The sequence below is a fragment of the Cololabis saira genome, chromosome 14, assembly GCF_033807715.1.
Source record: "Cololabis saira isolate AMF1-May2022 chromosome 14, fColSai1.1, whole genome shotgun sequence".
NCBI classification, from domain to species: Eukaryota; Metazoa; Chordata; class Actinopteri; order Beloniformes; family Belonidae; genus Cololabis; species Cololabis saira.
Window position 1 is genome coordinate 7,302,911 of NC_084600.1, and position 61,426 is coordinate 7,364,336.

Below are 61,426 nucleotides of genomic sequence, written 5' to 3' on the forward strand. Positions count from 1 at the left end.
TCTGGGCAGGACACTGGACCCCACATTGCTCCAGCTACTAGGGGCTCACCAGCCAGCGTTCCCATAATGCTGGTCCAAGCTCAGATAAAAGGGGAGGGTTTTGTCAGGCCGACCAAATCAACAGAATGTGATGCTCTGCTGTGGGAACCACTAAAGATGACAAGTCAAAAGGTCAAATGATGTAATAATATCAGAAATAAATTGTGACATTTGAAAAAATAAAAACATGCATTGGTTCTTAATTAAATTAACTTCTTTTTTAATCGTTTGTTTGCTTGCAGGGAATATATGATCAAGTTGTTTATTGTTTTGGTCTCATCAACTTAATTTCATTTGATAGCAATCGTTACTAATCAAATCAATCAATCAAAAATAGTTTGGAAAAAAAAGAAAAAGCAACATCAACAAAACTATCACATTTCTCCCTCTACTGTACATGATATTATAGAAAGATCGTGATCGTTTAGAGCAGTGGTCTTCAACCTTTTTTCAGTGATGTTCCCCCTGTGAAATATTTTTTCAGCCAAGTACCCCCTAACCAGCGCAAAGCACTTTTGGTTGTAAAAAAAAGACCTAAAACAGAGCACTGTGCCATCAGTAACTGATTTATTAAACATAAAAATATTGCTGCTATGCTTCAACCACGACTCCATCATTGGTCCAAGTGATTGACAGGTGAAGCCAGGTGATTGACAGGTGAAGCCAGGTGATTGACAGGTTAGGTGGAACCATCCTGGTGTGGGGGATACTCTGCGGTTTTAGGATAGTAAGTTGAATAGCCTACTCCTGAAGATAAAATTCATTTTATGAATTTAGACTTATATTTTCCTCAATTATTTATGAAATATTTATTTTTAAAGGATTTTTGCATGGATGCTACTTTTTAAATATATGTATATTTTAAAATCTCACGTACCCCCTGTAGTGTCTTCACGTCCCCCCAGGGGTACGCATACCCCCATTTGAGAACCACTGATTTAGAGCATAAAGGGTGCAAGACTGAGCTGTCCCTCAGATGGCAACGCCAAGGCAATCCCATTATAGGCCAAGACAGATGAGAGATCAACTATGATACACTGAACCGCTTTTCTCTCTCTTTTTGCTCTCATCTGTGTTCACATATATTTATTTCATCATCAACTTTGTGTTTTTTCTTGTCCCACAGCATGTTTCCCTTGTCAAGCATTCATGTATTTGATAGTGCCTCTGTCTTGTCCTGCCATTCAGGGCTGCCTATGAGATGCAGATGCAGAACTCACTGTGCACAGAAAACAAAGAGCGATAGATAGATGGATACTTTATTAATCCTGAAGGAAGTTTAGGGCATCCAGTAGCTGAAAAACACTTTGAAAAAGACTTTACAGTAAACAACTGACTCACAACTCACAGACACTCAGACATGCATACACAAATTACAAACATTTAGAGAGAGAGTGTAGCTTGAGTGAATAGTGCAAAGTACAAGGGATAAATAAATAAAGAACAAAAATGAGTGTGTGGGTGGGGGCTGGGGCAGGCTGAGGTAGAACAGGATACTGAACTGGACATGCAGTCTTAACCTGTCATTAACAGAAACACTGTGGATGATTTTGAAATTAAAAATGTGACAATGATGACACCATGCTCACGTGCAACTGAAGATGAGGCAATAAAAAAAGTGTTATGAGAAGGGATGAGTTTTACAAGGGGGGGTGTTTCATTATCCCACATTCTTCTTTAGGTTGATGCAGGTCTGACAGACACATTTATTTTAACAAATGATAAGATAAGATAAGATAAGATAAGATAAGATAAGATAAGATAAGATAAGATAAGATAAGATAAGATATTCCTTTAATAGTCCCACAGCGGGGAAATTCGCAGTGTACAGCAGCAAAGGGGATAGTGCAAAACAAGAGGCACCAATATAAATGGAAATAATAATAATAATACAATAATAATAACAGAGTATGACACACTATAAACAGTCCTGATATACAATAATAATAATAATAATAATAAATACTGGTATACAAATAAGATAACAGACAGATATTTACATAATTGCACGTTGTAGTGAATGATATTGCACATTATTTTCCAGTATGTACATTTATTGTCAGGTTGTATGTGGTCTACTGTGAGCAGTGCTGGTTGTGTAGTCTCACAGCTGCAGGGAGGAAGGACCTTCTGTAGCGTTCCTTCACACATTTAGGGTGAAGGAGTCTGTCGCTGAAGGAGCTCTCCAGCGCTCTGATGGTCCTTCATGGGGTGGGAGTCCTTCTCCATCATGGATGACAGCTTAGCTTAGCCATCATCCTCCTCTCTCCCACCACCTGCACTGTGTCCAGAGAGCAACGTGTATGTGTATGTGATGAGACAAAACAGGAAATAGGTCAGTTTCCTATTGTCTGCAGTTAAATAAAAGTAGGAGGAAATTAAGAGCAAAACAAAAACAGCAGATACTGGTTATGTTCTATTTGTTTCTGTGACTTTGAGCCACTTGAGTCTGCGGTCAGATCAGCTTTGACAACAAAAGGAGAAGTATCTTGATGTGTCTTCATCAGGACAGCAAGCAGCTTGTCAACAAACATCCCAGCAGATGTGTCAAAGTGCATCCCCATCACCATCACCATCACCACCACAGCCAGCACCATCACATCTCCTGTGCTGTCTTTCTCCTTCCCTCTGTCACTTTCTTCCCCTCCTTCTCTGGGCTCCTATCTGGGTCACCTTGCAGGACGGGAACCTCTTTCTCTCTCTTTCTTGCAGAAAAAAGGGAGAGTTGCCTGCTGCATATCAGTAGAGGCTGGGAGGAGGAGGAGGGAGAGTAAAGCCTGATTTATGGTTCCGCGTTAAATCGACGGCGCGGGGTACGCGGCGACGCACACTTTACGGAGCGCGTCGCCGCGTAGCCCTACGCCGTAGCTCTGCGTCGGTGTGACGCGGGACCATAAACCAGCCTGTAGCAGGACGCAGGACAGGAAGGAATGGAGGAAGGGGGGGGGGGTGATGTAGCTGGAGCTGGCCGGGGGGAGAGCTGCTCTGCCGGGGGAGAGCTGCTCTGCCGGGCCGCTGCGGAACACCCATGGGTGGCTGTGTCGGGAGCCACCACGACTCCTCGGGCAGCCTGAACGACAACTCGGACGGCACCGGAGGTGAGTGTAGCGGGTTCGGGGTGGGGGTTCCCGGGGGTGGGGGTCCAGGACGGGTCTGTGCTGCAGCTTCCTGCAGGATCCTGCAGGTTCCTGCTGCAGGTCCCTGCCCTGCCCTGCCCCGGCCCGCCAGCAAGGCAGCAGGAAGGAGCAGGGACCAGGAGCAGCTCGGTGCTGGTTCCTCTACCAACCAGAGGGTTTTAATGAGCTGCTTCTCTTTGTTCCGGGCTGGAGACGGAGCTAGGCGGCTAAGAGGCTACGTAGCTGCTACAGTATCCATCCTGGATGTGGGGGGAAGACCTGGACTAGAGACTGGGGGGGACTAGACCTAGACCTGGGACTGACGTAGCTGCTACAGCAGCTCGGTAATAGAATACACCCATGCAGCAGCTCCATCCTGGTGTGGTAGGACCTGGACCTGGATCTGGGACTAGGGGACTAGGGGGGACTGATGGAGCTACTGTAGCTGCTACAGCAGCTCCATCCTGGATGTGGGGCAGACTGGGACTGGGGGGGACCTGGGACTGGCACGGGGGGGGGGGGGGGGGGGGGGGGGCTAGACATGGGACTGGGGGGACTAGGACTAGGGGGAACTAGGACTAGGGGGGATCAGGGACTAGGGGGGACTAGGGGGGATCAGGAACTAGGGGGACTAGGGGGGGCTCAGGGACTAGGGGGACTAGGGGGATCTGGGACTGGTGGGGACTAGGGGGGATCAGGGACTAGGGGGGATCAGGGACTGGGGGGGGATCTGGGACTAGGGGGACTAGGGGGGATCAGGAACTAGGGGGACTGGGGGATCAGGAACTAGGGGGACTGGGGGACTAGGACTAGGGGGACTAGGGGGGCTCAGGGACTAGGAGAACTGGGGGGACTAGGGGGGACTAGGGGGGGATCAGGAACTAGGGGGACTAGGGGGATCTGGGACTAGGGGGACTAGGGGGGATCAGGGACTAGGGGGCACTAGGGGGGATCAGGGACTAGGGGGCACTAGGGAGACTAAGGGGGATCTGGGACTAGGGGGGATCAGGGACTGGGGGGGATCTGGGACTAGGGGGGATCAGGGACTGGGGGGGGGGTCTGGGACTGGGGGGGGATCTGGGACTAGGGGGGACCTGGGACTGGGGGGACTTGGCGGGGGACCTGGGGCTGGGGGGGACTGGAACTAGGGGGGGGGGGGGACCTGGGACTGGGGGGGGGGACCTGGGACTGGGGGGACTAGGGGGATCTGGGACTAGATCTGGGACTAGGGGGGATCTGGGACTGGGGGGGAGACATGGGACTGGGGGGGATCTGGGACTGGGGGGGATTTGGGACTAGACCTGGGACTAGGGGGGATATGGGACTGAGGGGGATTTGGGACTAGGGGGAGGGTTTACTGACACTAACTATAGGCTTTACTAAACAGAAAGGTTTTAAGTTTAGTTTTAAAGGTTGAGGTGGTGTCAGCCTCCTTAACCCAGATTGGAAGTTGGTTGCATAGTAATGGTGCCTGATAGCAGAACGCCCGCCCTCCAAATCTACATTTAGATACTCTAGGAACTACAAGTAAACCTGCACTCCGAGAACGGAGAGCTCTGACAGGAACATAAGGCACTATCAGGTCTTGTAAATAATGTGGAGCTAAGCCGTTTTGGGCTTTATGTGCAAGTAATACAATTTTTAATTGGATTCTGAATTTTACCAGTAGCCAATGGAGCAACGCTAACACTGGAGAGACGTGGTCTCTCCTGCTGATTCCTGTCAGTACTCGTGCTGCTGCATTTTGGATCAGCTGGAGCCTATTCAGCAAATTACTTGGACGTCCTGCTAACAACACATTACAGTAATCTAGTCTAGAAGATACAAACGCATAAACTAGTTTTTCTGCATCACTCTGCGAGAGGATTTTCCTAATCTTTGCAATATTACGGAGATGGAAAAACGCTATTGTACAAACCTGATTGACATATGGTTTAAACGACAAATCCTGATTGAAAACAACACCAAGGTTTCTCACAGTTGCACTGGAAGCCATCGCAACACCATCTAATCCCTTCCTAAGATGCTCTGGACCAAGAATGATAACCTCTGTTTTATCTGAGTTTAAATAAAACAGAGGTTAGGGGGGATCTGAGACTAGGGGGGGATCTGGGACTAGGGGGGGGGATCTGGGACTAGGGGGGGGATCTGGGACTAGGGGGGATCTGGGACTAGGGGGGGATCTGGGACTAGGGGGGGATCTGGGACTAGGGGGGGGACCTGGGACTAGGGGGGGGGGATCTGGGACTAGGGGGGGACCTGGGACTAGGGGGGGGATCTGGGACTAGGGGGGGGATCTGAGACTAGGGGGGATCTGGGACTAGGGGGGGGGGGGGGTCTGGGACTAGGGGGGGGATCTGGGACTAGGGGGGATCAGGGACTAGGGGGGATCTGAGACTAGGGGGGGGGGTCTGGGACTAGGGGGGGGATCTGGGACTAGGGGGGATCAGGGACTAGGGGGGATCTGGGACTAGGGGGGACTAGGGGGGATCAGGGACTAGGGGGGACTAGGGGGGGGGATCTGGGACTAGGGGGGACTAGGGGGGACTAGGGGGGGATCTGGGACTAGGGGGACTAGGGGGGATCTGGGACTAGGGGGACTAGGGGGGGTCAGGAACTAGGGGGACTGGGGGATCAGGAACTAGGGGGACTGGGGGACTAGGACTAGGGGGACTAGGGGGGCTCAGGGACTAGGAGAACTGGGGGGACTAGGGGGGACTAGGGGGGGATCAGGAACTAGGGGGACTAGGGGGATCTGGGACTAGGGGGACTAGGGGGGATCAGGGACTAGGGGGCACTAGGGGGGATCAGGGACTAGGGGGCACTAGGGAGACTAAGGGGGATCTGGGACTAGGGGGGATCAGGGACTGGGGGGGATCTGGGACTAGGGGGGATCAGGGACTGGGGGGGGGGGTCTGGGACTGGGGGGGGATCTGGGACTAGGGGGGACCTGGGACTGGGGGGACTTGGCGGGGGACCTGGGGCTGGGGGGGACTGGAACTAGGGGGGGGGGGAGACCTGGGACTGGGGGGGGGGACCTGGGACTGGGGGGACTAGGGGGATCTGGGACTAGATCTGGGACTAGGGGGGATCTGGGACTGGGGGGGAGACATGGGACTGGGGGGGATCTGGGACTGGGGGGGATTTGGGACTAGACCTGGGACTAGGGGGGATCTGGGACTGAGGGGGATTTGGGACTAGGGGGAGGGTTTACTGACACTAACTATAGGCTTTACTAAACAGAAAGGTTTTAAGTTTAGTTTTAAAGGTGGAGGTGGTGTCAGCCTCCTTAACCCAGATTGGAAGTTGGTTCCATAGTAGTGGTGCCTGATAGCAGAACGCCCGCCCTCCAAATCTACATTAGATACTCTAGGAACTACGAGTAAACCTGCACTCCGAGAACGGAGAGCTCTGACAGGAACATAAGGCACTATCAGGTCTTGTAAATAATGTGGAGCTAAGCCGTTTTGGGCTTTATGTGCAAGTAATAAAATTTGAAATTGGATTCTGAATTTTACGGGTAACCAATGGAGCGACGCTAACACTGGAGAGACGTGGTCTCTCCTGCTGATTCCTGTCAGTACTCGTGCTGCTGCATTTTGGATCAGCTGGAGCCTATTCAGCAAATTACTTGGACATCCTGCTAACAACACATTACAGTAATCTAGTCTAGAAGATACAAACGCATAAACTAGTTTTTCTGCATCACTCTGCGAGAGGATTTTCCTAATCTTTGCAATATTACGGAGATGGAAAAACGCCATTTTACAAACCTGATTGACATATGGTTTAAACGACAAATCCTGATTGAAAACAACACCAAGGTTTCTCACAGTTGCACTGGAAGCCATCGCAACATCATCTAATCCCTTCCTAAGATGCTCTGGACCAAGAATGATAACCTCTGTTTTATCTGAATTTAAATAAAACAGAGGGTAGGGGGGATCTGAGACTAGGGGGGGATCTGGGACTAGGGGGGGGATCTGGGACTAGGGGGGGGATCTGGGACTAGGGGGGGGACCTGGGACTAGGGGGGGGGGAGATCTGGGACTAGGGGGGGACCTGGGACTAGGGGGGGGACCTGGGACTAGGGGGGGGGATCTGGGACTAGGGGGGGGATCTGAGACTAGGGGGGATCTGGGACTAGGGGGGGGGGGGGTCTGGGACTAGGGGGGGGATCTGGGACTAGGGGGGATCAGGGACTAGGGGGGATCTGGGACTAGGGGGGACTAGGGGGGATCAGGGACTAGGGGGGATCTGGGACTAGGGGGGATCAGGGACTAGGGGGGATCTGGGACTAGGGGGGACTAGGGGGGATCAGGGACTAGGGGGGACTAGGGGGGGGGATCTGGGACTAGGGGGGACTAGGGGGGACTAGGGGGGGATCTGGGACTAGGGGGACTAGGGGGGATCTGGGACTAGGGGGACTAGGGGGGGACCTGGGACTAGGGGTGATCTGGGACTAGGGGGGGACCTGGGACTAGGGGGGGATCTGGGACTAGGGGGGATCTGGGACTAGGGGGGATCTGGGACTAGGGGGGACTAGGGGGATCTGGGACTAGGGGGGGACCTGGGACTAGGGGGGGATCTGGGACTAGGGGGGGGATCTGGGACTAGGGGGGGACCTGGGACTAGGGGGGGGATCTGGGACTAGGGGGGGACCTGGGACTAGGGGGGATCTGGGACTAGGGGGGGGGGGGGGACCTGGGACTGGGGGGGATCTGGGACTAGGGGGGACTAGGGAGGATCTGGGACTAGGGGGGACTAGGGGGGATCTGGGACTAGGGGGGTCTGGGACTAGGGGGGACTAGGGGGGATCTGGGACTAGGGGGGACTAGGGGGGATCTGGGACTAGGGGGGTCTGGGACTAGGGGGGACTAGGGGGGATCTGGGACTAGGGGGGGATCAGGGACTAGGGGGACATGGGGGGATCTGGGACTAGGGGGGATCTGGGACTAGGGGGGACTAGGGGGGGATCTGGGACTAGGGGGACTAGGGGGGGACCTGGGACTAGGGGGGGACCTGGGACTAGGGGGGATCTGGGACTAGGGGGGATCTGGGACTAGGGGGACTAGGGGGGGACCTGGGACTAGGGGGGATCTGGGACTAGGGGGGATCTGGGACTAGGGGGGGGGATCTGGGACTAGGGGGGACCTGGGACTAGGGGGGATCTGGGACTAGGGGGGTCTGGGACTAGGGGGGACTAGGGGGATCTGGGACTAGGGGGGATCTGGGACTAGGGGGGACTAGGGGGGGATCAGGGACTAGGGGGATCTGGGACTAGGGGGGATCTGGGACTAGGGGGGACTAGGGGGGGATCAGGGACTAGGGGGGATCTGGGACTAGGGGGGACTAGGGGGATCTGGGACTAGGGGGATCTGGGACTAGGGGGGGATCTGGGACTAGGGGGATCTGGGACTAGGGGGGATCTGGGACTAGGGGGGATCTGGGACTAGGGGGGGTCTGGGACTAGGGGGGACTAGGCGGGATCAGGGACTAGGGGGATCAGGATCAGGACCCAGCTCTGCCTAATCAGCTGTCAGCCCGGTTCCTGCTGACTGTACAGTCTCTTTAAATCTTTAAGTCTTTGCTCTGACTTTCTTTATTTTTATTATTGAGCCTGTTTTGGGAAGTGAGGGGAGGAGGAGGAGGAGGAGGAGGAGGAGGAGGAGGAGGAGGAGGAGGAGGAGGAGGAGGAGGTGTCGCAACTTCTCATTTTCTCATTTTCGGTTTCTGAACATGGCCTGTGATCAGAAGCTCCAATCTGAGCATGATCAATAACCCACATGACACCAAGCATTTTGCAGCATAAAGAGGTTTGCATTGTCAGATTCAAATCAGTGACAGATTATAAGGCTGATCAACTTGAATGTGGCTTTGTGCATGAAAATATGTCACAATCTAAAGTTTTTTAACCATAATAACTTGTTTAAAAAAAAACATCATGCTGCAGCCTCATCATAAAGGAAGTGGCAAGTATCATTTTCGGTTTCTGAACGTGGCCTGATATCAGAAGCTCCAATCTGAGCATGATCATTAACCCACATGACACAGAGCATTTGCAGCATAAAGAGGTTTGCATTGTCAGATTCAAATCGTTGACAAATTATAAGGCTTTGATCAACTTGAATGTGGCTTTGTGCATGAAAATATGTCACAATCTAAAGTTTTCTAACCATATTATCTTGTTTAAAAAAACAACAACTAAAACAAGGGTTTCTTGAAAACTGATGGTGACAAAAAAAGCAATGGGAAAATGTTCATCTCATTTGATTGTTGACAGAAGAGACTCTGGCAGGAGAAGAAAGAAGACTTTCACAAGCATAAAAGGGTTCAGATAACAAGAACAGCCCTTTTTTTAAAACCCTTTTAATCAAGCTGAAGTGTTATGGTAAACCTTTTGTAGAGTAGTTTCCAGGTTTGTCCGGTGTAGGAAAGAGATCCACTGCTGGCACGTGAGTTATTTTAATTACATAATGGGAGATGGGGAACGGGGGAGGAGACCAGGGGCCTCATCTATAAAGCTTGCTTGCGCAGAAAAAGCGCCTGAAAGTTGCGGAAGCCACCTTCTACGCAAAGTCTCGGATCTAAAAAGAAAAAACTAACCGAAAAATCTGCGTATCTTTACGGCAACTCGGACCCTCCCGTAAGAATTTACTTAAGACACGGGGAACTGGCGACGCAGGGATTGAAGTGGTGAAATGAAGCCAGATTCATGTCATACTCTTAATAATGTCATCACATCTCACAACATATATCAGACTTATAATAAAATAGTGCTGATAACGGAGCGGGGGGTGGGGAGGGGGGGGCTGCCGCTCCGAGCCCACTACTTCACGCCGAAGAGGAAAAAAGAAAGTGTTCTGATTAAAATAAGGAAAGTTGGACTATATAACAATTGCGTTCATAAGGATAAAGTTAAAAAAAAAAAAAAAATTAAAGAAATAGTCCCTTCTCCCCGTGTGTATCTGCCTGTCATGCACGGGTACGTGCGCTCATGTTGTTACAGCCGGAATTATGGTTCTGCGTCACACCAACGCAGAGCCTACGCCGTAGGGTCCGGCGTAGGGTGCGCGTCGCTGCGTACCCTACGCCATAGGCTCTGCGTTGGTGTAACGCGGAACCATAAATCAGCCTAGAGCAGTTCTGAGGGGAGACGGGAGGGAGGAGGGGGAGCGGGGGCCGCCGGGCCGCCGTCCCGAGTGTCTTGATGATTTGCTGATCCTACCGTTAGTTTTTAAACTGTAAAAAGTGGGGGGGACAAATACATGATTTTGAAAAGACGGGGGGACATGTCCCCCCTGTTGCGCCGGGGAACTCACGGCGTTTAGCGCAGCAACGGCGTGCTGCCACTCACTCGCTTTATTTTATTGTATAGCCTACTATTTATATACTTATTCTAACTTTTACTGTGACCACCAAATAATGTGGTTTTCCTGTCCTCCACATCATATCTAGGTCTCCGTGAAAGTCAGTGTCACGGTGGCTGCTACTTCTCATTCATTCTGACGCCGAACTATGGATCTGCGCCAAACAGGCTGCAGAAAGCCACTGCGCATGCTCAGCAGGCTCATCCATATGCATTTCTGGGCGTGATAGGAGGCGGATTCAGCTACGCAACCTTCCAGCTGGACTGCGTGGAAGTCTGCGTGCACATGGTTTTATTGATCCGGATTTTTTTTTGCGTCCGGCATTTTCGGCTTTTGAGAGTACGTGCACTTTTAGTATGAATTCTACGCACTCCATTTTAAATGAGGCCCCAGGCCTTTAAGATGCTGAGATAAAGCTTGAGTGTCTTCGTCAGATCCTCATCCGTCTTTGCTGCTTTGTCTGTCAAGTCGTGCTGGACTAAATGTCAGATGCAAACACGCAGCTGTTAACTTGACACGTTGGCTGTTAATGGCAGACACAGGGGAATAAGACCTGAACATGTCTGCATTTACGTTCAGCAGCTGGCATGACTAGGTTTACCTAATCCCATTGGGACAATAATGTAGTTTAAAAATGTTACACACACTGCCCTACATAAATCCTGAAGGATTTCTGGGAGTTGCAGAAGGACAGCCAAGTAGGCTGGTGTTTAAAGATAAATCTGTGAATTACTGGCAGACCCATGGGCTGGAAAGTAGGCTATTGCAAAACCAGGAGTCGTAACATTCACGCATATAATTGACAAGAATTTGGGCTGGTTTTGCTGGAAAAGGGTTTTTCTTTGTTTGTTTGTTTGAAATAATTTACTTTCTGGTCATTTCATGTCTCGGTATGAGTGTCACTGTTTTGCTACAAACCCGACAAACAGTGTCCAACTTTTCCTGGGCTTCCCAGCTTCAGCTGGCTGGAGACCAGAATGTGCCCACAGTGATGCTGCGGCGCGTTTGAAACTGGAACCATGACGTTAATTAAAGGTGCCTGAAGAGGGGGGGCATTACCAAGTGCTGTATCTCATTTCAGTCGTTGCAAACCATCTTGAGTCACAGGGTTGTGCTTTGTGATGCTGCATCATTTGCCAATTTATTTATTTTTTTATGCATCATCAAAATCATACCATATAAACCAACCCAGGAATGAGGCACGGTCGCTGCGATGCCAGGAGAAACGAGTTCCTTTTCATTGAAAAGCCTCCTAATATATAGCCGGGTAGTTAAACCGTAGCAGAAGTGGTGCGAATGGTAGAACATGAAGAAAAAGGGATGAATGAAGATATATATCCTTAATTATTTTTTTAATCTCCATCCAGTTGTTTACATAAATTAACAGAAATAAATCTACCAATGATGCGGAGTGAGCTCAAATAGTTGCAATCAATCAGTTCTGTAATATTGGTAACTGATCCAGAGTGAGATAGTATGTACTTTTGCTATTATTTTTATTTAATTATATACTGTAAATCCAAATTCATGTTTACTGTTGGAGCAGTGTGTTTTAGTTTAGTTTTTTTTGTCTTGTTGAGGCTTTTTTTTTTAACTCGAGCAACATTCAAAGGCTAATTTGATCTAATCATACAGTAAATCACCTAATTGGACGGTATAATGCAATGATAAACGAGTAATTATTTTCTTATTACCATTATAGCTACGCGTGCCTTTTGGTACACGGGTATTAAAAGGTTAGAAGTGTTATTTACTCTAAACAGTTGAAGGGAAGTGCCCTGCGATCTGAGTACATGTGTACCGGGAGCAGCTGTAACCCGGTATGTTGATCCGTCCTCCTCTTCTCGTCTGTCTCTGTGTTGTGCACTCACATGTACACGCTGTCCTGTACCTGTTGCCCCCTCAGTGTTGATCCAGATGGTCTTATTCATCAGCCATTCTGCTGCAGATGGAGCGCTGTTTGATCTGCAGTTACATCGGGTTTAACTGAGTTCACTAACAAAACTTTTCAAGAAACTTGCTGGGATTGTTTGCATGCTCCGATGTTTTTTTTATTTTTTTATTTTTTGTTAAGGTTGGTCAAAACACTGATTTATTTCATCATGTTATTGTTCTTCCTCTCTATCACATTTGTCATTTTTGTCTCTATTATCTCCCATGAATCTCATTTGCTTTAGTTTTTTATCTTTTATCTTTTCCTTTTTCATTTATTCACTCAAAACCTTACTTACTTTCCAACTTTCTCTCTCCTTGGTCTGCTGTCCTGTCCTCCATCCCCCTCCTCCTGTCCTCGCTCTTCAGTGGCTCTAGGGCGTAACCAGCCCCTGAAGAGAGAGCGGCCTAAATGGAAGAGTGACTACCCGATGACTGAGGGCCAGCTGCGCAGCAAGAGAGATGAGTTCTGGGATACGGCGCCAGCGTTCGAGGGCCGGAAGGAGATCTGGGATGCGCTGCGTGCTGCCGCCAGCGCCTTTGAGAGCAATGACCACCTACTGGCCCAGGCCATCCTGGACGGGGCCAGCATCACCCTGCCGCACGGTAACAGCTCCAACGTCACCCGTCCTTTACTGTTTTTGTCCATTTCTTTCAACTTTTGCTGCTGTGAGAAGCAAGAAAGGCATGTGATAAGAGGCCGGAACTTCCTGCCACCAGTCAGCGGTTTTGACTACTATGAGCTACAGGTATTAATGGTGTTAGAAATAAGAAACTAACCCCGGGATGTGAGTTTTAGTTTCAAGTGTCATCCTAAGTGGCTGAAACAGGAAGCGCAGCTTTGCTTCTCATCTGAGCTCACTTCTGTTTGGGTGAGTTGCGTCAGTTCTCTGTTAATGACTTGGTAGTCAATATGGACCAGATTATAAACATCTACATCATTTAGTCAATAGGAGTTCAAGGACCTTTAAGTGAATCTCATTGACCACTTTTCAGAGTTTAGACTTTAGCGGTTAGGAAGTACAGCACATACTGAAGTAAGAATCAATACATAATAAATAAACCGGGCAGTGCTCTTGGACCTTTTTAAAAGTAAGAGTTAATTAGATAATGACTCGCATAAATATGCCAAAGAGTGGTTTCAAAAGCCCAGTTCTGCGTAAGAGTGAACATGAATCCCAGGAAGAAAGTGTTCTTCAGTGATTTCTTTATTTTTCTGGATCACATTCAATGTAAAACCTGCATGGATTGAAAAAAGGCAAAGAAATTAAGTATTTCAGGTATTTTATGGTTTTCTGAAAGTATTAGGATATAAAATATAGCTACAGGTTCAAAATGAACATAAACCAACTTTGTTATCAGACTATAACCTTTTTAAAAATGTCACTTTGAGCCATTTGTAAGCTATTTCCGATTCAAACAATTGTGTGTGTATATTATATTCATATTTGGGTGTAGCCACTTTACTAAGTTCCTTACCTGAGAGGAATGTGGGGTAATGGTCTGAAGAAGCCTGACGGGTGGGACGTCAACTGGATTACAAGTTATTGTTTCATCACTGTGTACCAAGAAAAACAACTTTCAGTCCAAGTTGAGATCTTGATTGACCCCATGGACGAACACCAGACCACCCAGAGGAAAGTTTAGCAGTTTTATGCTCTCATCATGGAGAGACTGACTTATTTGGCCAGAAGTAAGTCCTAATCAAGGTAGTGGTTGCATCGTACCATCGGGTCCTTTGCTGCCTCTGGTAATTGTAGACTGCGTGAAATGGACAGAATAATAAAGAGGGAGATTTTTTTTTCAGATCAAATTATATGCCGGGTAGCTGGATCTTGTAAGCGGCCTAATGTTCCAAGAGGAAGATGATCCAAGCATCCATCAAAGCTGGTTGTGGATTGGGCAAAGCAGTCCAGCATTATTCTTCTCAGAATTTCCACCACTAATCTGTTAGAAACGGACGGAACAAGAACCTTAACTGAACTGGACCAGCTTCACAAAGAAGGCGGATCCAACCACAATTCTGCTAGAAACATGTTTGTGGCTTCCGAGAGCTACCAATTTCTCTGGGATATTATGGGAAAATGCACTCAAATGATAGACTTGCTTTAATAATATTAATGATATGTTAAAAAGTGTTTAAAGACCTGATATTTAAAGTGCTGGCAAATGTCATGGGTGTGGAAAGATGAGCAGCCATTAAATAAGTTAGTAGAAAATCTTTTCCAAGCTTTTTGTCTTTTGAATTTATTTTTTTTTGATCAGCTATTTAATTTTATTCCTAAGAGTTTCACTAACAGGCTCCATAGGTCACACTTTCCCTTCAATGAAAAGTATTTTCTTTGAAAATACTTTTTTTTCCAGATAAAAGTGAGCTTGAAGCTACGACGTAGGTTTTGTGATAGTCTCATAGTTGTGAGAGCCGTTCCTGAGGAGGATTAAGGTGTATCTGAGAGCAGTGATGTGGTTTTTGTAGCTTACATGGTATTTCTCCTCCTCCATTCCTCTGAGTAGTTGTGGAAGTAAGAGCGACCCTGCTGGGCTGCAGCTGTGGATTCCCCAGCCCTGACATCAGCAGCCAGCGCTGCAGCAGCAAGCCAGCAGATCAGGGAACACTCCTGCCTCTCACAACTTCATGCTCCTCTGTTTTCACATTTAAATCGCGGCTTACAGGGAGGGTTGGCTCCAGGCTTTCTTTTCATGTCAACCTTTTTTTCAAAGTCATTTTTTACTTTAACACATCTTATGTAGTTTGTTGCTCAGGAGTCCTGTTTAAACCGCTCTAGCGGATCGGTTTAAAGATACAAACTGCAAAACACACTAAGTAGTTCTGTGGACAACTTGTAAAACTACAATATTTTTTTGTAGCAGTTATTGATTACCATATTAGCTATTTAATATGGTAACACCATTTTAATACAGTAATATATTAAATTCACTTAAATTCAATGTTATTTTATAGCGTCTATTACAACAGAAGTTGTCTCTAGGATCTTTCCAGAGACCAGAACATGAACATGAGCCCCGAGTATGGGGGTTATGTTAATTACCATGTTAATTATATTGATTATAGTTAATTATCATGTTTATGTTAATAATTTGATATATAATATATAATTTAACATTAATATATCAGCTAGTCAGAGTTCATTGTCCTCAGCGGTAAAGTTTGAGCAGCTTTCGTGGCATGCTGTTTATTAGTGGGTGTTGACAGAAACTGAAATCGGTATAACTTTTAATCAGCTTCTTTAAAAGTATCTGAGTTGTAACGTAGAACAACAAGTTCTGTCCTGAGGTCTGCTGGACAGACGTGTACTGATGTCACTAAGCATCACTGTGGGGCTCGTCGTTAATCCTCAAAACGTTCTGTAAATTCAAATTAACTCCATTCGTCATTTCAATTTTTATATGTATTTTTTTCCCCAGAATCCACATATGATTTAATATCAAGACTTTTCACTTTGTTCATTCAAAAATGCTTTGATATAGGTGTATTCTTTTCTTTTTTTTCACGGTCTAACGTGAGTTCAGACCACCAACGTGATTCTGTGGCGAGCTATTGCCTCAGCTGTCGTTCAGCTTGTTGGATGCTGTTCAGCCGGCACCAAATGTCCAATAACTCACACCATTACACGTGTCGTCTGATCATTTTCAGCCAGTATTAGTAAAGCAACATGTAGGATTGCAAAGGAAGTTACCGTAACCCAATCTTATTATCGCACTGATCGTAGATTTCTTACATTTGGTCCATGGCTGATTTGTCCTGCAGGTTAGTTTTTCAATTTGGTCCTTTTTTATTATTATTATAACGATTAAATACCACAACCAAAGATGCGCTCGACCTGTAAGCCGTTAGCATCCTGCAGCTGAGAGATAAACGTTATAGTGAGACTGTACGGGGACTGGAAGTGGTAAAAGCTGGTGAAATACAGAGATCGAGAAGGATTCACACTCAGATTATGTTTATTTATTGTCCCTGAAGCATACTGAATATTAATCATGCAGGTATTTATTCATATTTGGACACATCTCTGTTTGTGTGACACTTTTAAGCATTTTGATACATAGAAATAAACCTGGCCTCACAAACAGCTGAGCTCTCTTGTGCAGCAACGTGTGAGGTGATTGTTTACACGTCTGTTTGACAAAGGCTGTAAAATGCGTGACGAATACAGGACGAATATCTAACTGAATGAGCTGAAAGAGCTTCCTACATATTGTTAAAGGTTTTTATAATATGGAACTGGGTTTGAAGGAAGTATGTTGTGGTGTAATGTTTTTCTCCTCGGTGTTTAACCTTTGCTCTTGGCATCGCTACATTATTCAGAAACGTAGTAGTCCTGGTGCTGCTCTGGTCGCCGCGGCGACCGGGCTGTCACTCAGAGAGTCGTGTGGGCTCCTGCTGACTCATCTCACTCTCGGTCACCACAAACCCGAGCATCTCTCTCGACCGGCTCGTGATTCAGTTCAAGTCATAAAACGAGAGGGCTGTGACTTTTTTTAAACATACAGAAAGATGTTACTGTGTTTGCATTTGACTTCAGTTCTGCAATAACAAAACCAACAAAACAAAAACATTACTCTCCTTAATATTCTCTTCTCCCTGGTCTTTCACTTTTTAAACTCTGGGTGTGAATCACTAGTGCATGATAGATATATAAATGTAATACTCCAGCTCTTCTCTGTCTTGTTTTTGACTGTGACTATGGCTCACTTCTCCATTTCATTGTGTTACATAAAAATGGGAATTGTAATCTTAAATTGAATGGGACCTTTGCCTTTTACACTTTCACAAAACAACAGAATGATTTAGAGACAACTGCGATGTTCACTTTAGATGTTAAGTGCTTATCATTAGAATGTCCCTTATTTGCTCTTGATCGTGATAATGGCCACATACGTGGGTTTTTACCTGTATGTGATTTACCTGCTTTAAATGATTGATTACAGGTGCCAATGTCATTCATTTCGTATGTGAAATGTAAGTTTATTTATTTTAAACCGTTTCAACAGAACAGATGACAAATCCAAATGATATAGTAGTTATATGTAGTCAATGAATAATAGCTAATATGACATACTTAATAGGACTTAAAACCTACTGAAAATACTGAGCGAAGTTAAACGACAAGGTTGAGCTGACAGGAAAAATGTTGACTGAGTTTTTGTCAGAGTACGCACTTGATATGTTTAAGTTCTTCTAACTTTAAGAAAAGCAGCCGTCAGATACTGGTGCAGCTCAGAGGGTACGGTTATGAGAGGAGGGATAGAACAGTTCAGAGGAATTGTGAAGAGTGAGACGGCTCTGTAAGGTCTGTAAAGTCCCAAGCGGTATCCCTAAATGAGTATAAATGTCCCTTAAGTGAGGCAGGTAAAGGGAGGGAGTTCCCCTCGACTCCCCCTCCAATGAAACTACATATTATTGTTCACTGCTGACTTAAAGCTTCACTCAGTTTTTATAATTGTTCTTTTGGTTTTGATTGCTGCATTCAATAATGCTTGAATGATTTCTTTCTGTGTGTGATCTGCCCTGCAGGAGCTCTGACGGAGTGTTACGATGAGCTGGGGAACCGGTACCAGCTGCCCGTCTACTGCCTCTCCCCTCCGGTCAACATGATCGAGGAGCGGTCCGACGACCCGGACGGCTCCGATCCCGACTCCGGGGCCGCCGACGCGTCCACGGGCAGCGGCAGCGACCCCGGCTCGGGGGGAGAGTGCCAGCTCCGCCTGCGGCTCTCCACGGGCCGCGACCTCCGGCTGGCCGTCCGCTCGGCGGACACGGTGGGCATGATGAAGCGGCGTTTGCAGAACCAGGAGGGCGTACCGGCTGCAACCCAGCGCTGGTTCTTCTCAGGTCGGCCGCTCACAGACAGGCTACGCTTGGACCAGCTCAACATCTCCAAGGACTATGTGGTGCAGGTCATCCTCAGCCAGCGGCCGCCGCCTGAGCCGCCAGGGCCGGGACACGAGCCCGAGGCCTCCGGGCTCGGGGCGGGGGAAGACGTGTCTAAACTGCCTCAGGAGCCCACGCCGGTGGAGAACTGAAACCCCTCAGGCGGGCAGACCACAGGCCTGGCAGGACAAGACGGGAAGAACCAGGGACTAAAACAAGAATGGAAATGCTTCCTCTCCTCTTCTCTGCTCAACTCAGTTGTTTCTACTGAGAGGGCTTTGTGTTGGCGGAGGGCGACTGTCTGCCGGAGCATAAAGACTCTATTGAGAAAAGACTTCCTTCTGGTTTTACACCATCATTTTGTCCCTTTTTTTTTTTTTTTTTTTATTAAACCCTTTTAACTGTTCCTATGGAAACCAAAATTACAAAAAGAGAACTTTGTCAGAATGGCTTATACGTTTTTCTTAGCAACACTGAAAGTTTTAACGTTTCCATGTTTCAGTTTTCATTCAAGTTCTGCTCTTGTGGGTTGGGCTTTGGTTTGTAAGACAGGATCCAAAACATCAACAGCCTTTTCCCTTCAGACAGCAGACACTTCCACAATCAGTACACTTATTTAGGCCATTTTTTTTTTTTAACTATTTGTGAATGAATTGAAGACATATTCAGTCAGGGTATCACGTCAGTACGCTGTAAACTGTGCAGACAATTTGGTTTTGTAAGTAAACGCTGATGTTTGCTCTACGTTATCGAGAATTCGCACACAGGGTTCGTGACTGAATGTTTTACCAAGCTGCTGGTCCAATATTTCACTCTGCTTCACTGAACAATCAAATGAATCATGTGATGAACAGTAAGAGCTGTTGGGTGTGAGTGGGCGTGGATACAAGTGTGTGTGCGCGCGTGTTTGGGGGTTGGGGGTGCTCATGATCAGGACACATTTACTCTTGTGGCAAAAGGAAGGACAGCAAGAACACAGTTGCATATTTTGATTAAAAATAGAACATTTTTAAATAAAATTGGTCATTGTTTATATTCCTGTCTGTTTTATTGGAATCATTTATTATTTGAATGTGTCTGATTATGTTTTAATTTTATTTTTACACATACATACATATGTGTATGTGTATACACACATATGTATCTATACTGTATATACATATATCAAAAGTATTTTATTGATTGAAATTCTTTATTCAGTCACATCACACTACAAACATTAAACACAAACATTATTGAAAAATAATGACTGAAAAGGCAGAAGCAAAGTGCTGATAGTAATGCCTGTCCTACAAACAAACAAACAAACAATAGCAAAACTAAACCAGAAAAGGACCAATAAGGTTTACATATATAATGGTAAAGACTTATATATATATATATATATATATATATATATATATATATATATATATATATATATATATATATATATATATATAGAACAGAACCGCAACAAACAAAAACAAGCTTTGAAAGATTGCTCTACAAATCTTTTTTTTGTAAACCGAAAATGAGCTGCACCTTCGTAAATCTAGATTAGCGTCATTCCATAGTTTAACTCCCACAACAGATATACAGGACTTGCTCAGAAAATTAGAATATTGTGATAAAGTCCTTTATTTTCTGTAATGCAAAAATGTCATACATTCTGGATTCATTACAAATCAACTGAAATATTGCAAGCCTTTTATTATTTTAATATTGCTGATCATGGCTTACAGCTTAAGAAAACTCAAATATCCTATCTAAAACAATTTGAATATTCTGGGAATCTTAATCTTAAACTGACTGGCTCACGCTGGCTCACACAAATGATATTTTGACTCATGTATTGAGAAAAACCGTTGTACACAGACAGGGAGTAACTATAATCTAACTTTATACATTATTTGCATTGTTTTATAATAAACCAAATCATAAAATTTCATAACATGGGATTTTATAAACAATGGATTTGTATGTTCATAGTTTCCCACCCTATTAATAATACGTATGGCCCGTTACGTACGAGAATTATAATAAGACATTGCTTGTGAATGTGGCTCAACAGGATAATTAAAAAAGAAAAATGGTCAAACTGGCATTGACAACAATGTACAACCTTGGGAGCAGCCGCTGCTCTCAGCCATATCGTAACTCCCAGTGAGACTTCTGCACCTTTAGACGTCTCGGGTTTGAAGGGTTTCTTCTCCAGAACTATTGTTTCAGGTTTCTCTTTCTGGCAGATTTCAGAATAGGATTTAGATCAGGGATCATGGAAAGCTACTTCAGACTAGTCTACTGCTCGGTTCTTAGCCTCTCTGGGCTGTTTCTGGATCATTATCCTTGATAGTGTTGAGATTTCCTTGTACCTGCATGGATTCCAGAGGCCTGGTACCAGACACAGCTCAGCTCCCCTGGTACCAGACACAGCTCCGCTCCCCTGGTACCAGACACAGCTCCGCTCCCCTGGTACCAGACACAGCTCCGCTCCCCTGGTACCAGACACAGCTCAGCTCCCCTGGTACCAGACACAGCTCCGCTCCCCTGGTACCAGACACAGCTCCGCTCCCCTGGTACCAGACACAGCTCCGCTCCCCTGGTACCAGACACAGCTCCGCTCCCCTGGTACCAGACACAGCTCAGCTCCCCTGGTACCAGACACAGCTCCGCTCCCCTGGTACCAGACACAGCTCCGCTCCCCTGGTACCAGACACAGCTCAGCTCCCCTGGTACCAGACACAGCTCAGCTCCCCTGGTACCAGACACAGCTCAGCTCCCCTGGTACCAGACACAGCTCAGCTCCCCTGGTACCAGACACAGCTCCGCTCCCCTGGTACCAGACACAGCTCAGCTCCCCTGGTACCAGACACAGCTCAGCTCCCCTGGTACCAGACACAGCTCCGCTCCCCTGGTACCAGACACAGCTCAGCTCCCCTGGTACCAGACACAGCTCAGCTCCCCTGGTACCAGACACAGCTCAGCTCCCCTGGTACCAGACACAGCTCCGCTCCCCTGGTACCAGACACAGCTCCGCTCCCCTGGTACCAGACACAGCTCAGCTCCCCTGGTACCAGACACAGCACCGCTCCCCTGGTACCAGACTGTGGCAGGGTGAAGGAGCTGCAGGCACTCAGGCTGACGGGACACAGGTGTGGCCCGTCAACCTCTCCACCCTGCCAGCCTTATAAGCGGGGAGGCTGCTGCTGGTCGTGGTGCTTGTGCACGTGTGTCCTGGGTGTGAGATTCCAGTGAATAAAGGGTTCTGCACAAAACTCTGTGTCCTCTCTATCCTGTAGGTCGGGCCCCGTAGCACTCGCCGTGCTACACAGACACAGCTCAGCTCCCCAGGACAGAACCGAGGAAACAGCAGATGGAACTTTCCCCAAAGCTCAAGTTTGGTCTCTGTTCAAATGACATTCTCCCAGAAGATTTGTGGTTTGTCAATATGCATTTTGACAAATTCCAGTTTGTTTGTTTGGTTGTTTTTTTTTTTACGATTATTTTAAACAATGAAGCCCTCTTCAATCTCAAACAGGGACAGTGACTGATGTACGTTGACCGTTGAGTTCAGCCTGAATCTTGTTCTGGCCTCTGGTTGCCATTGGTCTTATCTGTCTCTTCAGTATGTCATCAGTTTTCCTCTTGCAGCCGCGTCCAGGGAGGTGACCTACAGTCTCTTAAACTTCAGACTGAACTCTGCAGCTGTAGTCACAGGAACATCTTACAGACTTTACCTTTAAACTGCTGGTCTAGAATGTTCTTTCTGATTTCTCTGGTCCATCTTCGGTGCGGTGGACACCATGACACCGAACAGCAGAGTGACGATACACAGACGATACACAGACGGACTGTGATGTTAATTACAGGACACACTGAAGTTTCATATTTTTTGCTTGTTTTTTTTTCCAAATATATAATTCTGTTTAACCACTTTTCAAAAGCAATGTCTGATTTTCATTAGTCAGTGTTCAGTGAATTATTGTTCCTCACTACTTTTGCAGATTTCAAGTTTTTAAAGTGAATATTGTGGGTTTTTCTCTAATGGCAGGGTACCAACAGGTGCTTATGTTTTGAGGCTAATCTTTTATCTGAGAATAAAAAGTTTAGTTAGTTGCCTCCTGGCTCCAGAGTCATAACCTGCCCCTAACCAATCATTTCACAGCGCTAAAGTAATAGTTTTTCTAGTCCAAAAATGACTGGGTTACTGATGTGGCGATTATCTTGCTGAAACACAAGAAGCAGATTTCCTGACGTGGTTTTATATGGTTACCTCCATAATAATACGGAGGTATCAATTGTAAGCTGTCTTGTATGGTAATAGTGCAGTATAATGTTTTCCTTTTGATTTGGGCCTTTTGTTATTTCATCTTCCTTATTTCAACTTCCTTTTGTTATTACAGCCAAATATCATGGAAATTTCCTTGAAAAAGATGATGAAATGATTTAAACAGGTGTGAAAAAGAGACGTGAGCCTTTACCTCTATACGACCTGGAGTGGAGAGCAAGGAAACATCACTGAGTCGGTTATGCAGGATCAAACTTTAACTCACCTTTAAGAGGAAAAAAAGAGAAGCTATCAAATATGGAGGAAGTGTAAAAGCTAATCACATATTTAGTATTTAATGTGAAACGTTACGCCATGCACAAGTTAAGAGGACAAGAAGGGAACGAGACTTAGTTTCAAATATATGTGCGATATATCAGTCTATATTAGTGGATGAAATGTGATGAAGGCTTTTTGGGGAAAGTACGTCAACACAAGTCACCTGAAGAGGATTAATACGAAAAAGTTTGGCTTTAATTGGAAAAAGACAGTGTTGGTATATAGGTATGGTCCAGTTTTGAAGGATGTGGGTTATATTCGTATTTGAGGAAACAGGCAATGACATGTCATTTCTTTTCAGAGCAACATACTGGGGGGAAAGGAGCTGCGGTTTGAAGGTGATTTGATAGGAAACCACAGATCCCACTACCCTCACACGCTAGTCATCTATGGCCACTTGCCTTTTAAGCAGCAAAGTTGAATGAAGACCTGCAGGTCATTGAGTATTTATTGGAAATAGTTTCATGACAGAAAGAACTGCCTTGCGTAGTGAAATGTCAGCTGAAAAAAGAAAAATAAATCAAATGGAAACTCCTTCACAGATCATAACATCTCATACAGGTAGCTTCCCTAAATATGCCAATTGATATGAGGGTTTTTTTCCCTTCCTGATAAATCACATTACACATCCATCCCATGTTCCTGTATCTGGGTTGTCCTCACTTCCCCTACAGCGGTCTGTGTGATGCTCAACAGTATGTCCAATGTCCTGCGGAACATACAGTGGTATGAATTGTGCTGTTGTTGTAAACTTTTTGAAAATAAAAAGATAAAAAGTTCAAAGGAACATTATGATAGAGGAAGAAATACCAATTCCAAGTTTCTCTTGGGAGTCTTAGGTCACAGAGAAACACACACACACACACACACACACACACACACACACACACACACACACACACACACACACGTACGTGTGTGTGTGCAGGCGACTCCTTTTCCTGCTGGGGGTTTTCTGGCTTCTACATTGCTACCTATAAATACTGAAGCTTGCTGAGTTCAGACACAACAGATGCTCAACAGTGTTTTTACTCGTCTACTATCAGATCTGCTTTCGCTGTGACATTTTCAGCTAGAATATGGGAAGCAAGGTAAGACTAAATATATGTATTTTATTTCATTATACTATTGTATTTTATTTTTCCCTCCACTGATATTACTTTTTGTTCTTGTTCCTCACAGATGCATCCGTTCCTCTTCACGCTGCTGTGGGCCAGTGCATGTTTTGCCAGCTCTCCAAGCGATCAGGCAAACTTCAACGCTCTGATGGACAATGGTATTCATCTCTCTACGGAATACTTTGAACCTTTCCTTACCTTTTGTTGATGTTGTTGTTGTTTAATTGACTAAAGATGGTCCGATCTTCTTTATGATTTGCTTAGTTGTGGTCCTGAGGGTGTCCAAGGCTCACGGCACCACGGTGGAGGTTCCTCTGACCTGTGGAGACACTTATGAAAATACAGCCATATTTTGGAAGAAGAACGGTAAGTCTGCTGTTAGAACGCGTGGAATCCTATAACACTTTGCTTGTATACTTATCTAGTATACTTACTGTGCTGCAGTACTAATATGACAGGCCTTTAGAGCAGTGTGCTAGACTATCACAGTTGCAAAACGGATGATAAGTAAGAGAGTAGCACATTCCCTCTATGGTTTTATGTTTTGACTCTTTGACATCATGTCAACCCTGAACATGTCTCAGGTGTGGAGCTCCAGCCGCCTCTCCAGGGGAACAGCGTCAAGGTTTTGGTGAAAGAAACGCAGGGAGGCAACTACACCTGTCACCTGGGACCTAGTGGAGAATACGTAAACCACACGATGATCCTCGTCCAGCCGTTTCCCAACAACAGGACCGTCATCCTGAGGGAGGAGTCTCCGGAGGATGGTGAGACACGGAAGACGGAGGGAGATGGGGGTATATCGGGTCACAAGTGGCTGTACAGGGGGACAAAAGACAAAAAAGGGATAAAGGCTAGCTTTTTATTCGACATGGCGAGAATCTTTCACAGTTGAGAATAAAGATGTATGAGAGCAGTGTCGGAAAGGGATATTAACTTGAAAAAAAGAAATGAGCAGAGGTAGAGGCCTGCGGTTTCAATCAGACAACGGGAATTGGATGGAAGAGTGCAAAGTGAACTGAACAGCAAGAGAAATAAAATATAACCAAAGGAGAAAAAGATGGAACAAAGGAAAAAAGAAATCATAACACCTTTTGTTAAATGCAGTTGAATAAGTTGTGCAATCTTTGAGTTTCCCGTTTCACCTTTCAGTAGAAATTGAGCCACGAGATAAAGGTCAGGTTTGGTCATTGGTTTGGGATCAAGTGATTCATTTTGAAATGATGGAAACTACAGAAGTAAGTGTTCAGAAACACGTGGCGACTGACATTGTTTCATTTCCTCCAGGTCACATCCACTGCTCAGCTCCAAACTACAAAGGCTCTTTCCACTGCGGCTGGACGAGGACGCAGGACAGATCCCAGGCGTCGGTGGTGCTCGTGAGGGCAGAGCGGTGAGGACACAACTCTCTTCCCATCAGTCTGCTGCTCAGATTCATCAAGCCTCTTTCTAGCTGACTATGTTCTGAAAACCTGACGAGCTGAAGGATTCCATCCTGTTTGACATGATGTCTTAACCAGCGCTTTGTGTTGACCACAGTCACATGGAGAACATCCCCTGCGTGCTGCTCCCTAACGGGTTGGGGGTTCACTGCCAGGATTCCAACTGCTCTTACCAAGAAGAGCAGCACCGCATTTCCCTCACTGTTTACATCCGCAGCTACTTTCTTCTGGAGGCCTACACCAAGTCTTTCTACCTCCGAGAGATCGGTAAGTGCTTTCATTTTAGCTATAGTTTGCTTCCACACAATCAAATTGAAGGTAGACAATGACAGAACGGGAGCTTCGGTGGAACATCTGATTCTTTGTTTGTGTCTCTGGTGCACACGTGGATTCTTGGCTGTATTTTCCTCCCTTTATTCTGGTTGGTCGACTCAACCTCTCCTTGCACTTTCAATCTAGTAAAGCCAGCAGAACTCCCCAACCTGAAAGTGAGTGAAGGCAGGGTGTTCAGCTGGAAATACCCCGAGTCCTGGGACATGCCCTGCACCTTCTTCGGGCTCCACTTCCAGGTCAACATCGTCCGGAGTGGCCATTCCTGTGACAGTGAAGAGCTCATAACGGTAAAATACCACACCCACACACAAGCCCCAAACACCCACTTGGTCACATGACTGTCTTTAATTGCTTGTAATGTTGTTGTTTTTAACCAGACTAACACCATAAATGACACTAAATACGAGGTCAATGTAAAAGCCAAGAAGTACGTTTTCTGCGTCCGAGCTCAGGACAAACACACAGCCGGGCCGTGGAGCCACTGGAGTCAGTGCATGTGAGTGTTTTATTCTGACCTCTAACCTGTAATAATGTACGCTTTACCTAATACCATCAGTCTGACTAACGTCATGCATGTTCTTTTCTCTCAAACCTGCTTTTTCTCCAGCGTGAACAAGGATGTTGTGAGCTGCTAACATCTGCTGCAATAGAAAATATGAAAAGGTGGATGGAGAGAAATGTTTATTTGATGTGATTTTTTTTTAAATGCTCTTTTTATCAATAACATGAATTGGATGTCTTAACATGTATAGTATTTATTCAACAGCCCTCAAATTAATCAGTGCATTCAGTACTGGAGCTGAGGGGGGATGAGGGGGGACGCCCCCCCCCCCCCCCCTGAAATAAAAACGGTCCAAATCATCCCCCCTGTAAAACTGCCATCCCCCCTTTCCATCCCTTATGTAATTTCATCAATGAATGTGGTTTTACTGCTATTGCAACATTTAGACTCATCACCAGAAAAATAACTTATTTGACAATTTTCACCTGTTTCAAGTAAATTTTCACTTGAAATAAGTAGGAAAATCTGCCAGTGGGACAAGATTTATCTTCTCATTACAAGCAAAAAAATCTTGTTCCACTGGCAGATTTTTCTACTTATTTCAAATGAAAATCTACTTTTGTGAAAATAGTTGTTTTTCCAGTGATGAGTCTTGTTTTAAGTGTAATGAGATTTTATTACTAAAATGAGACATTTTAACTAGAAATAAGACAAATATTCTTGTTAAGATTTTGAGTTTTTGCAGTGATCCATGTTACTTATCCTGTGAAGGACAGAGTCATATTGATAAGTTCAGAAAAGTGTTTTTTATTGTTGTGTTTTGATGTATTAGATGTAAGCCCAGTGGATATTTAAAGCTTACAGAAGGCTGCATTTAACTGCTGCTATGTCATTCCTGCAGTATTTCTGCAGGGGTTTTGGTCACTGCTATTATTTGTAATATATTATATTATTTGTAATCAGCCCAAATTATCTGTCCCCATATGATCAAATCCACCATCCCCCCTGATTGTTTTTTACAACTCGAGTACTGAGTGCATTGTCTAAACAAATGCCACGTTTAAAATCAATGTTTCTTTTTGTCCGTTGTAACTTATTTGTAATTATATCTCAAGTCCTAAAATATACCACTGCTGTTTACCATTTCATAATAAAATTGATGAAGATCTGCACCGATTGATGTTTCATCCTTGTGTTTTAAATCCCATCCATCAACCCGGCTCTGAAGACCTCAGGCGTCTTCTGGGGGAAAGCCGGGGTTTACCCTGAACAGGCCTAGTTTTAAATACCATGGCAGTAAATATAAAAATGCAAGTGTTTACTTTATAAAAACCGCATGACATTCCACTGTAGGGAAAAATGACTTGCTCACTGGTTTAAACGACTTGCGGAGCAATAAATAAGAGTCACGATGGGTACAAAAAGTTTATTATCCTATTTACAGCTAGGATGTGAGGGAGGAGATGAGGAATCTCAAAGAGGCAGATCCAGATGTCATCTCAAGAAATGACCATGCAGGAGCATTTTTGAGACAAATCTGCCCCAGAAGCATCTGCTTCTTCATCCCTTCATCCACAACTTCAGATTAATTATTACATATTTGAAGAACTAAAATAGAAAACAAAGCATCCAAACGATACTCTATTTCCAAGATTATCTTAAATCCACAAAAAATGGATTTAAACAAAAAACAAACACATGAAAAAAAACCTTTGTCTGACTGGCGGCATCCAGCGATGCAAAATTATAATCACAGAAGATTTCTGGCTAAATATACACAAACACCCATCCAGCCACGGAAGCCATCATCTGTGCTCATCTGTATGGTCTCCACAAACACATTTATACAATTGCTTACAATTAAAAAATAATATAATAAAACAAAATGCACATTTTGTTTTGAAAGGAAGTTTTTAAGGTACAGCCAGTGTCAAGATCTGCACATTTATTCTCACAGTAGCTCAAAGAATTATTGCATATTATCAAATGTCAAATTTTCTGTGTTGAAACGTATTCATCGCTGAAGGAGGCCGAGCCATCTGTTATTTTGACTGTTGCTCTCGTAACGTGTTTTTATTTCACTCCTTTTTTAATAACAAGTTGAACAAAATGGACAAAACTCCTTACATATTTAATCTGTCTTTCTTGTGCTGCAGAGAGGCTCACCAGCCTCACCTGAACATGTTTGTGTTGCAGGGACAGAACGCTCTCTTGTTAAGTTTCAGAGCCATCCCCCATCTGGAAGACCAGAAATGTGTAAAGGGTCTAAAAACATTTTTAGGCAACTGTGGACTTCATCATCTGCCCCGGACCACGATGAGCTGGTTGCAGAGAGAGATTTGTCTGCCATTCCAATCGGTTATATTTTGTATGTACCTTGCACGGCCGGTAGTAACTGTGTTGAAATGTTGATGCAAAGAAAACTTGCATACAGGTTGTAGCTGTTTTTAAACTGGGGAGTGATCATGCAAATGTATATCAACGGGGAAGCCCACACCAGTCCCGAGCTTCTGTCGGCTGATAACTGTAGGGTTAGTGTAAGTATAAAGCTGCGGTTTGGAGAGACACACTTGTGACATCCAAGTGTGTCTGTGTGTCTGTGTGCCTTCTGTGTGTCACAGCTGGAGATGGGATGGCAGTTCCGGCCAGACGCTGTGGATGATGCGGTCGCTCCTCAGTGATGCTGCTGCCTCTTAGACAGATACCTACACAAACACACATTTAATGCATATTTTAAATGAGTTGAGAATGGACTGGTGCTGAAAACACACATGTAGCACACGCACGCCCACCTCTCCCAGTGTTTATGGTTGAGTCCACTGAAGTCATCAAGTTTGGCAATTTCTTTGAGGTACTGAGCCAGTTTATAGAGCTCCCTGTCCTTCTCCCTGTTGAAATGGGCCTTCATGAAGGGTCGGATCTAACACACATTCACACAAAGTAAGTCTCACCAAAATGTGTAGACGACAGTGATGACGACGACAAGAGAAACCGCATACCTTTAGTCCGTTCTGTGGATTCATGAGGAAGTTCCGTCCAATATCGTCAAACATTATAGTGTTCTTCCTGTTGTAAAGTTCCCCATACTTCCCCCATATCACACCTAAGGGCTTTACCTGCACACGTGCACGCCATCAAACACAGTAAATCAGAGTTATCACATGCTCACAAATCACCTAAAACAACAACTAAGGACAGTTGCGTGGGGCTATTCTCAGAACAAGCATCATCATCAGAACTTCATTCCAGCATCTCTTTACACACTGGAACATGAGTTTGGGAGAGTCTCTCCATCCCAGGAGTAAAGTGTGTGACATGCATGATATTCTGTCATTTATGCAGGGATCCCCCTTAACTACTGACAGAGGCTCCTGATGTACAAACTACAAGTTGTAGTAAGTCAAGATACTGGAAACACAACACAATTATATTCTAGCCTTTGTCAAGTATTATCTTCACTACACATCATATACAATTTTGTTTAGACAGTGAAAGGGTAGAATAACTTTTTCACAAGTAAAGGCAATAGTTCACAGCTGAGCATGTTCATTTTTTCTTTAGAATAAAACTGATTACTGCAGTGAAAAATGTTTAAACAGTAATATGAGCAGCTACAGTAATATCAGGTAATAGAGTGTACCGACCTCCACCACCCCTCGTTTAGGAGTGTGCACTGTGATCATGGCTGCACTGTCCAGCATGAACGTAATCTTATAGTTAGGGTTGTCTGTCACTCCCAGCTCCTACACACACACACACACACACACACACACACACATACATACACAACCAGTAGTGTCAATTTCAAACCCATATATGCTCAAGAGCTATCAGCTACCTGGAATAACACTGCCACCTTCTGGACAAGCGGTGTAATAGCCTGCTCTGGCAGACAAGGGACAAAAACAGATGGAAGTAGTTTTTGAACTAAAGAAATATAATGTATAAAAATGAATATAGAAGGTTGCGGATTCTATCATCCTGACCTTTATTCTACAAGAGTCAACCTATTTTGCTTGTGACTGTCAATGAGACCATTGCTGAAAACCGCAGTGAAAGATGTAGAAACATTATTTAAGCCATTCTGTCATTCAACTCTCAGTTTAAAGTTTGAAAGTAACTGGCAAACAGGGTGAAAATTAAAAAAAGAAAAGAAAAATGAAAAACAAAAGTGGGATACTTGCTTTCATTTTGGCATCTATCCACTTCATACTTGTGGCAGCTAAAAAGAGAGCATGTGTACACATTTATTAGTAAATCAGTGAAATAACATAAAATACACACTATGTATATAGCACTGCCTCTATGTATTTTAATTCCCTTTTACCACATTAAAAATGTGATTTCATCAGAAATCAAATCATCATCGAATTAAGAAAAATAATTTCATATCTTGTGATTTTTCTTTGAGGACACACAACTACCAGACCTTTGAGCCAAATGTCAGCATCTGAGGACTGTTTTCCTTGTGGTTTCTTCCTACATAAAGCATTCCTAGTAAACCACAAGACCACTTTAACCTGAGCTGTGAGATAATTAACCCCACAGGATTATCGGAATTTAGCCGTTTCCTACATATACCCGTAAACAATGACAAAGAAAAGAAGATACGCACACCAGATGACGATATCGTAGTCCTCATAGGCTGATGTCAGAAACTCGTGAAGGTATGGTCTCATCAGCTCCTGGCCGGTTTCTGCACAGGACTTGTGATCTAAACACACATAGAATTCATTCAAGTATCAAAGATTAGTCAAGGAAATAATGTACGCAGTGATGGATTTCCTTTTTCTAAAATATTAAAAAGAGACCAGAACATAGAATTTGTAAGTAAAAGTAAACCACAAGCAGTGGTATGAGCCCAAGTATTGTCTTGTTGGATTCTTGTACTATATACAGTGGGGAGAACAAGTATTTGATACACTGCCCATTTTGCAAGTTTTCCCACTTGAAAAGCATGTAGAAGTCTGTAATTTTTATCATAGGTACTCTTCAACTGTGAGTGATGGAATCTAAAAAAAATCCAGAAAAATCACATCGTATGATTTTTGAGTAATTAATTTGCATTTTATTGCATGACATAAGTATTTGATCACCTGTCAACCAGTTAGACTTCCGGCTCTCACAGACCTGTTAGTTCTTCTTTAAGAAGCCCTCCTGTTCTCCACTCATTACCTGTATTAACTGCACCTGTTTGAACTCGTTACCTGTATAAAAGACACCTGTCCACACACTCAATCAAACAAACTCCAACCTCTCCACAATGGCCAAGACCAGAGAGCAGTGTAAGGACATCAGGGATACAATTGTAGACCTGCACAAGGCTGGGATGGGCTACAGGACAATAGGCAAGCAGCTTGGTGAGAAGGCAACAACTGTTGGCACAATTATTAGAAAATGGAAGAAGTTCAAGATGACGGTCAATCTCCCTCGGTCTGGGGCTCCATGCAAAATCTCACCTGGTGGGGCATCAATGATCATGAGGAAGGTGAGGGATCAGCCCAGAACTACACGGCAGGACCTGGTCAATGACCTGAAGAGAGCTGGGACCACAGTCTCAAAGAAAACCATTAGTAACACACTACGCCGTCATGGATTAAAATCCTGCAGCGCACGCAAGGTCCCCCTGCTCAAGCCAGTGCATGTCAAGGCCCGTCTGAAGTTTGCCAATGACCATCTGGATGATCCAGAGGAGGAATGGGAGAAGGTCATGTGGTCTGATGAGACTAAAATAGAGCTTTTTGGTCTAAACTCCATTCGCCGTGTTTGGAGGAAGAAGAAGGATGAGTACAACCCCAAGAACACCATCCCAACCGTGAAGCATGGAGGTGGAAACATCATTCTTTGGGGATGCTTTTCTGCAAAGGGGACAGGACGACTGCACCGTATTGAGGGGAGGATGGATGGGGCCATGTATCGCGAGATCTTGGTCAACAACCTCCTTCCCTCAGTAAGAGCATTGAAGATGGGTCGTGGCTGGGTCTTCCAGCATGACAACGACCCGAAACACACAGCCAGGGCAACTAAGGAGTGGCTCCGTAAGAAGCATTTCAAGGTCCTGGAGTGGCCTAGCCAGTCTCCAGACCTGAACCCAATAGAAAATCTTTGGGAGGGAGCTGAAAGTCCGTATTGCCCAGCGACAGCCCCGAAACCTGAAGAATCTGGAGAAGATCTGTATGGAGGAGTGGGCCAAAATCCCTGCTGCAGTGTGTGCAAACCTGGTCAAGAACTACAGGAAACGTCTGATCTCTGTAATTGCAAACAAAGGTTTCTGTACCAAATATTAAGTTCTGTTTTTCTGATGTATCAAATACTTATGTCATGCAATAAAATGCAAATTAATTACTTAAAAATCATACAATGTGATTTTCTGGAATTTGTTTTTTTAGATTCCATCACTCACAGTTGAAGAGTACCTATGATAAAAATTACAGACTTCTACATGCTTTTCAAGTGGGAAAACCTGCAAAATCGGCAGTGTATCAAATACTTGTTCTCCCCACTGTACACACAGAAAGACCCCTAAATACTCACCAAACAATGTGTAGTCAACATCTAGCACCAGGAGTCTCTTGCCTTCTCTGGGAGGATTCATTTCCTCCACCTTATAGTCTTTCACTCTGCGAGCTATTTTAGCAAGGTTCTCCTCCCTAAACACATCAAACACAAACACAGGTAGATATACGCTTATCCTTCAACTTTTATCAACTACTGTTAAGATTCTACAGCAAAAAAACATAAATGATCTTACCTTTTCTCCACGTCAATTACCTCTTCCTCGATATCAAAATCATTGACAATGTCATCATTTTCTGGAGGAGGGGCTAAAACATCCTCCTTTACAAAACAAAAGACATGCCCGGTTAAAGTGTCATCAGTGATGCAGGTTTACAGCTACAAACTCTTGAATAAAAAGTATAGTCACCAAACACACAGAAGGGGTTGCTCTTGCTATCAGTGTTATATTTGCTAAAACCTCTAAATTAACTAATTGTTCAAAGTAGTAAGTTCACAGAGCAACTACTGCAACTTGTGGGTCATAGTCCGTTTTCAACAGCTTCACTCTGGTCCCTACTGCACGTACCAGGCTCTCCTCTCTGGTACCCATCATCATGATTTTGGTGTTGGGCTTCAGCTTCAGGGAGCCCAGCTTCACCTCATCCTCCGCAGGTTTACCTGGGGGCAGGAATCAAAACCATTAACAGCAGAATGACAGCTCAAACCCTCCATGTGACCACTCAAAATAAAAACCAAGCAATAAACACATTTGCATAGCTTGAAAATATATGGACACAAATTGCACAGAGTAGGGTAACACAGAAATAATGTTTTATACACTTGAAACATTAGCTGAGCAGGGCTCTGCATTGGTACTAGCAGAGCCTGGGAAAAGGGGCGGTGAAAAACAATTCAAAATTAAGCCCTTGAATATGATTATATATGTGATTTATACCATCTAAAGCAGTGGACAAACTTATCAATCGCAGAATCATACCTTTGATTTTGAGTCCTAGAAGTTTCTGTCTCTCTGGTAGCACCCCAGTCAACGACTTAATGGACTGCTTAAGGTCCAACACCGTGTCCTCCTCAGACAAAGAACTGATGGAGTACTCCTGTCCTCCCCACTTTATGATCACCGACACAGACATGGCTCACACCGGCTCTTCACACACATGCACGTGGCTGCAGCTGAACTTAGGTGTGCATGTGCACAAACCTTCGTGTAACCGTCCTTAGGGTCAAAGTTCCAGCAAAAGCCCACCTACAAAGGGAGGACCACAAGCAAAGTCACAGGAGAGGTACCAGGATGAAACTATTTAAGTGGCCGCAGCTTGAGACAAATGAGAGCAAACAGACCATCATTGCATATAAAGCAGTGTATTTAAGTGGATTATTTAAATGCTGCATTGCCACTGAAAGCAAAAAAAAAAAAATCCCATTGGAAGTATTGTGATTGCCCTCAGGGCTTTGAGGCCTGCACTCAAAGTGTTGTCTCCATCCCTATGACATCATGAGAACGTGTCATTACACTACATTTTACAAGTTATATTGAACTACAGTTTCTGGTAAACAATAATCTCTGAGATAGCTGATCATTTTGGAGAAGCTGGCCAAATTGCATCCTGGAGAAATGCATCTTCCTGCAGGTATAGTCTCTATTATTATGTGTGTAATGTTGTGTAAACCTGCGTAGGAAACTGAGCTGTAGTCTCTACCAGATGCAAGTGCAGAACCCTCAGTGTAAAATCTGCATTTTAAACAGCGGATCTCGTCCCATCAACGCCGACAGGAGCCGAAAACAACAAAGCCCTGCGATGCTGCAGTCTTTCTACCGACTAACACTCCCTTCTACACAGAAATAAGATGTAAATAGGTGTGGGGAGGCTTTTCCGTGAGTGTGAAGCAGAAAACCTTCCCGTCATCGCTGTTATTAAAGCGTGTGTTGTTTTGACTGGCTATTTTAGGACAACGGCTAAATGCCTGCTAATCAGTGTCCCCGAATATTTTTAGCATCAGATGGTTAGCACTAAAGCCTGATTTATGGTCCCGCGTTAAATCGACGGCGTGGCCTACAGCGTATTTTGCGCGTCGCCGCGTACCCTACGCCGTAGGCTCTGCGTTGGTGTAACGCGGAACCATAAATCAGCCTTAACTCGCAGCAAAGTAAACATGTTGGATGTGTGCTTAACCAGCTGTCATTAGCTATCTACACTCTACGGTTTGGCTGTCCTTACCTGTTAGGGGAATTTAACGCGCAGTGCCTGGCAAACAATGTTAAATGTTATGGGAAAGATGCATGAATGAAGTTTGCGGTTCGACTTCATTCATCGGGACGCGCACGCTGTTTCTCTTCCTGGCGTCCTGGACCGGCCCCGGTAGTGACGTAGGAGCGAGGCTTTGTTGCCATGGTGACCGCTCAGCATCTTCACGCTCGGTTCCAATGAGTTCAATTTAGTTTGATCCATATATTTATGTAATTATATTTATTTTTCAAATGTATCTTCAGCATTTAGCTACTCAAAACCAAGAAAGAAAGAATCAGAATCAGACTCAGAAAAGGGTTTATTGTCAAGTTTGTTGAACACACACAAGGAATTTGTTGTGGTGATTGGTGCAATACAATACAAATATAAAAGCAAATATATAAGAGATAAAATGTATAAACAGAAATGTACAATTTGAGGTTTTTAAAGTGCCGGATATGAGTCTGTACAAAAGTGACTTAGGATGTGCGTTAATGTGACGCATAAGGTCAGGATTGGAATCTTTACGTTAATGTAACGTAGAGTGGGATGGGGGAAAGAAAGAAAGAAAGAAAGAAAGAAAGAAAGAAAGAAAGAAAGAAAGAAAGAAAGAAAGAAAGAAAGAAAGAAAGAAAGAAAGAAAGAAAGAAAGAAAGAAAGAAAGAAAGAAAGAAAGAAAGAAAGAAAGAAAGAAAAACTGATTACTGTATTCATGGAAACTGTAAATAACTTATTATGGTCTCACAAGCACAAGCATGTCTACTTATTTTGATACTTATTACAGCAGCAAGATTTATTCTCATTTTCTCTGAGAAAATCGCTTATCGCTTTTTTTTTTTTTTAATTTAAATTTTTTAAATTTTTTTAACATCTCCTACAGATATAATAGGGCCCTTGCACTGTAAGTGCTCGGGCCCTATTATATCTGTAGGAGATGTTCCCGTTGTTTTTCTCGTTTTTATTTTTCCGACTAAATGAGGGCCTTTTTGGGCTTCCGGTTATGGCGAGGAACTAGGTAGTCGCAACTTTTTGAACTCTGCTGCTAGCTTGTAATAAATCCTACAAAACTAACCAAAACCTGAACGTGAGGATAAGATTATCTGGATGGAAAAATGCCACCAAAAGGCATAAAAAAAGACAAACAAAAACCACGATACAAAGGCAAACTTTCAGAGGGGGAAGAAACGAGCAACGCCATGTCACTCATGGCGGAGGATGTCGAGGAAGAAGATGGTAAAACATCTACCGATATTTCAAGCGAGAAAACCAACAAAGATATCATGAAAGCCATAATTTCTTTGAAAAATGGGCTCTATAAAAAAATCAACGGTGTACAACTAACATTTACTGATGTGAAAAAGCAGGTGCAGGAATGCACGGGGCGCATTGCACACGCTGAGCAAAGGATTTTGGATGCTGAAGATAGCGTTAATGAGCTATTAACTAAAGTCGGCACACTGGAAAACACGGTGAAAGCTCTCACTGATAAAGTTGAAGACCTGGAATGTAGAAGCAGATGCAACAACGTGAGACTGGTGGGCCTACCGGAGAAAGCGGAGGGCCAAGATGCTGCAGCATTTCTGGAGAGTTGGTTGCCGGAGGCTCTGGGGCTGGAGCCGCGGGAGGCTCCGGTAATTGAAAGAGCGCACAGAATCGGTACCCTTCCTTCGGACTCAAGCACGGGACGTCCAAGGACTCTTATCATGAAAGTGCTGAATTTCAGAGACAAGGAGCTAGTGCTGAGGGCAGTGCGAATAAAAGGGAAAATCCTTTATGATGATAAGCAAGTTCGCTTTCACCCGGACCTGTCTGCTGGAGTTCACAAGATGCAGAGAAGCTACGATGAGGTGCGGAAGAAGCTGCGTGATAAAGGGATCAATAAACACAGGGTCATCTTCCCAGTGCGGCTCCTGGTGACGCATAATGACGGATCTCATCTTTTCCAAACTCCGGGTGAAGTGGAAAACTTTCTCCAGTCTATCTGAGTGACTGAAATGGACATGAGGATGAGGTCTCTATTTTTATCTTTTTATGGTTGATTTCTGTTTATACTTATCGCTAAGGACAGGATTTAAAACTGACTTTAAGAAAATACTAATCTCCGACGTTTATTCATCCAAATGTGTGGACCACAGAGAGGGACGTCCACCACATTATGACCCCTAGATGGCGCCAACAGTTCATAGTTAGTTGAGAAAATTCGCCATTGTCTCTGTTGAACAACGTAGGTTGTGACAAGTTGCCCTGATGTTCACGTTTTGTCAGTTGGTTTATTGCAATCTTGTGTTCAGGTTGGAAAAGTGAATTCATTCAATAATAAGAAGTAGAGGTAAAATGGTTAGTATTGCATATAAGCAGATAAGAGTTTAAAGAATAAGTTAGAGAGACGTAGGTCCTTTCATAAGCGGTTGATAAAGAAGGGGAGGAAAAGAGGTACTTCCATGGCTACATGGTACCTGGAAAAAAGGGCTGGGTGGGGATATTTCTAAGATAAGGAGAAGGTGGCAGGGTCAGGTGTTTTCTGCTCCTTATACTACTCATTCTAGAGGAGTCATGATACTGATCCATAAATCAGTCCCCTTCCAAATTCGTTATGTTATAGTGGACCCTGCTGGCAGATATATTATAGTCCAAGGTACTTTATTATCTGAAAATATAAATCTGATAAATATTTACGGTCCAAATGAAAATGACCACAAATTCTATAACAATTTATTCCTGACGATTTCAAATCTCTCTGGAAACTATGTGGTACCTGGTGACTTCAACTGCACGCTGGATCCATCAAGTGATAGATCTTCGGGCTTTGACAATACCCATACCAAGTCAAGGAAGATAATACACCATTTTATAAAAGAGCTAAATTTATTGGATATTTGGAGATATGGAAACCCAGATGCAGTGGAATATTCCTGTTATTCTAGTACCTATAAAACTCATTCGCGTATAGATTATTTCCTAATTTCGGCATTATTTGTTTCCAAGGTTAAAGAGTGCCAGGATAGCAGCATAGTCCTATCTGACCATGCAGCAATTTCTATGATATATGAAGATGATAAGCTTGTAAGAGACCCCCCAAATTGGCGGCTCCAAACAGAGTGGCTTATGAGCCCTGCATTTGTAGATTTCTTAAATAAACAAATTGACTTGTATTTTGAATGTAACACTTCTGAAACATCGGCTAGTATAAGGTGGGAGGCATTTATTAGGGGACAAATCATTTGTTTCACTAGTTCAAAAAAAAAGAGAGCACAACTTGAAATGAGGACGCTAGAAGAAAAAATTAAAAAACTCGAAATTGACTGTATCAAAATAAATCCAGCACACCAGATATGCATACAGAACTTCTTACTCTCAGATTTCAGTATAATGAAATATCAGCTAATAAAGCAGCCGCCAACCTATTGAAACTCAAACAATCATACTATGAACAAGGGGAGAAATCTGGGAAAATATTAGCATGGCGTATTAAACAACAACAAACAGAAAGGTCAATTAACTATATAGAAGCCCCAAATGGGAAAACGGTTGTTAACCCGGAAGAAATTAGTGAGACATTCAGGGTCTTCTATGAGAGACTGTATAGCTCTGAGTGCTCTCCCAACTTGGATGGGCAGACAACATTCTTGAATGACCTAGATATCCCCAAACTTTCTGAGGAGGAGAACAAGATATTGGATGAAGAAGTAACACAACAGGAGATAGCAGAGGCGATAGGCTCTATGAAGGCTGAGAAAGCAGCAGGCCTTGATGGAATTCCCATAGACCTATATAAAACATTTCAATCCAAATTGGTGACACCCTTATTGGAGATGTTTCAGGAATCCTTCGGGAATGGTCTCCTCCCTGCATCCATGAGGGTTGCACTAATTACACTGCTTCCAAAACCGGGAAAACCAAACACAAGATGTGAAAATATGTGGCCAATTAGTCTCCTAAATTCAGATGTAAAGATATTATGTAAAGTTCTTGCATGAAGATTAGAAGGCCAACTTCCTCAATTGGTGGGAGGTGATCAAAATGGATTCATACAAGGTAGACAAGGGTTTCATAATGTCAGGCATGTACTGAATATCTTACACAGTCAAATAGCGGCAAAAGACAGGGCCTTGCTCTCACTTGATGCGGAGAAGGCCTTCGACCGTGTAGAATGATCTTATATGTTCGAAGTGCTGGCCCGCTTTGGATTTGGAGATACATTTTGTAAATGGGTCTGATTGCGTTTTACAGGACTTACTGCAACTGTTTTGACTAATAATGTGGCCTCTAAACCTTTTACTGTCTCTAGAAGTTCCCCACAAGGAAGCCCTCTATCCCCATTATTGTTCATTCTTGCAAAAGAACCACTTGCAATAGCAATTAGGACGCACGCAAATATTTATGGAATATGGGAAGGTCAGTTGGAACACAAAATAGCACCCGGTCATCCCGTTGCTGCTTCCACCTGCCTACGTGGATCTCTGCTGTTGCTGCTTCCGCCTGCCTGCACCCCCCCCTCTGGTCATCCCGCTGCTGCTTCCACCTGCCTGCTGTGTGCTGCTGAGGTCCCTGACTCCCCCGGTCTGGCCTTCGGCAGGAGGGTCCCCCCTTATGAGCCTGGTCCTGCTCAAGGTTTCTTCCTTCCTAAAGGGGAGTTTTTCCTGCCACTGTTTGGCTTAAGGCTTTTCTCCCACTATGGGAGTTTTTACCTGCCATTGTTTATATAATAATTGCTCGGGGGTTTATGTTTATGTTTATGTTTATGTTTATGTTTATGTTTATGTCTATGTTTATGTTTATGTTTATGTTCATGTTCATGTTCATGTTCTGGATCTCTGAAAAGCGTCTAGAGACAACATCTGTTGTATTAGACGCTATATAAATAAAATGGAATTGAAATTGAAATTGTATTCAGCGGATCGGAAAAGTTTGAGGAAAACTACGAACAACCCTATTGTTTTAAATATGATTGACATTTGGTTTGATACTTGTAAATATTTGAACATCAATCCATCCTGGTCATGTTTCAGTCCTATCTCGGGCCGACGCCGGGGACGACCCCCACGACCGTTCCGCTGGTCAGCCCGGCGCCGAGGGTGGCCTCCCGACCAGGAAGGCCCGGGGGGTTCCGGGCTTCCTCTCCCGCGCCGAGGGGGCGGGGGGGGGGGGAGTAGGCTCGGACGGACCCCGGCTCGAGGTTGGCGTTGGGGGTGTGTGGCAGGGTGGAGAGGTTGATGGGTCACGCGCACCTGTGTCCCATCCGCCTGAGTGGCTGCAGCTCTCCACCCTGCCTGCCTATATAAGGCAGAGCTGGACAGCAGCGAGGGTCGGAGGAGTTGCTGCTGGTATGCTGAGGTGCTTGTGCACGTTGTTAGGTTCCTAAATCATCACAACATAAATTAATAACTTAGGAAAGACACAGAGAGTTGTGGAATGATTTTTCAGGCACTCCTGCAGGAGGGAGAGAGCATACTGACAGAGGCAGACCCCCTGACAGCAAATGCTTCCCAAAGACCCTCCCCTTGCAGGAAGCTATTTATTGGTAAAACTGACAGGAAACATGACCATATTTGGAACAGTGAATGTATAGATGGACAATGCACATAAACAGATGGTCACACATCGAGGTTTAAGAAGCCACACATGTGAAACTTAAGCTTTAAAAAAACACAAAAGGTCAAAAGGGGTCAAATGGGGCCCCTTCTGGACAAACAAGAACTCTGAGATCTTGAACAGATGCGTGCAGGCTAAACTTAAAAATACAATGGGACAGTTGTCCCAGGACAGTCCAAACCCCTGAGTATCTCTCAGGTAGTGGCTAACTTGCCATCTATTCAGAGCATATGATTGTTTTCAGGGCAAAGGTCAATTTGGGCCCCATTTGAAAACAGGAAATCTCGGACAGATGTGTCCATCTGACAATGGTTCATTGACAGACTGAGAAGTCAGCAGGGCTGGCTTCAGTTTTAACCTCCAAAGCATGTCATGAGGCAGAAACAGGCAGTTTTCTAATTCTGATTCTGGCAGTTTCATAATGACAACTGTTCAAATCTTTGATTAATCTGACATTTCCCTCCTCTTTGTCATTTTGAAACTTCACAGTAAACAAAATAAAACACTCCAGTGTCATCGTAACCATACAGGTAATGAAAACACAGAAAAGTACAAGGACAGTGATGAACGGAATCAGAATCATAATTTCAGTCATTATGTCAGCATGACTCAGTAGTGAAAAAGTTAATTCCATCTCTCTTTGACTCCTCTCCTAGGTTGTTGTCGCAAGTCAGTTTGGCTAGTCATCTTCTTCAGGCCGTGGCAGGTGAGATAGGCATCAGGTGAGTTCTTCAGCGGGCAAAGGTTTGAGTACCGCCCGACTTCCCGCCTACTCAGGCCCTGGAATTTCTCCGCTAGCTTTCACTGCAACTGGTGAACGCAGTAGATCATTCAGCAGCCTTTACTGCTGTTGGTGTCCTGATCTTGGACAGCAAAAGGGCCCGTCCTGACGGGTGATGACATTTCACCACTCGACTCAGGATCTGGTCACCCATTTCAGCAGTTCCTGCTTAGGAGAGAGGGAGAGGAAGAAAACAGCAGCGTACAAGAAGACGATTCTCATGTACAGTTCGACTAATGGCCGTCATTCAGGCCATGACTTTCCTGAGCCTTAATTTAACAGGCCATTAGTTCACTCCAAGAACGAAATCCATATGAACAACATCAAATGGATAGGCCTTTTCATGTTGTATCTGCAACATGTCGGAAAGCTCCTACTAAAATTTTTTTAAAGGGTATTTAGTATTTAATCCTCATGATGTATCATATGTACCCCTACTCCCTCCTGTTGAGCCATAGAAACTCCCTATGGCTCAACTTAGCCACCAGGGGGAACAGATTCCTTGGAAGCACCAGTTTGCTTCGCTCCAGACAAAGGCCTTCTGAAGTTACAGTAGCTAGTTGCAGTAGCACCTTCATTTAGCCAAATGCTTTTCTCTCTTTGCAAGAGCATTGTTTCTAATGTCAACAGGGGATAGAGGGGGTCAGGACCGCCTGAGTCCTGACTCCTCCCCAGATAAGTGGCCCTCACACTTCTTGACCTCTGCATCCTGGCAAGTCGGCAGGTCTGACCCTCTAGGGACAAGAGGTCTCTATGTCCTTCATATCCCCCCTCCCATTACCAGATTAGAAGGGGCAAAACCCTGTTAAATTCTGTCTTCTACCTGAGTCAAGGACCACAGAATTTCTCATTTCAAAACTATATATATATATATATATATATATATATATATATATATATATATATATATATATATATATATATATATATATATATAAACAATAATTCATTGTCACAAAACGTCGGACTGAAAAGAGGCATTCTATCAAATAATGCCTTCTCAACTGTTGTTGAGCTATATTTTCCCCAAATCAAAAAAGAAATGCCAGAAAATTGTCAGAAAATTGTCAGAAAAATTGTCTCCAGATTAATCATATAGTCTTCAGGAGATTCTTAATCTTCTGTTTGCATGCTGCAATGCAAATGCATGCTCTTCTATGATGACTTATAGAAGTCTTAAGAAAATTGTGGGATAAATTCCAATGCGTAAACTACACATAGACAAAAACCCACTAACATTAAACACACACTTCAGATCATCTGCATGTGGGTTTGTGTATCAGTGCAAATGTGTAAATTACTTCTCCTCAAACTAAACTAACCAAACTCAATTGGTGCATTTCAAATTAACTCCCAACCTAAATGATAGCAACACTGATCACAGATGTACACATTTTCAGTGTGAATAGGCTAGTATGCACTCAGAGTTCTTCTTTTCTAAAAAGATTGTTCAACGGGTTTGTTTCTCCTCCATACAACCCTTTCTGTGTAAAATATCACTGACATACAAATGAGAGTAGGCTCATGAACAGCCTCACTCCACTGTATCCAAAACACAGCGGCGCTAATTTCATTGTACAAATCCATCCTCTGAAGCTGTCAATCATCAGTAGTGATTTCACGACAGACAAAATAAAAATGATTGATATGTTTCACATTCATGTCACAATCAACCCAATCATTTCATCTCATACTCACAAATGGCAAGAATCACATTTCCATACAATCAAAGTCAAATACAGTATTACAAAAGTAATCCGCAAATTAAATGATGAATTAACCCAATTTGAACCTTCTATGATTCTATGCCTTCATTCAGGGCTTAGAATGATAGAACAAACTATATTTCTCCATTTTTCTATGTTTTTTCCAAGACGAGAGCTTCACCTCTGAAAACCCCCTTTTTTCCAGCGAACAAAAAAGTTCTCTCTGCAGACACAGATCTTGCAGCCGCTCGTAAAGCGCTGCACCCACTGCTGGAGCACGCTTTCACACACACATAGGGCCCGATTTACTAAAGGTTTGCGTGTGTAAAAACCTGTGCAAACTTGACAGCACCCGCAAACCAATGTGCGAGCTGATCTACTAACAGTGTGCAAAGAGGACTGCGTCTCTCAAATGCGCAAAATTGCACACGCGATCCATTTAGTACTTTTGCCCTGATGAATAATCAATATGGGGCGTAACCGCCAGAGAGCGCAAAATACTGGGAGGGGAAGATGCAAATTCCTCCATTTACCACGCGCAATGAGATTTACCAAGCCTGAAAGTAATTGCGCGTATTGTGATTGCGTCTGTATTTAATACGTTTGAAAGGAAGGTGCTAATCTGCTGCTGCTGTTATTGTGGCAAGGAGGCGACATCCCAAATCAAAGAATACGCAGAGAGAGAGTCTTTATTCTGCTGCATGTTATTTTAAAAATGGTTGCACAAGGTTTATTAAAGGCCACTTTTTCGTTAGTTCTCCGCCTTATATCTTGCCACCTTCTTTTAATGTGCCCCCCTCCACTCGCCCACAAGCAGGCCAAGCCTTTGTGCCAAAACTTTGTATTTTATTGATTACTTATCTTATTGAACGTGAAATCATCCTTCGTAAATTACATTTAATTAAAACCCGTGCTTATTAATCACAAAACACAGGTTAAACATCATGACCAAATCCGCTCCGACCCGCTGTGTCAGGATCAGTGCAGAGACTGCAGCTTCGCCTGAATTATGCTTCTGCGTTAAATCGACGGCCATATGATGGTCCCGTCTGTCACACATTTACTGTCAGTGTTTGCTATATAATATATAATATTTGCAATATACTGTGGACATCTGAATAAAAACTTAACTCATAAATAGATGAATCAAAGCGCTCACCAGCTCTGTGTCTGATTGTCTTTTTCTCCTCAGATCATGCCGAGCACCGCCGGGTCACGTAAACCCGACCAATTCAATATTAAAATCAAATTCGGTCCTGTGGCCCGTTTTTTCTATTTCGTATTTTTGATCTGTGCCTAAAATTGAAATATGAAAAACCAGACGTTTTTCCGTTTTTTGTGTTACCAACTGCATTTATTCTATCGCAGGTTTTCTCCGATATTGCGTTTCTTTTGGTAATGTTTAAATTTCTTTGCTGTAGTTCATGAATGTGTTTATTTGCCTCTTCCACTTATATCTTTAACTCCAACTCGTCAAATTTCATTTTGCGCTTGTGACTTGTGACTGTGCATTCCATCCACTTTCCATGGCGCAGAGTTTGCGCTCGCAAACCTTAAGACACGCAACACCTCATTTAAATACTGCTGTTTGCACCTGTTATCAATTGCGCACGCAATCTTAGTTGATCACCCGCAAACCACACGCAAACAGCACGTGCAAACTTTTTCAGTGCACACGCAATTTAGAACTCTTTATTTAGGATCTTAGTAAATCGGGCCCATAGTGCTGTAGCCTTACACACACACAGAGAGTCACACACAGACAGCTGCAGCTTGTCACACACACACACACACACACACACACACACACACACACACACACACACACACACACACACACACACACACACACACACACACACAGAGTCACACCCTGCTGCAGCCCGCACTTCTCCCCAACTTCACGTAGCGTTCTTTACCTTTTTCTGTCTCTTTCCAATTCCCCATCAAAACCATTTTTTTTAACATTCTTTTACAGGTTCGCAACTCTTCTTGCTTTTTTCTTTCTCTCCTGTTAGAACCTTGTCCCGTTTTGGACATTTAAATCAGTTTTTTTTCTTTTAGTCTTAAATTAGTCCATTTACTTCTTTTTAAGTTCCCTATATTATTTCGCAAGAACTTGTCACCATTTTTCTTTACCTAAAGTTTTTAGGGACGTCTCCCATACCAGCTAAGCATCTTTTAGAGATTATTTAGGCATAAATTTCAGCTTAACCACGCCTCTACTATTTTATCTTAGCCAGTTATTTTTCTTTCTTAAGTTTCTCTCAGGACACAAGTTTCCTTTTTTAACAGTTTGGTTTTAGCCTGATCTTTTGGTGAGCAATTTAAATTTTTTCCTCTCAATTTTGGAAACCCCACATTGAACAGACAGTTTCCTGTCATAAACATCAGACAAACATTAGACAAACATAAAACACAACCATTAAAAATCATTCCAATAGAAACCTCTTCTCGTTATTCTGTACTTTTAAAGTCCCCTGACATTCAAAAGCCGGTCCCCGACCGAGTTAGATGTTGGTCTTACGCACTGCTCTTAGGCTAGTATTTTTAGAGGCCCCTATGCCTTCATAAAAACCGGGTCCCCGACCCGCCGCCAAACACCGTTTTCGCTAACCTCTTGTTAGTATACACAGAAATTTCACTAAAAAGAGGTCTCTCACCAGCTCCTAGTGCTTTCCCCTGGCTCGGGAATCTCGTCGGCTGGACTCTGGAACAGCGCAAGATCAACTTGGCCCCGTCCCTGAAGTCGGGAACGGCTGTCGACAGATTTAGATGGCCCGTTGAATCTACGCCACCCCAATCGTCACAGCTCGAGAGATTCCCGGGTATCCCTGGCTGCACATGTATCCCTGACTGCACATGTATCCCTGACTGCACATGTATCCCTGACTGACTGCACATGTATCCCTGACTGCACATGTATATATATATATATATATATATATATATATATATATATATATATATATATATATATATATATATATATATATATATATATATATAAACAATAATTCATTGTCACAAAACGTCGGACTGAAAAGAGGCATTCTATCAAATAATGCCTTCTCAACTGTTGTTGAGCTATATTTTCCCCAAATCAAAAAAGAAATGCCAGAAAATTGTCAGAAAATTGTCAGAAAAATTGTCTCCAGATTAATCATATAGTCTTCAGGAGATTCTTAATCTTCTGTTTGCATGCTGCAATGCAAATGCATGCTCTTCTATGATGACTTATAGAAGTCTTAAGAAAATTGTGGGATAAATTCCAATGCGTAAACTACACATAGACAAAAACCCACTAACATTAAACACACACTTCAGATCATCTGCATGTGGGTTTGTGTATCAGTGCAAATGTGTAAATTACTTCTCCTCAAACTAAACTAACCAAACTCAATTGGTGCATTTCAAATTAACTCCCAACCTAAATGATAGCAACACTGATCACAGATGTACACATTTTCAGTGTGAATAGGCTAGTATGCACTCAGAGTTCTTCTTTTCTAAAAAGATTGTTCAACGGGTTTGTTTCTCCTCCATACAACCCTTTCTGTGTAAAATATCACTGACATACAAATGAGAGTAGGCTCATGAACAGCCTCACTCCACTGTATCCAAAACACAGCGGCGCTAATTTCATTGTACAAATCCATCCTCTGAAGCTGTCAATCATCAGTAGTGATTTCACGACAGACAAAATAAAAATGATTGATATGTTTCACATTCATGTCACAATCAACCCAATCATTTCATCTCATACTCACAAATGGCAAGAATCACATTTCCATACAATCAAAGTCAAATACAGTATTACAAAAGTAATCCGCAAATTAAATGATGAATTAACCCAATTTGAACCTTCTATGATTCTATGCCTTCATTCAGGGCTTAGAATGATAGAACAAACTATATTTCTCCATTTTTCTATGTTTTTTCCAAGACGAGAGCTTCACCTCTGAAAACCCCCTTTTTTCCAGCGAACAAAAAAGTTCTCTCTGCAGACACAGATCTTGCAGCCGCTCGTAAAGCGCTGCACCCACTGCTGGAGCACGCTTTCACACACACATAGGGCCCGATTTACTAAAGGTTTGCGTGTGTAAAAACCTGTGCAAACTTGACAGCACTCGCAAACCAATGTGCGAGCTGATCTACTAACAGTGTGCAAAGAGGACTGCGTCTCTCAAATGCGCAAAATTGCACACGCGATCCATTTAGTACTTTTGCCCTGATGAATAATCAATATGGGGCGTAACCGCCAGAGAGCGCAAAATACTGGGAGGGGAAGATGCAAATTCCTCCATTTACCACGCGCAATGAGATTTACCAAGCCTGAAAGTAATTGCGCGTATTGTGATTGCGTCTGTATTTAATACGTTTGAAAGGAAGGTGCTAATCTGCTGCTGCTGTTATTGTGGCAAGGAGGCGACATCCCAAATCAAAGAATACGCAGAGAGAGAGTCTTTATTCTGCTGCATGTTATTTTAAAAATGGTTGCACAAGGTTTATTAAAGGCCACTTTTTCGTTAGTTCTCCGCCTTATATCTTGCCACCTTCTTTTAATGTGCCCCCCTCCACTCGCCCACAAGCAGGCCAAGCCTTTGTGCCAAAACTTTGTATTTTATTGATTACTTATCTTATTGAACGTGAAATCATCCTTCGTAAATTACATTTAATTAAAACCCGTGCTTATTAATCACAAAACACAGGTTAAACATCATGACCAAATCCGCTCCGACCCGCTGTGTCAGGATCAGTGCAGAGACTGCAGCTTCGCCTGAATTATGCTTCTGCGTTAAATCGACGGCCATATGATGGTCCCGTCTGTCACACATTTACTGTCAGTGTTTGCTATATAATATATAATATTTGCAATATACTGTGGACATCTGAATAAAAACTTAACTCATAAATAGATGAATCAAAGCGCTCACCAGCTCTGTGTCTGATTGTCTTTTTCTCCTCAGATCATGCCGAGCACCGCCGGGTCACGTAAACCCGACCAATTCAATATTAAAATCAAATTCGGTCCTGTGGCCCGTTTTTTCTATTTCGTATTTTTGATCTGTGCCTAAAATTGAAATATGAAAAACCAGACGTTTTTCCGTTTTTTGTGTTACCAACTGCATTTATTCTATCGCAGGTTTTCTCCGATATTGCGTTTCTTTTGGTAATGTTTAAATTTCTTTGCTGTAGTTCATGAATGTGTTTATTTGCCTCTTCCACTTATATCTTTAACTCCAACTCGTCAAATTTCATTTTGCGCTTGTGACTTGTGACTGTGCATTCCATCCACTTTCCATGGCGCAGAGTTTGCGCTCGCAAACCTTAAGACACGCAACACCTCATTTAAATACTGCTGTTTGCACCTGTTATCAATTGCGCACGCAATCTTAGTTGATCACCCGCAAACCACACGCAAACAGCACGTGCAAACTTTTTCAGTGCACACGCAATTTAGAACTCTTTATTTAGGATCTTAGTAAATCGGGCCCATAGTGCTGTAGCCTTACACACACACAGAGAGTCACACACAGACAGCTGCAGCTTGTCACACACACACACACACACACACACACACACACACACACACACACACACACACACACACACACACACACACACACACACACACACACACACAGAGTCACACCCTGCTGCAGCCCGCACTTCTCCCCAACTTCACGTAGCGTTCTTTACCTTTTTCTGTCTCTTTCCAATTCCCCATCAAAACCATTTTTTTTAACATTCTTTTACAGGTTCGCAACTCTTCTTGCTTTTTTCTTTCTCTCCTGTTAGAACCTTGTCCCGTTTTGGACATTTAAATCAGTTTTTTTTCTTTTAGTCTTAAATTAGTCCATTTACTTCTTTTTAAGTTCCCTATATTATTTCGCAAGAACTTGTCACCATTTTTCTTTACCTAAAGTTTTTAGGGACGTCTCCCATACCAGCTAAGCATCTTTTAGAGATTATTTAGGCATAAATTTCAGCTTAACCACGCCTCTACTATTTTATCTTAGCCAGTTATTTTTCTTTCTTAAGTTTCTCTCAGGACACAAGTTTCCTTTTTTAACAGTTTGGTTTTAGCCTGATCTTTTGGTGAGCAATTTAAATTTTTTCCTCTCAATTTTGGAAACCCCACATTGAACAGACAGTTTCCTGTCATAAACATCAGACAAACATTAGACAAACATAAAACACAACCATTAAAAATCATTCCAATAGAAACCTCTTCTCGTTATTCTGTACTTTTAAAGTCCCCTGACATTCAAAAGCCGGTCCCCGACCGAGTTAGATGTTGGTCTTACGCACTGCTCTTAGGCTAGTATTTTTAGAGGCCCCTATGCCTTCATAAAAACCGGGTCCCCGACCCGCCGCCAAACACCGTTTTCGCTAACCTCTTGTTAGTATACACAGAAATTTCACTAAAAAGAGGTCTCTCACCAGCTCCTAGTGCTTTCCCCTGGCTCGGGAATCTCGTCGGCTGGACTCTGGAACAGCGCAAGATCAACTTGGCCCCGTCCCTGAAGTCGGGAACGGCTGTCGACAGATTTAGATGGCCCGTTGAATCTACGCCACCCCAATCGTCACAGCTCGAGAGATTCCCGGGTATCCCTGGCTGCACATGTATCCCTGACTGCACATGTATCCCTGACTGCACATTTATCCCTGACTGACTGCACATGTATCCCTGACTGCACATGTATCCCTGACTGCACATGTATCCCTGACTGACTGCACATGTATCCCTGGCTGCACATGTATCCCTGACTGCACATGTATCCCTGACTGCACATGTATCCCTGACTGACTGCACATGTATCCCTGACTGCACATGTATCCCTGACTGCACATGTATCCCTGACTGACTGCACATGTATCCCTGGCTGCACATGTATCCCTGACTGCACATGTATCCCTGACTGCACATGTATCCCTGACTGACTGCACATGTATCCCTGACTGCACATGTATCCCTGACTGCACATGTATCCCTGACTGCACATGTATCCCTGACTGCACATGTATCCCTGACTGCACATGTATCCCTGACTGCACATGTATCCCTGACCGACTGCACAGGTATCCCTGACTGACTGCACATGTATCCCTGACTGAGTGCACATGTACCCCTGACTGCACATGTATCCCCAACTGCACATGTATCCCTGACTGCACATGTATCCCTGACTGCACATGTATCCCTGACTGCACATGTATCCCTGACTGCACATGTATCCCTGACTGCACATGTATCCCTGGCTGCACATGTATCCCTGACTGCACATGTATCCCTGACTGCACATGTATCCCTGACTGACTGCACATGTATCCCTGACTGCACATGTATCCCTGACTGCACATGTATCCCTGACTGACTGCACATGTATCCCTGGCTGCACATGTATCCCTGACTGCACATGTATCCCTGACTGCACATGTATCCCTGACTGACTGCACATGTATCCCTGACTGCACATGTATCCCTGACTGCACATGTATCCCTGACTGCACATGTATCCCTGACTGACTGCACATGTATCCCTGGCTGCACATGTATCCCTGACTGCACATGTATCCCTGACTGCACATGTATCCCTGACTGACTGCACATGTATCCCTGACTGCACATGTATCCCTGACTGCACATGTATCCCTGACTGCACATGTATCCCTGACTGCACATGTATCCCTGACTGCACATGTATCCCTGACCGACTGCACAGGTATCCCTGACTGACTGCACATGTATCCCTGACTGAGTGCACATGTACCCCTGACTGCACATGTATCCCTGACTGCACATGTATCCCCGACTGACTGCACATGTATCCCTGACTGCACATGTATCCCTGACTGCACATGTATCCCTGACTGCACATGTATCCCTGACTGCACATGTATCCCTGACTGCACATGTATCCCTGACTGACTGCACATGTATCCCTGGCTGCACATGTATCCCTGACTGCACATGTATCCCTGACTGCACATGTATCCCCGACTGACTGCACATGTATCCCTGACTGCACATGTATCCCTGACTGCACATGTATCCCTGACTGCACATGTATCCCTGACTGACTGCACATGTATCCCTGGCTGCACATGTATCCCTGACTGCCCATGTATCCCTGACTGCACATGTATCCCTGACTGACTGCACATGTATCCCTGACTGCACATGTATCCCTGACTGCACATGTATCCCTGACTGCACATGTATCCCTGACTGCACATGTATCCCTGACTGACTGCACATGTATCCCTGGCTGCACATGTATCCCTGACTGCACATGTATCCCTGACTGCACATGTATCCCTGACTGACTGCACATGTATCCCTGACTGCACATGTATCCCTGACTACACATGTATCCCTGACTGCACATGTATCCCTGACTGACTGCACATGTATCCCTGGCTGCACATGTATCCCTGACTGCACATGTATCCCTGACTGCACATGTATCCCTGACTGACTGCACATGTATCCCTGACTGCACATGTATCCCTGACTGCACATGTATCCCTGACTGACTGCACATGTATCCCTGACTGCACATGTATCCCTGACTGCACATGTATCCCTGGCTGACTGCACATGTATCCCTGACTGCACATGTATCCCTGACTGACTGCACATGTATCCCTGACTGCACATGTATCCCTGACTGCACATGTATCACTGACTGCACATGTATCCCTGGCTGCACATGTATCCCTGGCTGCACATGTATCCCTGACTGACTACACATGTATCCCTGACTGCACATGTATCCCTGACTGACTGCACATGTATCCCTGACTGACTGCACATGTATCCCTGACTGCACATGTATCCCTGACTGCACATGTATCCCTGACTGTACATGAATCCCTGACTGCACATGTATCCCTGACTGACTGCACATGTATCCCTGACTGACTGCACATGTATCTCTGACTGACTGCACATGTATCCCTGACTGACTGCACATGTATCCCTGACTGCACATGTATCCCTGACTGCACATGTATCCCTGACTGCACATGTATCCCTGACCGACTGCACAGGTATCCCTGACTGACTGCACATGTATCCCTGACTGAGTGCACATGTACCCCTGACTGCACATGTATCCCCAACTGCACATGTATCCCTGACTGCACATGTATCCCTGACTGCACATGTATCCCTGACTGCACATGTATCCCTGACTGCACATGTATCCCTGACTGACTGCACATGTATCCCTGGCTGCACATGTATCCCTGACTGCACATGTATCCCTGACTGCACATGTATCCCTGACTGACTGCACATGTATCCCTGACTGCACATGTATCCCTGACTGCACATGTATCCCTGACTGCACATGTATCCCTGACTGACTGCACATGTATCCCTGGCTGCACATGTATCCCTGACTGCACATGTATCCCTGACTGCACATGTATCCCTGACTGACTGCACATGTATCCCTGACTGCACATGTATCCCTGACTGCACATGTATCCCTGACTGCACATGTATCCCTGACTGCACATGTATCCCTGACTGACTGCACATGTATCCCTGGCTGCACATGTATCCCTGACTGCACATGTATCCCTGACTGCACATGTATCCCTGACTGACTGCACATGTATCCCTGACTGCACATGTATCCCTGACTGCACATGTATCCCTGACTGCACATGTATCCCTGACTGACTGCACATGTATCCCTGGCTGCACATGTATCCCTGACTGCACATGTATCCCTGACTGCACATGTATCCCTGACTGACTGCACATGTATCCCTGACTGCACATGTATCCCTGACTGCACATGTATCCCTGACTGCACATGTATCCCTGACTGACTGCACATGTATCCCTGACTGCACATGTATCCCTGACTGCACATGTATCCCTGGCTGACTGCACATGTATCCCTGACTGCACATGTATCCCTGACTGACTGCACATGTATCCCTGACTGCACATGTATCACTGACTGCACATGTATCCCTGGCTGCACATGTATCCCTGGCTGCACATGTATCCCTGACTGACTACACATGTATCCCTGACTGCACATGTATCCCTGACTGACTGCACATGTATCCCTGACTGACTGCACATGTATCCCTGACTGCACATGTATCCCTGACTGCACATGTATCCCTGACTGCACATGTATCCCTGACTGTACATGAATCCCTGACTGCACATGTATCCCTGACTGACTGCACATGTATCCCTGACTGACTGCACATGTATCTCTGACTGACTGCACATGTATCCCTGACTGACTGCACATGTATCCCTGACTGCACATGTATCCCTGACTGCACATGTATCCCTGACTGCACATGTATCCCTGACCGACTGCACAGGTATCCCTGACTGACTGCACATGTATCCCTGACTGAGTGCACATGTACCCCTGACTGCACATGTATCCCCAACTGCACATGTATCCCTGACTGCACATGTATCCCTGACTGCACATGTATCCCTGACTGCACATGTATCCCTGACTGCACATGTATCCCTGACTGCACATGTATCCCTGACTGACTGCACATGTATCCCTGGCTGCACATGTATCCCTGACTGCACATGTATCCCTGACTGCACATGTATCCCTGACTGACTGCACATGTATCCCTGACTGCACATGTATCCCTGACTGCACATGTATCCCTGACTGCACATGTATCCCTGACTGACTGCACATGTATCCCTGGCTGCACATGTATCCCTGACTGCACATGTATCCCTGACTGCACATGTATCCCTGACTGACTGCACATGTATCCCTGACTGCACATGTATCCCTGACTGCACATGTATCCCTGACTGCACATGTATCCCTGACTGCACATGTATCCCTGACTGCACATGTATCCCTGACTGACTGCACATGTATCCCTGACTGCACATGTATCCCTGACTGCACATGTATCCCTGACTGCACATGTATCCCTGACTGACTGCACATGTATCCCTGACTGCACATGTATCCCTGACTGCACATGTATCCCTGACTGCACATGTATCCCTGACTGCACATGTATCCCTGACCGACTGCACAGGTATCCCTGACTGACTGCACATGTATCCCTGACTGAGTGCACATGTACCCCTGACTGCACATGTATCCCCAACTGCACATGTATCCCTGACTGCACATGTATCCCTGACTGCACATGTATCCCTGACTGCACATGTATCCCTGACTGCACATGTATCCCTGACTGCACATGTATCCCTGACTGACTGCACATGTATCCCTGGCTGCACATGTATCCCTGACTGCACATGTATCCCTGACTGCACATGTATCCCTGACTGACTGCACATGTATCCCTGACTACACATGTATCCCTGACTGCACATGTATCAGATTTCCTTTCTTTTCAGATTTCCTTTCTGGATTATTGATCAGTACAGATAAATTCATCATAGTGGGTGATTTTAATATTCATATGGATGTTGAAAGCGATAATCTTAAATTAGCTTTCAATTCTCTTCTAGAATCAATGGGTATCTCACAAAAAGTGGACGGGCCGACGCATTGTTTTGGTCATACTCTCGATCTCGTTCTCACCTACGGTGTTGAAACTGATGGTCTGTTGGTGTCACCTGTTAACTCCCTTTTATCCGACCATTATTTAATAACGTTGGAATTGAATGTTGTTGATGTTGAAGTGCAGGGCAGGAGGTATTATTTTAGCAGATGTTTGTCTGATGAAGCTATTGCTAAATTTAAGGAGACCGTTGCTCGTCTTGCGACAGTGGAAAATAGTGAAGCCTCTACTGAAGCAATAGAGGCCAGTGACCTGGGTTCTACCTCTGATGTTGATTTTCTTGTTAGTAACACTGCTGATCTGTTGCACTCAGCTTTAGATGAAGTTGCTCCTTTGAAAAGGAGGGTTTCTAGCCACAGGAGCTTAACTCCCTGGTACAATTCAGATATTCGCATGTTGAAACAAAGCGTGCGTAAAATGGAAAGGAAGTGGTACTCTTGTAGGTCTGTAGACTCTTATCGTGAATGGAAAGATATTCTAATAGTATATAAAAAAGCCATTCGCAAAGCAAGAACAGCTTATTATTCAACGTTGATAGAGGATAACAAAAGTAACCCACGTTTTCTGTTCAGCACTGTAGCCAGGCTGACAAAGAGTCACAGCTCTGTGGAGCCATGTATTCCTGCAGCTCTCAGTAGTGAGGACTTTATGAGCTTCTTTAACAGTAAAATCACGAGAATTAGAGAAGAAATCAACCAGCCGGTTGTGGGCGTTTCTTCAGCTTTAGCGACTTCCCTAGGCTCTGACTTGTCTCTAGACTGTTTTGATCCTATAGACCTCCCTGAGCTGACCTCACTCGTTAATAGAGCTAAGTCAACCACATGTATGTTAGACCCCATCCCGACTCGACTATTCAAAAATGTTTTTTCTCTTATTGGTGTGACAATACTGGACCAAATCAACCTATCCCTAAGCTTAGGATATGTACCACAGGTTTTCAAAGTGGCAGTAATTAAACCTTTACTTAAAAAACCTTCCCTTGACCCAGACACCTTAGCTAATTATAGGCCAATTTCTAACCTTCCATTTGTATCTAAAATTCTGGAAAAGGCAGTTTCAAGCCAGTTATGTGACTATTTGTATAGAAATGATCTGTTTGAAGTCTTTCAGTCAGGGTTCAGAATGCATCATAGCACAGAGACAGCACTGGTTCGAGTTACGAATGACCTTCTTATGGCCTCAGATAAGGGATTAGTGTCCATATTGGTTTTACTGGACCTCAGTGCTGCTTTTGACACTGTTGATCATGGCATTTTACTGCACAGGTTAGAGCATGTTGTTGGGATTAAAGGGACAGCTCTACGTTGGTTTAAATCATATCTATCTGACAGGTTCCAGTTTGTTCATGTACATGAGGTTTCTTCAGAACAGTCGAGGGTCTGTTATGGTGTTCCGCAGGGTTCAGTGCTAGGGCCAGTCTTGTTCAGTTTATACATGCAGCCGTTGGGAAGTATAATCCAGAATCACGGCATACACTTTCATTGTTATGCTGATGATACGCAGCTCTACTTGTCTATGAAGCCGGATGAAACAGAACCGTTAGTTAAACTTCAGGCATGTCTTAGGGACATCAAGGACTGGATGTCCAGAAATTTCTTGCTTCTAAATTCAGATAAAACAGAGGTTATCATTCTTGGTCCAGAGCATCTTAGGAAGGGATTAGATGGTGTTGCGATGGCTTCCAGTGCAACTGTGAGAAACCTTGGTGTTGTTTTCGATCAGGATTTGTCGTTTAAACCATATGTTAATCAGGTTTGTAAAATAGCGTTTTTCCATCTCCGTAATATTGCAAAAATTAGGAAAATCCTCTCGCAGAGGGATGCAGAGAAACTAGTTCATGCGTTTGTATCTTCTAGACTGGATTACTGTAATGTGTTGTTAGCAGGATGTCCAAGTAATTTGCTGAATAGGCTCCAGCTGATCCAAAATGCAGCAGCACGAGTACTGACAGGAATTAGCAGGAGAGACCACGTCTCTCCAGTGTTAGCGTCGCTCCATTGGCTACCTGTAAAATTCAGAATTCAATTTAAAATTTTATTACTTGCATATAAAGCCCAAAACGGCTTAGCTCCGCAGTATTTACAAGATTTGATAGTGCCTTATGTTCCTGGCCGAGCTCTCCGCTCCCAGGGTGCAGGTTTACTCGTAGTTCCTAGAGTATCTAAATGTAGATTTGGAGGGCGGGCGTTCTGCTATCAGGCACCATTACTTTGGAACCAACTTCCAATCTGGGTTAAGGAGGCTGACACCACCTCCACCTTTAAAACTAAACTTAAAACCTTTCTGTTTAGTAAAGCTTATAGTTAGTGTTAAGTAAACCTCTAGCTGGTGTTGGTAAATCTCTAGGTAGTGTAAACTTTAGTGTGTTAGAGTCAGTAGTCATTGTCGCAGCTATAGAACAAAACTATAATAGTTAGTCTCAAATATAGCTTCGCGGTAGATATGCTGCTATAGGCTTATGCTGCAGGGGGGCACCGACATGATCCGCTGGGCGGTGCCTCTCACCCTTCTTCTCCTCTCCTTTTCCCTGCCTCTCTTCTCCATTACCATTTTTATTTATTATAAATATCTCATAGCTATCATTTTTGTCCATTGTTCCTGTAGTTTCTTGTGCCGGCCCCCCTTTTTTCTCTTTTGTGTATGTTTGCAGGCCGGAGCCTCAGGAGCTGCGTTCTGGCCTGTGTTCCCGGCCCTCCCCCCCCTCTGGTCATCCCATTGCTTCTTCCACCTGCCTACGTGGATGTCTGCTGTTGCTGCTTCCGCCTGCCTGCACCCCCCCCCCCTCTGGTCATCCCGCTGCTGCTTCCACATGACTGTTGTGTGCTGCTGACGCCCCCCCCCCCCTCTGGTCATCCCGCTGCTGCTTCCACATGACTGTTGTGTGCTGCTGACGCCCCTCCCCCCCCCACCTCTGGTCATCCCGCTGCTGCTTCCACCTGCCTGCTGTGTGCTGTCGACGTCCCTGACTCCCCCAGTCTGGCCTTCGGCAGGAGGGTCCCCCCTTATGAGCCTGGTCCTGCTCAAGGTTTCTTCCCTCCTAAAGGGGAGTTTTTCCTTGCCACTGTTTGGCTTAAGGCTTTTCTCCCACTAAGGGAGTTTTTACCTGCCATTGTTTATATAATAATTGCTCGGGGGTTTATGTTTATGTTTATGTTTATGTTTATGTTTATGTTTATGTTCATGTTCATGTTCTGGATCTCTGGAAAGCGTCTAGAGACAACATCTGTTGTATTAGACGCTATATAAATAAAATTGAATTGAAATTGAATTGAATGTATCCCTGACTGACTGCACATGTATCCCTGGCTGCACATGTATCCCTGACTGCACATGTATCCCTGACTGCACATGTATCCCTGACTGACTGCACATGTATCCCTGACTGCACATGTATCCCTGACTGCACATGTATCCCTGACTGCACATGTATCCCTGACTGCACATGTATCCCTGACTGACTGCACATGTATCCCTGGCTGCACATGTATCCCTGACTGCACATGTATCCCTGACTGCACATGTATCCCTGACTGACTGCACATGTATCCCTGACTGCACATGTATCCCTGACTGCACATGTATCCCTGACTGCACATGTATCCCTGACTGCACATGTATCCCTGACCGACTGCACAGGTATCCCTGACTGACTGCACATGTATCCCTGACTGAGTGCACATGTACCCCTGACTGCACATGTATCCCCAACTGCACATGTATCCCTGACTGCACATGTATCCCTGACTGCACATGTATCCCTGACTGCACATGTATCCCTGACTGCACATGTATCCCTGACTGCACATGTATCCCTGACTGACTGCACATGTATCCCTGGCTGCACATGTATCCCTGACTGCACATGTATCCCTGACTGCACATGTATCCCCGACTGACTGCACATGTATCCCTGACTGCACATGTATCCCTGACTGCACATGTATCCCTGACTGCACATGTATCCCTGACTGACTGCACATGTATCCCTGGCTGCACATGTATCCCTGACTGCACATGTATCCCTGACTGCACATGTATCCCTGACTGACTGCACATGTATCCCTGACTGCACATGTATCCCTGACTGCACATGTATCCCTGACTGCACATGTATCCCTGACTGCACATGTATCCCTGACTGCACATGTATCCCTGACTGACTGCACATGTATCCCTGACTGCACATGTATCCCTGACTGCACATGTATCCCTGACTGACTGCACATGTATCCCTGGCTGCACATGTATCCCTGACTGCACATGTATCCCTGACTGCACATGTATCCCTGACTGACTGCACATGTATCCCTGACTGCACATGTATCCCTGACTGCACATGTATCCCTGACTGCACATGTATCCCTGACTGCACATGTATCCCTGACTGCACATGTATCCCTGACTGACTGCACATGTATCCCTGGCTGCACATGTATCCCTGACTGCACATGTATCCCTGACTGCACATGTATCCCTGACTGACTGCACATGTATCCCTGACTGCACATGTATCCCTGACTGCACATGTATCCCTGACTGCACATGTATCCCTGACTGACTGCACATGTATCCCTGGCTGCACATGTATCCCTGACTGCACATGTATCCCTGACTGCACATGTATCCCTGACTGACTGCACATGTATCCCTGACTGCACATGTATCCCTGACTGCACATGTATCCCTGACTGCACATGTATCCCTGACTGACTGTACATGTATCCCTGACTGCACATGTATCCCTGACTGCACATGTATCCCTGGCTGACTGCACATGTATCCCTGACTGCACATGTATCCCTGACTGACTGCACATGTATCCCTGACTGCACATGTATCCCTGACTGCACATGTATCCCTGACTGCACATGTATCCCTGACTGCACATGTATCCCTGGCTGACTGCACATGTATCCCTGACTGCACATGTATCCCTGACTGACTGCACATGTATCCCTGACTGCACATGTATCCCTGACTGCACATGTATCACTGACTGCACATGTATCCCTGGCTGCACATGTATCCCTGGCTGCACATGTATCCCTGACTGACTACACATGTATCCCTGACTGCACATGTATCCCTGACTGACTGCACATGTATCCCTGACTGACTGCACATGTATCCCTGACTGCACATGTATCCCTGACTGCACATGTATCCCTGACTGCACATGTATCCCTGACTGTACATGAATCCCTGACTGCACATGTATCCCTGACTGACTGCACATGTATCCCTGACTGACTGCACATGTATCTCTGACTGACTGCACATGTATCCCTGACTGACTGCACATGTATCCCTGACTGCACATGTATCCCTGACTGCACATGTATCCCTGACTGCACATGTATCCCTGACCGACTGCACAGGTATCCCTGACTGACTGCACATGTATCCCTGACTGAGTGCACATGTACCCCTGACTGCACATGTATCCCCAACTGCACATGTATCCCTGACTGCACATGTATCCCTGACTGCACATGTATCCCTGACTGCACATGTATCCCTGACTGCACATGTATCCCTGACTGCACATGTATCCCTGACTGACTGCACATGTATCCCTGGCTGCACATGTATCCCTGACTGCACATGTATCCCTGACTGCACATGTATCCCTGACTGACTGCACATGTATCCCTGACTGCACATGTATCCCTGACTGCACATGTATCCCTGACTGCACATGTATCCCTGACTGACTGCTCATGTATCCCTGGCTGCACATGTATCCCTGACTGCACATGTATCCCTGACTGCACATGTATCCCTGACTGACTGCACATGTATCCCTGACTGCACATGTATCCCTGACTGCACATGTATCCCTGACTGCACATGTATCCCTGACTGCACATGTATCCCTGACTGCACATGTATCCCTGACTGACTGCACATGTATCCCTGACTGCACATGTATCCCTGACTGCACATGTATCCCTGACTGCACATGTATCCCTGACTGACTGCACATGTATCCCTGACTGCACATGTATCCCTGACTGCACATGTATCCCTGACTGCACATGTATCCCTGACTGCACATGTATCCCTGACCGACTGCACAGGTATCCCTGACTGACTGCACATGTATCCCTGACTGAGTGCACATGTACCCCTGACTGCACATGTATCCCCAACTGCACATGTATCCCTGACTGCACATGTATCCCTGACTGCACATGTATCCCTGACTGACTGCACATGTATCCCTGGCTGCACATGTATCCCTGACTGCACATGTATCCCTGACTGCACATGTATCCCTGACTGACTGCACATGTATCCCTGACTACACATGTATCCCTGACTGCACATGTATCCCTGACTGACTGCACATGTATCCCTGGCTGCACATGTATCCCTGACTGCACATGTATCCCTGACTGCACATGTATCCCTGACTGACTGCACATGTATCCCTGACTGCACATGTATCCCTGACTGCACATGTATCCCTGACTGCACATGTATCCCTGACTGCACATGTATCCCTGACTGACTGCACATGTATCCCTGGCTGCACATGTATCCCTGACTGCACATGTATCCCTGACTGCACATGTATCCCTGACTGACTGCACATGTATCCCTGACTGCACATGTATCCCTGACTGCACATGTATCCCTGACTGCACATGTATCCCTGACTGCACATGTATCCCTGACCGACTGCACAGGTATCCCTGACTG

General features: G+C 44.7%; 3 protein-coding genes across 3 annotated transcripts; 2 read left to right on the forward strand and 1 right to left on the reverse strand.

Moving 5' to 3' along the window:
- The first annotated feature begins 3,004 nt into the window (after window positions 1-3,004).
- ubtd2 (ubiquitin domain containing 2) lies at window positions 3,005-19,368 on the forward strand. The gene is made up of 3 exons (XM_061739538.1): window positions 3,005-3,137; window positions 12,827-13,063; window positions 17,994-19,368. The coding sequence occupies exons 1-3, from the start codon at window positions 3,068-3,070 to the stop codon at window positions 18,500-18,502; spliced, it is 816 nt and encodes a 271-aa protein (XP_061595522.1). The 5' UTR covers window positions 3,005-3,067; the 3' UTR covers window positions 18,503-19,368.
- A 4,572-nt stretch (window positions 19,369-23,940) lies between these two features.
- On the forward strand, window positions 23,941-27,470 carry il12bb (interleukin 12B, b). Its single transcript, XM_061740800.1, has 9 exons — window positions 23,941-24,029; window positions 24,121-24,214; window positions 24,321-24,422; window positions 24,641-24,823; window positions 25,344-25,449; window positions 25,596-25,765; window positions 25,958-26,118; window positions 26,209-26,327; window positions 26,439-27,470. Exons 1-9 carry the CDS (start codon window positions 24,018-24,020, stop codon window positions 26,464-26,466), a joined length of 975 nt encoding a protein of 324 aa, XP_061596784.1. The 5' UTR covers window positions 23,941-24,017; the 3' UTR covers window positions 26,467-27,470.
- A 281-nt stretch (window positions 27,471-27,751) lies between these two features.
- ublcp1 (ubiquitin-like domain containing CTD phosphatase 1) lies at window positions 27,752-35,202 on the reverse strand. The gene is made up of 11 exons (XM_061740801.1): window positions 35,069-35,202; window positions 33,829-34,095; window positions 33,418-33,509; window positions 33,085-33,170; window positions 32,868-32,983; window positions 30,949-31,047; window positions 30,518-30,555; window positions 29,978-30,076; window positions 29,333-29,449; window positions 29,126-29,253; window positions 27,752-29,038 (listed from the first exon to the last, which is right to left on the reverse strand). Exons 2-11 carry the CDS (start codon window positions 33,980-33,982, stop codon window positions 29,008-29,010), a joined length of 960 nt encoding a protein of 319 aa, XP_061596785.1. The 5' UTR covers window positions 33,983-34,095; window positions 35,069-35,202; the 3' UTR covers window positions 27,752-29,007.
- Window positions 35,203-61,426: the final 26,224 nt, after the last annotated feature.

Excerpts from the sequence above, each read along its gene's own strand:
- ublcp1 (XM_061740801.1), bottom strand. The coding sequence starts at position 33,982 with ATGTCTGTGTCGGTGATCATAAAGTGGGGAGGACAGGAGTACTCCATC. Across the intron at positions 33,510-33,828 it reads TCTAGGACTCAAAATCAAAG|GTAAACCTGCGGAGGATGAG; the intron begins GTATGATTCTGC and ends TCCTGCCCCCAG. Across the intron at positions 30,077-30,517 it reads GGATAGATGCCAAAATGAAA|GAGCTGGGAGTGACAGACAA; the intron begins GCAAGTATCCCA and ends GTGTGTGTGTAG.
- ubtd2 (XM_061739538.1), top strand. The coding sequence starts at position 3,068 with ATGGGTGGCTGTGTCGGGAGCCACCACGACTCCTCGGGCAGCCTGAAC. Across the intron at positions 3,138-12,826 it reads CAACTCGGACGGCACCGGAG|TGGCTCTAGGGCGTAACCAG; the intron begins GTGAGTGTAGCG and ends CTCGCTCTTCAG. Across the intron at positions 13,064-17,993 it reads CAGCATCACCCTGCCGCACG|GAGCTCTGACGGAGTGTTAC; the intron begins GTAACAGCTCCA and ends TCTGCCCTGCAG.
- il12bb (XM_061740800.1), top strand. Across the intron at positions 24,824-25,343 it reads GGAGGAGTCTCCGGAGGATG|GTCACATCCACTGCTCAGCT; the intron begins GTGAGACACGGA and ends CATTTCCTCCAG. Across the intron at positions 25,766-25,957 it reads TTTCTACCTCCGAGAGATCG|TAAAGCCAGCAGAACTCCCC; the intron begins GTAAGTGCTTTC and ends CTTTCAATCTAG.